We start from the raw sequence: 72,089 nt of genomic DNA on the forward strand, positions 1-72,089 counted from the left end.
AGTTCAAATTTGGTATCTAGCAATGTTGCTTAGATATACAATAATTTTGGAGTTTGATCAAAGTAATACAGTGCAAAAAGGGACCTATTTATGAAAATGGTATTTCAATCCACACAAGCCTATAATTTAATTATAGATCTGGAAAGTAGATGAAAAATTATGCACTTTCAAAAAAATACAACCTGAATATGAGTCTAGATGAGCTTGTACAGAGCATTTGAAATTGCAAAATGTAGGATTGGATAGGTACAGTCACGAAAAATATATTTTTCTGACAAATCCATGCACCAAAACTAGAAAATAATAGCACCACTAAAAAATTCAAGAAATTCTAGCCCAAATCAAAAAAAAATTGTACATGATTTGGAGAGATATGGCTTCCCAAAGTTGGACTATCGAATCAAAATTGCATATGGTGAGGGATCTGCCCTGATGATATTAGAAAAATACTATGTTAACATTGACGTCCAAATGGTTGTCTCAATAGTGCAATTTGGCCCTTCCATGACAGTCAAACAGGTGTCAAATTTAGGCTCGCTAAGATGATGATGTTAGCAATAATTCTACTCGGGCAGGTGACATAGCAGTCTATACTATATGACGACTAATGTGGCAAACAAACCTGTATGGTAGCTGACGTGGTACTCTATGCGAGATGACATGTGTGTGACACATGGCATCTGACTTGGTACTAAGTCAACTGTTGACGTGTGCTGATGTGGCCTAACATGGCCGAACACATAGCATTGCAGAATGACACGGCAGTGGTTTTATGTTATAAAGTCACCTTTTCCACATAGAGGATGTGTGGTGGCTGGAGTCAGTTGGTTGGGTGTTGACTGGTGGACACTTAGCAAAGGTGGTGAATGTGGTGCCAATGGTCGGTGGCAGTGGAGAGCGCTGATAGAGAAGGGATGGTCAATGTAGTAGAGGGAGTGGTGGGTGTAGAATTTTTAATCCCACATTCACCCTATTTTTATTCGCAAAAGCCTATAAAAGTGGGAGCCAATAGAAGTGAAATTGGCTTAGAAGCCACTAGTTTCTAGTTGTGTTTTGCTATTAGCGATTGCAATACCCTATTAACATTGATGCTCTATAATTTTTGTGAGCAGTCAATAGTTTATCCTGTATGCTTGGAAGATGTGGGGGTAACCTCTACGGACTGTTATTAACCGTAGGTGGTTAGGGTTTGACAGCTCGGTTTGCCTACAAAAAAAAATGATCTCCTATTGACCAAATGGCTAATTTTTTTCACGAATTTTCCAAAAAAAAATGCAAATCTAAAAAAAAATTGCAAATCCCCAAGGAGATGCAAATGAGAATGTATAGATTTGAAAAATTAATTGCACAAATCTAAAAAGATCATACCAATTTCACAAATCCGACCTTCAAGTTTTGGTTTGTAAAAAAATTGGCTCAAATTTGACTATGGCCTAGGGTTGGCAAATCTATAGTCAAAATTTGCCAAATTGAGGCTCCAAATGCAATGATGAGGTTAGATCTTCCTCAAGATGCTCCCAATATCTGTGGATACTCTAGATTTAGATCATGGCCCTGCGAGAGGTGAAGCAAAAATAGTCTCCAATGGCTATGTGAAGAGATCTCTTATGACTCTAATACCATGTAAGAATTTTCCTTGGGACAAAATGATGCCAAGATCAAGAAGCTCAAGCACTAGCATAATATGGACCAATAATGGATGATCATAATAACAATAATGTGAATATTGGATAATAGATTAATACATCATAGGGGGTGCTTGTATACAAAGGCAACCAATATGTGTAGAAGTCATACAAGAGATAAGAATTACAGCTCAGCACATGTCCACCAAAGATTGATTATCCTCCATTGAGCATAGGAGTTTGTGCAATGATGAGAGGATAAGTTTACATAGGTGTATCTCATAAAGAGATGTTGTAGACACCATGTGCTCTAATAAGTTGCTAACTCCTATGTTGTCAACAAGACAACTCATGTGATTATGCATATTCCTAAGTAAACTTAAGTAAAGTGTAAAAATAATTAATTATTTACACTAACAATAATTAAATTTTTTTATTAATGTGGATGGCAAGGTTAGCTTATCAATAAAATTTGTATTTTACTTAAGTTAATGATTAATTAAAAATAAATGAATCATATATTTAGTTTATATTTTTTCATTGTCTAATTAGATTATGTATGTGTTTTATTTAAATATTTTTCATAGTATATATAATTTTTTATTAATGTTTATGTTTGTAATTTTTGAAAAGTGGAAGGCAATGCCACCATATTTCAAACATTACAATCTAACTATTTCATTTGAAATAGTTTTGATTTTTATTTATGTTATTTTGAACATTATTTATTTTTTAAAAATTATGTTCATTATTAATACTTATTTTATTCTGATTATTTCTATACGTTGATGTTTTTTATAAGTTTTGCAGGTTTACTATTTGAGTTATGGATGCCTTGAATAGAGAATCAAACATTATTTGATATTAGCCTAACTACTTCAATGACCTCAATGATTTCTTTGAGACTCAGTTTGACAAATGCCTACAAATAATTAAAGAGACATGTACAACTATAATTAAAGTTGCAGAGAATGCAATATTTAAATTAACCCACATAAATATTTAACCTGATAGTTACCCTAACACTAAGGTAAAGTTTAATAATAGCACTAACATAAATTATAATATGATTAGTAACCAAATAATAACCTAACAACAATAATAACATAAACGCTAACTCTAACTCTAAATCTAACCCGAACTCTAACTCTAACTCTAACTCTAACTCTTACTCTAACTCTAACTCTAACTCTAACTCTAACTCTAACTCTAACTCTAACTCTAACTCTAACTCTAACTCTAATAATAGCCCTAATCCTATTTCTAATTCTAACCCTAACCCTAACCTTAACCCTAACCCTAACTCTAACTCTAACTCTAATTCTACCCCTAACCCTAACCTTAACCCTTTATAATCCTAACTCTAATCCTAATTCGAACCCTAACCCTAATTCTAGCCCTAACCCTAAGCCTTACTATAACTCTAATCCTAACTCTAATTCTAACTCTAACACTAATTCTAACCATAAACCTAACCCTAATTTTAACCCATATTCTAACTCTAACCCCAACTCCAACTCCAACTCTATCTCTAACCCTAACCCTAATTCTAACCCTAACCCTAACTCTAACTCTAATTGTAACCCTAACCCTAACACTAACTCTAACCTTAACCCTAACTCTATCCCTAACCCTACCCCTAATCCTATCCCTAACACTATATATAACACTCATCCTGACCCTAACACTATATGTAATTCTAACTCTAACCCTAACCCTAATTCTAATCCTAACCCTAACTTTAACCCTAACTCTAACCCTAAATCTAACCCTAACTCCAACCCTAACCCTAAATTTAATCCCAACCCCAACTCTCTCTCCAAATTTAACTCTAGCTATAATTCTAACCCTAACCCTAACCATAGCCTCAATTCTAGGCCCAATTCTAACACTAACTCTAACCCTAACACTAACCCTAACACTAACACTAACACTAACACTAACACTAATTGTAACCCTAAACCTAATGCTAACCCTAACTGTAACGGTATCCCTTGTGCTAACCCTATCCCTAACCCTAATTCTAACCTTAAATCTAACTCTAACCCTTATTCTAACTCTAATTCTAACTCTAACTCTAACTCTAGCTCAAACCCTAACTCTAAATCTAACCCTAATTCTAACCTTAACTGTATTTGTACCTATAATTCTAGCTATAGCCCTAATTCTTACACTTATCCTAACCCTAACTCTAACTCAATTTCTAACCCTAATTATATTTGTAACCCTAATTCTGACCCTAACCCTAATCCTTACTCTAACTCTAACACTAATTCTACCCATAACCTATATAACCCTAACTCTAATCCTAATTCTAACCCTAACCCCAATTCTAGCTCTAACCCTAACCTAATTCTAACCCTAACTATAACTCTAATCCTAACTCTAACCCTAACTATGACTATAACTCTAATTCTCACCCTAACCCTAATCCTAACCCTAACACTAATTCTAACCCTAACTCTAACTCTAATGCTAATTCTAATCTTAACCCTAATTCTAACCCTAACTCTAGCTCTAACTTTACCTTTGTCTCTAATTCTAATCCTACCCCTAATTCTAACCCTAACTATAACTCTAACTCTAACTCTAATTATAACCCTAACCCTAACATTAACCCTAACCCTAACTCTAACTCTAAACCTACCCGTAATCCTAACCCTAACACTATATATAACTCTAACTCTAACCCTAACCCTAATTCTAATTAATGTTAATAGGCATTCTACAATGGCAGAATGGGTGGAGTAGGATGGTGTGAGTGTGTTAATGTCAACTTTTATTCTTCTAAGTTAAATTTGACAACCATCTACATGTCAAAATTTTAAATCTTATTATAAATAGAATATTCGTTTTACAATAATTTAATAAATACCACATTAAATATTTGTTTAAAATATAATATTTGGAGATATAAATCATCCATTTAAAAAAATTAAAATTAAAATTAAAAGCTTAAATTAGTAAAAACCTAAATATATGGAGATAAAGGAAATATTATTAATATTAGATGTAGTAAATTAAATTATAATTATTTTGTAGTGGATATCTTTCTGCATTTCTTTACATAGATTTATTTAATATATCTATACTAGTCCTAATCTCAACCATAATTCTAACCCTAACCCTAAATCTAACCCTAACCCTAACTCTATCTCTAAGTTTAACTCTAACTCTAAGTTGAACCCTAACTCTAACTCTAATCCTAATCCTAACCCTAACCCTAACCCTAATTCTTACCCTATCCCCAATTCTAACCCTAACTCTAACTCTGATTCTATCTCTAACTCTAACTCTTTTACTTAACAGTAACACTAACACTACCTCTAATTTTAACTCTAACTCTAATTGTAACCCTAACCCTAATGCTAATCCTAAGGTTAACCCTAACCCTAATCATAACCCTAACACTAACCCTAACCCTAACCTTAATTCTAACCCTAAATATAAACTTAACTCTAACTCTAACTCTAATCTTTATTCTAACTCTAATTCTAGCTCTAACTCTAGCTCTACCTCTAGCTCTAACTCTAATTCTAACCCTAACTCAAACGCTAATGCTTATTCTAACCCTAACCCCAACCCTAACTGTATTTGTAACCCTAATTCTAAACCTCACCCTAATTCTTACCCTTACCCTAACCCTAACTCTAACTCTAATCCTAACTATATTTGTAACCTTAATTCTAACCCTAACCCTAATCCAAACTCTAACTCTAACTCTAATTCTAACCCTAACGCTAACCCTAACCCTAGCTATAACTCTAACCTCGACCCTAACTCTAGCTCTAATTGTAACCCTAACCCTAACAATAACCCTAAATCTAACCCTAACTCTAATTCACACCCTATCCCTCACCCTAATTTTAATCCTAATGCTAACCCTAATTCTAACTCTAACCCTAACCTTAACCATGAGCATAACTCTAACCCTAACCCTAACCTTAACCATAAACATAACTCTACCCCTAACTCTAAACCTACATCTAACTCTACCATATAGACTCTAACCCTAACCCTAACCTTAATCTTGACTCAAACACTAACCCTAATCCTAGCTCTAACTTAACCCTAACTCAAACCCTAACCCTAACTATAACCATAACTCTAACCCTAACCTTGACCTTAACCATAATCTACCCCTAACTCTAACTCTATCATAATTAGACTCTAACCCTAACTTTAATCTCGACTCAAACCCTAACCCGAACCCTTATCATAAATCTAACCCTAACCTTAACCATGACCATAACTCTGATCCTGACCTTAACCATAAGCATAACTCTAATCCAAACCTTAACCATAACTCTAGCAATAACCATAACCATAACTCTAACCCCGAAAACTCAAACTCAAACCCTAACTCCAACCCTCACCCTATTGCTAACCCTAACCCTAATTCTATCCCTAAGGTTAACATTAACTATAATGTTAACTTTGTCCCTAAACATATATCTATGTTTGACTATAACATTTTACATTACAATATCCCAAAAATAAAAAATAAAATTTAATCTAGATTAAAATCCATATATTAAATTTAAAAAATGTTTTGAAGCATAATTTTGTAGTAACTTTATACAACTCTAATTAAAAATTAATTAACAATTTTATAATAATCTTATCAAAATATAAATAAAAAGTAAATGTTTGTCCTATTGTGTCGCGACTACCACTAGCTTATATATATATATATATGAGTAATCGTTCTCGAGACGCCTATTTTCATAAATCCCAACTTCAATTAAAATAACCTTAGGATGAAATAAAAATAGATGCCTTGATTACTCTCATCATAATATATATATTATAATAATAATAAAAAAGAAGAATTGTATTTATTTACGGGGTTCCTTCTTCATTTAGGATGGATTCCCAAAAACAGTAATTGAAACTGAACGTTGAGGTTACCCAACGTAGCCTCTTCTCCCAAGACTACTACAGGTAAGCCCCATTGTTATGCCAAATATATGAAATTAAAATAGTGGGGCGTTATTCATTATGGAATTTTATTATATGCATTTCATGCAGCAAGATCCGATTTGGAAGCATCACTGATCTTGTACGCAAACGCGAGCGTTCTTCCAAAGATTCCCCTCTCTGCAGACGAATCTTCTTTGCAAACACACAACCGATCCAGCGCGCATCCATCTCGCCATATTTGAACTCCTGTGCCGATCCCCAGCACTCCATCTGACCACTCACTCGAGAAATACCCTTTAGGGTCCAACATTTTCTTAAAACTTGCCAAGATTCACAGTTCGTTCAACAGCTCCATCAAAAGTATACACACGATTCTTCCCCCAGTGCGGTACGCCTCCGTATTTCAGCAAAAGCATCTGTTCGATCTCATCCATGACATGCCCATTCCACCGCGGTATTCCCATCTCTCTGTTAGGAAATACATGAATTCAACATCAACGCTGTCTTCCTTATGGGAGAAGTAATCGGCCGACTTCTTAAAATACCGGAGTTATACTCCCTGATAGGAGTCAACGGTCCACAATGCACTTGGATCCACGGCACGAAGCTTCTTCAGGTCTATAATGGCTTCCCTTACTCTCGAAAGAGGGATTGCAATGGAAGTATGATGAAAGAAGTCACCCTTAACTTCCGTGTCCCAACTGCAAATAATGTCGTTGCTTTTCAATTCCTTAGCCTTCCACGGACATACATTGTTCTCCTTGTTGTGCTCATCGATCTGGCATCCCGATGAACTCTGCAAAAGGTGATTATAGCCCACCACAGGAAACCCTCTGAAAGTCTTTCCAAAGTTGAGATATCCATTCCCTTTTTCAATGCCTCGCTCGACCCGCGCCCTGACCAACTTGCAGAGGTTACTCGCATTCATCTTTGCATTGTTTGATTCCTCTGCACACATTTCCATCAGTGTCGGACGAAAATCTAGAAGCTACCAGACTAATTAAATAACTAATGAGGATTGATTACAACTTACCCATTGCCCTGTTTTCCACAACGCTCTTCACAGTCGCTGGCTGAAGGCCAACCGGGGTCACCGTCCTGTTTCCCGGGACGTCAAGGGGGACTCTGTCCTGCCTAGTGTAGATCGCTTTATTGAATGATGGGTACCAATTCACTAACCCAAATTCATGCGCTTTGGCAAACTCTACAAACGAATCTTCCAGATCTGAGTCTTTTTTCAACTTCAGCATCACCGACCACTTGAACATCTTCTCCACAGCGAATGTCAACTGAGAAATGGCTCCCAACATCCCGAGTGAAACCCTAGCGGCTTTGATGGCCTCGTCATTCTCTGTCAAATGAATGATCTTTGTGTAGCCCTCTTCTGCAGGCGAAGGAACAACAATGCTCATACCCATCACGTACTCGTGGATTCCGCCGCCTTTTCCCCACAAACCACTACCATGAGCCGTCGTGGAAATGACACCGGCCATGGATAAGCCGTCCCAGTCGGTCGTATGAGGCAACGCGAGCCCATTAGCCGCAAGCGCATCGAGCAGTTTTCTTAACCCAACTCCTGCGTCGACAGTAACCCTCATGGACTTCACGTCGATCTTGATTCGGGAATTATAGTCCCTCGTGCTGATAACAATCCCATTGTTGCCACCGGGGCATGCGAAAGGGTTCAACGAATGGGCACCCCAGTTATTACTTTGATTTTTTCCTCTTTCTTGACGTCATATGCAACTGCCTCAACAAGCTGAGATTCTGTCTTGGGAAAAAATGCCTTAGCGGCCTTGCAGGATATTTGCTCCTCCCACTCACCGCGGAAGTTTGTTAGATGGCAGCTCTCTTTGTTAGCAACACATTGGACTTTGGGTGGACCACAAGCAGCTGAACAATGTTGAGCTTGCAAAGCATGAAACATCAGAGCGCACTGCAAAATTACAATCCATGAACTTTCCTTCCATCTTCATGATTTTGCCATTGCCATGTAAATTACTTAACCTGCACGGACATTGTTATGCGATAGGAACCCAGAATGCAGATTATCACGTGAAACGCGTTCGCAACACATGTAGATTTAAATATGCCCAAAACTTAGCACAGATGGAGGCACCTGATATTAGAAAAAAACTACACATTGAAAACTTGTCTCTCTGAAGTGGAGACATTATACTTGCACCGTCCGGACTGCTAAGCAAACTAAACCCTACAAGATTAAGTGCCGATGACTTCTTATTAAGCCGATACGCTTACTCCCGGGAAAGGCTTTTTAATCGGGTTGTTCGTACTTCCTGACAGTCTTACGCCGGGCACTGCAAAAACAAACTGGAATATCCAGAGAAGTTCCCACCGGGTTATTCAAATTTCCGAGTGGTCTTAGCCACGGAAAGCGTGTCAGAAAATTGTGTCGCGTGATAGAGTCTGACTTTCCTTAAGCTACAGTCCAGTCATATCGCTTTTTCGTGCTTTGATGAGAATGCTTTTGCATTTTCCAAATAATTAGAGTGGATTTAAAGGCTATTTTGTCACCATCGACGCACGTATGGAACAAGTGTCACGTAGAAATAAAATTAGATTCTAATATGATAGATTAATATAAAAACTTGGAAATAATTAATAATTATTTTAATTTTTATGGAAAATATTGACATTGTTCCCTACACTGCACCTCTCTAATTTTAACATAGATTTTTAGTTTAATATTTTCTCAATAACAATTTAATATTTTTAATATATTTTTATTTTACCAAGGATTATTTTATTTATCACCCTTTAATTAGTTCTTTATTTGATATTATTATAAGGGTGGCTAGCTTAATTTATTTGGGGAAAGTGTACTTTTTTTATTAGATATAAGAGTATGAGAAAATACAAAGCAACCAAAGCACCACCATGAAAATAACAAGGAGGCCAAGCCTCACAAAGGAAGAACAAAATCCGTTGTACAACATAACAAAAAGAGGAGAAGGACTATCTAACTAAGAACATCATAGAAATTGACCACCCAAGCAGTCCAACCTAAGGGACCCTCCATCCAAACGACGCTTTTACATTCTTGAATCTGCATCAGCCTGAATAAATCCTCCATTCTAGCATTCACTTTCTTATTGATTTCTCTGTTCAGCCTAATGCAAGCATGCTCAAAAGCTTGCAGATCATCCAGGATTCTACACCATTGGTATCCATGCTTCCACTCATAGTAGAAAAAAGTAGCATGCCCATCATGAAGGAACCTTCTCATCTTGTCTCGCTCGATCAGCATAATAGCCTGCACCTGCAAAGAAAGTTAAAATAAGTGAATTTTCAAAAAAAACTTAGTAAGATCCCTCGGCTTACCTTGGTACCTTTCCTTGTTCCTGCACTTCCAGATCTACCAAAGAATGTTAGACAACATTATATTCCAAAATAAATTGGTATCTTTAGGAAGACCATTAATATGACTGGTGATAATATCAAGAATATTAACATCAATAGGATAAACAATGCCAAACATTCTCCATATTTCTTTAGCAAAAGTACAATCTAAAAGAATATGTCTACCAATTTTAGGAACTTTGCATAAATTACAAATATCAGAATTAGATAAAACTCTCTTAATAGGTAGCTTGTCCAACATGACTAACCATCTGAAGCATCTAATTTTAGGCTCAACATAATTCATCCACAAGATATCAAAGTATTTTTTCCAAACATCAGCATCATAAGAAGAGTACCAAATAACATTGACATGATCAATAATATCTATATTACAATCAAGGATTCTGTATATATTCTTAGCCTTAAGCAGATTTGCGACAACCCTGCCAGGCTAGCTACATTTAAGGTGCCTTTGAGAATCAACATGGCCTATAGTGGGAAGACCATTAACAGCTTGCACAATCATGTTGTAAGTTCTTTTATGGGAATCAGGGATATCATATTTATTTTTAAGCTCATCCCAAGGAGTAATTTGACTCTGCTCAATTAATAATCATTTATATGCTATTGACATTATTTACTAATTGTATATAGTGAATAAATAAATAAAAAATAATTTTCAAAAGAAATTAGAAATGATTAAAGTATTCTTAATCTTTGTGAACAAAAGTTATTAAAATTTGTTCTCATATATGAATTTTAAATGGATTTTATAATTTTATTTGATATAATTATCTTAAGCTCTTCTAAAACATTCTATATACAATATCATATTATAATACTATTACTAAACCTTCACTAAAAAAAAAAGTAATATGGAGGAGCTTTGAAAAAAGGGCTCCTATAACACAAAACCAATTCAACCAATAATATTTGAGTTAGATAAATTTTAGAATATAAAAAATTAATAAATAACTATCCAAACTTTAGAAATATTTAATTTATACAAGAATATACTTGATCGGTGAAAAAAATATAATAATTGCCTTATTGTGAACACATGAATGCAATAGTATCTTGCCTACAACAATTACAATAAGAGTTTAAGGAAAATTCAAGACTAAAGAACAAATAAAATGGGTGCTTCTCATCACCGAAAGTTTGGGAATAATAATATTATTATTACATGCATGCTGTAAGCTCTTTTTCCTTATCTCTCATCATTAAAATACTTCACAAGAAATATAGAAATATAGTTAATTAATTTTATATGTTTATCATTGATATGAGTCATATAAAGAAATGCAATGCTTCGTGGGACCCTTTTCTCCATATCTACAACTGCACACTCTATATACCAAGTTAGGTGACCAAAAATGACTCTTTGTTATCTATGTAAATACATGTTTGAGTATGTAGTTAATTTAAAAAGGAAAGAACTATGCTGTACAGAAATAAAGGACATTGGACTATAGAGTGACTACATAAAAGAAGGCAAGAATTGGGTGAAGGAGGATTTCATCAGCAATGACCCTTATGCCTTCATTAAGCTCAGTCTTCAAGTGAGTTTCTTCCCCTGCATTCCATATTTTTCTATTACACAAACATATTATTGTTAGTCCTTGCCCTTTAAAGGAAGAAACTAATATTTTCATCTCGCCGAAATATCATTAATCTTGCTCCAGGAATACTGTGCTGAAACATTAAACAATTTATTGTATAGTTTGTTGTCTTTTGATTTTACAAATTTCATTTTCAATAATTGTTTCCTTTTTTTTCCATTGGTCGGTATGTTTAATAAATTAGAAAAACAAACTGACAAAGAATGGGCAACATAAATAGAAAAACTTAAACACTTTGTAATGTGTTTTTTTATGTAGACTACATGAAATGTGTGATGTCAAAAGAGGTGGAAGGACAATGTTGCATCATTATTATAAGGAACGAGGTAATGTTTTCACTTCTCCAAATTCAAATATTTGGTTAGATAATGCAACCTATCTTTTATATATTGTATGGTTTGTATATCTATTCATTAAAATAATTTTTTATTATTTTTACTTTTAATGATTGGTTGAAATGTTTTTTTTCCTAGGGTTTTTGAAGGGCACTTTGGCTTTGGCATAGATTGAAAATACTACCAAAATTTTATGTTGAAATTAAGATTTTAATAATATCTAAAATTATATTTATTTGTCAAAGGGCCCTTGGTCTACTGGTGAAGTTGAAAGGCTCACAAAGAGCCACCAAGGATCAAGTCTTGTTGAGTGCAAGGCCCCTAACATCTAAAAGGGATGAGGCCTCGATCGGTTGAATCTACATTAAAAAAAATTCTATTTATTTGTACAATTATTTTATAGTTTAGTTGTAATATATTAATAATATTATATAATCTAAAACATAATTAAATATATTCTATATATTATATTATATAAATATAAAATTGATAAGATTTTATCTATTATAATATTATGGGTGCAGTGGAATTGGGCATTTTAGTGAAACAAAACAAAAAAATTATGATAATGATGAGTAAATTTATTATAATATAATTCATATTATTTATTATTTTGTGTTAGTCTCGAGTAGATTTGAACCCAAGACTTCCATGATGAGAGACTCCAATTTATCAATGCTTGTAGGCTATTGCCTACTCATACCACTTACTATTAACCAAGAATAAATAGATTATTTATAATACAAAGTGAAAGGCATGCCCACTATTAATCATTAAAATGATAGATATATTAAGTTTTTCAATCTAAAAAATAATAATTTGATAAGTATTAAATATTCAATATATAGTTTTTTAATAACAATAGTAAGCTTTTAATCTATAAAAGCTTGCTTAAATTCTTCATATACAAACAACTTAACTAATAAAAAAGTAACTATATTCTCTTACTAAACATGTCACTCTATATTTTTCCCCATGTTTCTACAACTATAGAAAAAATCTACTAGTAAATTTTAACAAAAGGCAAGGACTCTAACTCATTAGAACTCTTGTTTTTTTTTTTTTTTTTTCTTGATAGGTAAATGGGTGAAGCCTAGGTTATTTATTATTATTAAGATTAATTATTATTTTGTGTTAATAGCGAGTAGATTTGAACCTTAGAACTCCCCGATAAGAGGCTCGCAATTTACCGCATTGTAGGCTCTTGCCTCATTAGAACTCTTGTTGTTAATATTATCTATACAACCTTTTCATATCATAATTTTATATTAAAATTTTCCTTTGCAAATTCAGCATCTTATATTTACTTCTTGAAGTGGTTGAACATTTCATTCATTGTATCAATAGGAGTACATTCTAATTTGTACTCTTATATTTTTATATTTTAATGTGTTCAACATTACAATTATTAATTTCAAAGGAGTTCATACAAAATTGACAATTCAAAGTTCATTTATAAATTTTAAATAATACTTAGCTTTTTAATTTATAATTGATCTATTTGTTTACTAGTATTGAAACATACGTAGTTCACATGTTTTAAATGCACAATTATTTACCACTCATAAATACTTTTCTTACATGTCATCAAGGTGTATAAAGTGCGTAGTGATTTAGCACTCATAAGCATATTTTCTTCTCTATTTTTGGACATAGGATAACTATAGAGAGAAAATTCATTTATTAAAATGGGCATAAAATTCATGAGTAAGGCCTCACAATTTATTTGGTGACAACAAAAGATAATCAATGCAAATTATATTGGATAGTGATATCGATCAATATTTTCAATGGAATTAGAGTTTGAGAAAAATTGCTCATTTTTGTTGTTGTCTTCGTGGTGCAGTAAGTGATGGAAAGCGTGATCAAATTTCTATTTTTTAGAATATGATATATTTAAATGAACCAAGATTCAAACTCTTCAATAATATCAAATTAGTAGAATTCCATGACTAACTACTTTAAAACTCAATTTTCCACCAAAACACATTTGAAAATGAGATTCTTTAAATACATGACAAAAAATTAGATTTTTCTAGAGAGCTATTTTTCTCAGTTTATCCTAAAATTTCATTTTCCATTACCCTACCCTTGCATCCTCCTCCTATTTATACAACCATATCCTAGCACCTAATAATTATCCAAAATCTCTACAATATAATATAAGATAAAAAAGGGTAGTTTTTTAGTGAAACCATGTAAAAAAAATCTACAAGTGATGTTGCAATCTCCTCAAAAAATTCACCTTCACTCATTTCAACCTTTCAAATTTTGTAACAACTATTTCTAAAATGAAGAAATTGAACTTGACAAGACACCTTTTCTCTCATAATGACATATGACATTTAAGTTGATTGTGCTGTAGACATTTACTGTCAAGATGAATGTTTGGTCCTCCTTCACTAAACAATATTTGACATATCTTATGTCACAAATTGCCCACAATAAGTCACTTTAAATAAAAATTTAATGATATCTCATGCATATTATACATGCTTTTTGTGGGAACATGGTATATGAAGTAAAAATATTTTTTATATATTATACACTCTTAGTACACTATTCTCTTATCATGCCAATAACATATAATGTATTTTTTTATATAGAAGACATGTTACTACTTGCTTCACATAACTTACCAAAGACATATTAGCCTTAAATTTGGCTCTACATCACTTTTGGCTGCAACTATATGTCTTCTACATTTCAAGAAATACCTTCCCCTTTCTATATTTTTATACACATTTCTTACTCCTCTCTATGCTAAACAAAAAGAGGTGAGATGGAAAGATAGAGATAAATAATTATATATTGATAGAGTTAGAGGTAGGTAAACAAATAATGCATAGAGAGAGAGAGAGAGAGAGAGAGAGAGAGAGAGAGAGAGAGAGAGAAGAAGAAGAAGAAGAAGAAGAAGAAGATGCAATTAAAGTAAAAAAAGAGCTAGAGAAGGAGATAAAAAAAAAAGACATGTTTTAAAATTTTTGAGTATTTGACATTTAGAGTAATTAGAAAAATCTAATGACAATCTAAATTCTAAAAGAAGCAAAAATAGAATTCTTTTGAAAAAACCTAGTTGAGCGATCAAAAATGTTTTGCAACATGGCCCCTAATCGAGTGTGAACTTTCCTACAAGGAAAATACTGATGAGGCTGCACATATATAGTATTAGTGATACAACAATAAACTTTGTGGAAAATGAATATGTGAAGAAAAAAACCATTCCTCTGACTACTCAACAACTAAAAGAAAAAAATAGAACACAATTAGGCAATCTTGGAGATTGCTTCAGCGCCAAGCCATGTCAAGTTTGATGACATAAAAGAATGTGATAGTGCTAAATAGATTTGGGACAAATTGAAGACCATATATGGTGGTAAACATGTAAAGAGTGATAGTGACACTTCTGATGATGAGCTTGGTGAACTTGAAGAACTTATTGCATAAATATTTTGAAGAGGTAGAGGTAAATATAGAGGTAAATTATCTATTATTTGTTTTTCATGTAACAAAGTTGGTCATGTAGCTACAAGATGTCTTGATAGAGAAGACAAGGATGCGAGAAACAAAAACAACTATAAATGAAGGAGAGATGACTGAGACCACAAGAATAAAAGGATGAAAAAGGTAAAAAATCTGGTTACACTATTGAAGAAGAAATTGATACTAAATCTAAAAGTAATAAAGATGAAGCTATCTATGTTTGTATGAAAGATGATTCTAATAAAGATGAGAAAACTACCTCAATTTCATATGTGAACAAAAGTGATAGATAGATAATTGATAGTGGATACTTTAATCATATGACTAGTGATAGAAATGAATTTGAGGACATTGGACCATACAAAGGTGGCCGTGTTAAATTTGGCAATTTTACTCCTTGTTTTGTGAGAGGTAAAGGTACAATTTAGTTGATTTAAAAAATCAAGTGTGACAATGTTTACTAGGTGGAAGGACTTAACTATAATCTTTTGAGTGTTTTACAATTAAATAAATTAGGGTACAAAGTTGAATTCTATCACAAAAAGACCAAGACATATGATGTTGATGGTAAGTTGATTGGAAGTGTTGATCAGACAAGAGGTAACTTGTTCTATCTAGATTTATCTAATGAGACATGTTTGTTTACACAACAAGAAGATGTTATTTATGACACAAAGGATTATGTCATGTAAATTTTGACAATTTGGTGAACATTAGTAAAATGAAGAAAGAAAAAGGATTGCCAAAACTAAAGAAGCCTGACAATGCTATGTGTAAACAATGTCAATTGAGATAAAAATGAAGAAGTCTAGTTTCAAGAGAAAAACATACACATTTAGTGATATTTTAAAATTGGTTCCTAGCGATCTTTGTGGATCCATTGATTTACAAACCTATTATGGAGATAAGTATTTAATTCTCTTTGTTGATGACTATTCTTTGAAGATGACTATGATGTTTCTCAAAGCTAAATCTGATGCTTTTTAGTTATTTGAGTGGTATTTGGCCAAAGTTGGAAAAGAAATAGGGAAGAGGCTGAAGTGTTTGATATTTGATAGAGGTGGTGAATTCATTTCCAATGAGCTCAATATATTCTACAATGATAGAGGAATTAAAAGATAGATGTTAGCACCAAGAACCCCTCCTCAGAATGGGATAGCTGGAAGGGGAAATATATCAATAATGGATTGTACAAGAAAATTGATGATGGAGAAGAATGAATGACAAAAGTATTGGAGAGAAGCTATCAATAATTTTGTCTATACCTTAAAAATAATACAAGTCAAGAAAGGTAAAAAATGCCACCCCTTTTGAACTATGGCATGGATATGCTCCTAACACGAAATATTTCTAAATCTTTGGAAGAAAATGCTATATATTCAAAGATAATAGAAATGAAAAACTAGATACAAAGAGTGATCAAGGTATATTCCTAAGATATTCCACTAAAAGTAAAGCTTAGAAGTGTTTAAACTCTGACACTAATATAGTTGTAGAAAGTGCAAATGTGAAAGTTTATGAATTTTTAGAAGGAAATGATATTGAACGTAAGGAAGAACCTGAAGAAAATAGTACATTTATCTATGTAGATGATGGTACTTCCATCACTCCTACTAAGCAAGAAAACCAAGATGTTATTTTCTAGTAGACAAGGAATGATGAGGTGTAACCATATATTGTTGAGAAACTGGTAGTGAATATTGAGTAGTAGGAAGAAGATGTGGAGTCATAGACAAGAAATGTTGACCATCAAATAGACAATGTCGAACATGTAGAATTGAAACTTGAACTTGAACTAGAAAGATATAATGGGCTTGAGACTATTTTTCAAGATAAACCCATTGAAGAACAAAGAAGGAGACCACCTATGCTAGCCAAGTATGTAAGAAGATACCATAAAATTGAACAAATCATTGGAGATGCATAATTTGGTGTTATGAAAGAAAAAACTTTGAAATGATGCATGCTTACTTTGTGAATTTGATCCCAAATCAATAAAGCATGCTTTGGACAATAAAGATTGGATCTAGGCAATAAATGAAGAAATTGAGAAGAATAACACTTGGACCTTATTGGCCATTTTTACCCTCCATTTAGCCCATCACTGATATCATATTAGAGGAACCTTAAATGGGATGTTTTCTATGTAGTGACCTTCATCACTCTATATTTGGTGACTAACATTTCATGTTAGCTCAGTCCCTTGATTTACCAAGTTGACTTGGATTGTTCTCTAAACAAGCTACAATTTCTTCTTTTTTCGAGTTAGCTTGGTTTGTTCTTGGTTAGGTGAGTGTAGCTATGAAATTCGATGACTCTCATTTTTTTGCAAGCTATTTGCCCATCTTCCTAAAAGTATGATATATTTCCATGCATCACCATTATGACATTTCCCCATGCTGTAATTTTCTTGCAAGGCCCCAAAACTTGGAATTCCACCACATGGCAGAGGGTCCCATATCTGATGTTTAAGTTAGCCCAACATGTATATGCATAGATAGATGAAGGAGATTGAATGAAAAATTAAAAGGTTGTCATCCATTCAGCCAAACAACAAGCACATCAATGACTCGTGTATTTTGGGTGAGATGGTCTTCTCATCTCACAAAAATGTGAGATGCGGCCAAGTGTTTCCATTTTGGCATTTCTTCTCTCCACAGTGCTTCTACGAGGCTCTAAGGCCTAGAAATGTACCAAATGGTGGGGTTCCCCACCTTTCATCCTATCTGCTTCCCTCTTTGCTAAGATCCTTTGATCTAACAACTCTCACATTTTTGCATCACTACCTTGGCCCTTTGCAAAGATGGGACAACCCTTGAATTTGATTGCATCTTGTAGATCTCCTTATTGCATCTCAACCATGTGTAGGAAATAAATCTCATCTGCATCGATGATTGTGACCTAATCCTACATTGGGGACGATTCACAATGCATTTGGGCCATCCATTTCAAGGGGAAGATTTGCATCAATGGTTGCATCCATTTTAAAGGGAATATCTACATCAATAGCCTGAATGTTTTCATAAGTTGGTCTTCTCATTTTGCGAAGATGTGAGATGTTACCATGCATCTCCATTGTAGAATTTATTCACACTATAAAGTTTCTTCGACACTCCAAAATATGGAATTGTGCCACATGGCAAAGAGGAAATACATTGACAACCAACACTCATTTTGGGAAAATCATATTCCCCCCTATGGTCAACCCTACATGTTGTGGGTAGATAACACATCATGTTATCCCTCCCAATGTTTTTTTTCCAATAGTGTGAATTAGCTTCTTATGGCCATGTTATGCTATCAGGGCTAGTTCTTCAATGCTGAGTAACTTCTTGGGCTTTTTTTACACAAAAAAATGCCCTCCATGCCTCTTTAATGCATATCATGATTAGATCTTTGAGGATTTGATCTCTTACGATTGGATGCATTATTTCTGTCCTTACCATCATATCCAGCATCAAAGTGTATTACATGATCAAATTTCTCCTGATAACTAGTTATTTCTCTTCTTTGCAACTCAACTCCACTTGGTTGCAGTTTGAACTCAATGTAAACATCAGATTTATTCCTGAACTCTATAAAGGAAAGTGGGTAGGTTGAAAGCCAAAGAAATGAGAAGAGAAGAGGCCACTTTATACAAAACCCTACTAGTGGGAGAAATAACCCTACAATCTAATCCAAATGAGTGTTCATTACAAAATTTGCTAGATTAAGGTAGAGATGCCTTGAGAAGGATTTAGAAAATTAAACTTTGGTGAGCCAAGAAAAGGGAAAGAATCAACTAGATTAAACAAGAGGATAAGTGCTCTATGTACTTTTTTCAAATACTTAAGAATAAGGAAGATAAGGAAAAGATTGAGGTACTTAAAGATGTAGATAGATTGAATAATGATAATAAGGAAATATTGGATGTCTTTGCAACCTACTATAGAAAAAATTTCACATAAGAAGAACATAGCCCTGATATGGAAAGTAAAAGAAATAAAATAAGAAAATTGATTCTAGGAAGGGTTATAGAAATGGATAGAGTGATGCTTGAAAATCCCATTTCTAAAGAAGAGATTGTTCAGGCTATATCCTAGATGAGTAATGAAAAAGCTCCTAGGCCAGATGAAATTTGTATGGAATTGTACAAACTTCACTTGGATAGTATTTGGCATCATCTTCTGATGTTGTATCATGAAGCTATAGAATGTGATTCTTTGGGGGTTGATATCAACTTTGGCCTGATCAAGCTCATACCCAAGGAGGGGTATAAGACCTTGATAAAAAATTGACAACCTATTACACTCCTTAATGTCTCTTATAAGACCCTAGCAAATATTTCAAGCCTTAGACTCAAAGAGGTTCTAGCCTTTGTCATCAACCATACTCAAACTATTCTTGTTAAGGTGATGCATATCTTGGAGAATTTCATTAGCTATTGGGAAACTATGGAGTGGGCTAAGAACTTTGGTCAACAAGCAACCATGTTTCTCATTGACAATGAGAGAGCATATGATAGAGTATAATGGAAATATATGAGACTGATACTTGAATGTTTGGGGGTTTTTGGAAGGGTTTAACAAGATGGTGCTCACTTTAATAGAAAATGCTTGTGCTATAGTAGAGGTCAATGGGTCAAGGTTTGATCCCTTCCCACTTTAAATATCTATCAATAAAGGATTCCCCCTAACCCCCTCATTGTTTGTCATCATTGTTGATAGCTTAAATTATATTCTTAGGGATAAATCCTTGTCCCCAAGAAAGTTAGAGGCGTGACCTTACCTAACTTGGAAGAAATCAGTAATGTGCATTTTGTTGATGATACCTCTCTCCTCATTGAACTGTCAGAGATCAATGCCACTAACCTCATCACTAAGATGAATATTTTTTGTAAGGCATTAGGTAGAAAGATCTCCATTATTAAATCTATTATGCTTGGGTGGAAAGAGCACCCTCTCCCATGGTATTATAATTTTGGTTTCTCCTAGGATGCTCCTTCTCATATAGTTGGATACTTGGAGATATTTGTTTCTATTTCTCCTAAGTTAAATTCCATGTGGAAATGGATCAAAAGTAAAATTGAAAGAAAATTAAGAAAATAGAATAATAACTACTTGTCCATAGAGTGCAAGTATATCAGAAAGTTTTCTCTGCATACACTATATGTTATTCTTCTTTGTGGCTCTTCAATCATAACCAAATAAACTATGTTCAGAAGGTGATTAGGGACTTCCTATGGTCATATGGGAAAGGAAACATAAAGAGGCATGCAATTAAATGGAGTTGGTGTTCTATGAAGAATGAATTAAGTGGGTTGGGGATGAATGATTTAAGAATACAAGACATATCTCTTGCTGCCAAATGGTTTGCCAAATCCACCAAAGGTAATGAAGCTTGGAAATTTTTAATCAAACATAACATTTCTTGTGGTGTCCCCTGTTTAAGAGAGTCTTAGAAGGGCCTAAATATGCATAACCTCCTCTCAGATAAATGGATGATCAAGGTGGAAGGTTATGTGGTCTTTATAGCTGTTTGGAAAGCTTGGGAGATAGTTAGACATGAGGTGTCAGGTGTTGGGGTCAATGACAACCATGCTACAATCTAGAAAGGAAAAGAAAACCTTTAGCATTTCTAATAGGATTCTTTGCAAAGGCATGGGACAAGCTAGGCATGCATAGATTTAGTAATCTTTTACAAGTAGAAAAAATTTATAGTTGGGCAATCCTTGACTCAATATTGAATCTACCTCTATTCCAGAAAAGAATGTATTTTATTCTTAAAAGTGCTTGGAAAAATGCATAGCTTCCTCAAAGATGTGGAAGTGAGATTGATACACTTAGTCTTCTAACCTGGCCTAATGGATCTCATTTATTTTCTACCTTATATACTCTTTTGTCTAATAACTATGAATTCTTTGAGTATCTTAATGAAAAATGGCCTTGTAATCTAGAACCTAAATGTTGGTCCAAATATCTCTCCTCAATTTGGCACCATAATATTGAACGTAAGATCCAATAATTTTTTTGGCAAGCCCTACTCCATTATTTACCATTGAACAACTCACTATTGGTGTACTTTTCCCTTTAACCTTTTGCTCGAAGTCTAAAACTATATCTCACTTGTTCACTGAAGGTGACTTTTCCAAAGTGGTCTAGGATTGTTTGGCATTTATTTTAACCCTATGATTACCTTCTTCCATGTTGTTACTGGTTATATCCTTGGGGTCCCTAAACACCTAAACAAATTCTAGGCTATGTTTTTGATGCAGGAGCATTAAGCTTGGATTTGGTAAAGTTATGTTTTTATGGTTAGGAATATGTTGGAGACACATTGGAGAACCTTTCCTTATAATTGCATAGAGATTGGATGGATTTAGTTGAAGTTTGAATAGTTTTTACCTTGTTGCTAGAACTGTGTTTTTCTAGTTTTTGGGTGCCTATTATAGAGTACATAACTAATTTTGTGCAATGAATGAGAGGATGAAATTTTTAGATATTGAAGAGGGCCTAGATTAATATCTATTATCCAAGGAAAAATTCATAATTCATTAGAGGTTGGGAGACATGGAAATTCTGTTGGAGTATCGATTTCTGGTAATTTTGCATGATAGTTTTGTGTGCTTATCTTTTAGGATGGATGCACATTTTTTCTTAAAGAATAAGCCTTTGAAAATTTTAGGGGTTGTAGAGGACCTAAATTTCTACCTTTTTTTCAATGTATGAGTTCTAATTCAATTGGAGCTATGAGATATCATTATCTTTCTCGGATATCAATTTGTAGGAATTTAATTGTTGTTGGAGGATGACCTGTAACTCTTAAAGTAGTTAATTTTTGTTTTTAGCATTCTGGGCTAACTTTTGGCTTAGATTAGTATAATTAGGGGTCTTGTGGAGTCCATTATCCATTTAGGGAGAGTGGAGAGTAGACGAAGAACAAGTTTTCCTAAGCTTGTGGATAGAGCACTAAATGTGAGGCAGTTTACAAGAGGATTGTGATGGAGTTGTGAATGTGTGGATAGAGTGTTGAATGTAAGGTAGTGTACACTTGGATCTTGGTTAAAGTTGGGGCAGAGCTAGGACCGTGGCTAGAAACTAGGGAGATTTCTTGGTGGGCTTGTGAGCACAAGTTTTGATTTCCTTGGTGATTTCTTCTAGATTGTTGTTATGTTACAGATCTGGGCTAGCTGAAATTGTGTTTGGGTTGGATCTTGAGGGTTCTTGTAAAAATGATGATTTTGTAATTGCTATTTGTATTTGGCCCTAACCTGGAAGGCCTTACAACTTGGCACATTGCATGTAATAGTTATTTTATGAATAAATTATTGTGAGTTGGTATCAGATCTTACATTCTTGCTTCTTGCTATTGTGTTTCTATTTTGTGGTTAAATTTTTGGGGGCTAGGACATCTCCTTTGGGGATTCTCTAGCCTTGCACTACATTAGATGGTATTAGAGCGAAGCTTGTTCGGGAGTGTGTAGATAGATCATCGAAGGTGTGGCAGTTTGCACCAGGACTTGGGTTGGAGAAGTAGATCTAAGTTGATCTTGATCTGATGGTGGATTATTCTTTTTGGAGTTCTAGATCTCTTGGTTGAAAGATGGCAGATCATGGTTCTAACTTGTAATTGCAGAGGGCTTGCAGATCGACCAATGGATGTGAGATGGAAGTTCTTGTTGAAGCATGATCGAGAAGGGTTTGTTGATTGCAGTTATGTGGTCCTAGACTTGTGATGTGGTTACTGATTGTTCATGTAAGGTGGTAGGTTGCAATCTGACTTACACACAATTTAGTTCTATCACAAGGAGCACGAGAAGGATTTGTTGCAGAGGGTTTATGAAGATCTTAGGACATGGCTTCAAGAGGATTGGACCCTGAGATGATTGTGAATCTTTGTGATGTGGTGGAGAGGAATTTTTCTAAGATGTGTGCTTAGTTTGAAGCTAGCTTGGTTGATTGAGCTAAGGAGGAGGTTGCTCGGTTTGAAACTAGTTTAGTTGATCAAGATAAGGAAAGGATGAGGAAGACATTCTGTAGATGTTTGTGGAGCTGGAGTCTATCAATCCAGAGGGGATTTTTTTGGCTGGTTAGAAGACTTGTTCAAGAGAGAAGATGGAATGGCAAGGTAGAGTTGGAAGAGTTTGGTTTCATTGATTAGATTGTGGAGTCTGATATAGAACTTGTAGAGCAATTGGAGGTTGTTGCTGAAGATATTACTATCCTTGTTTATGCTGGGACAAAGGTTGGTTTTAATGATCAGTTGGTTGATTTTGACATGGAAATTGCAAAGCACTTGGTCATGGATGATCAGGTTGTTGTTGGTGATGATTTGTGTGTTGCAGAGCATCTTGTTGTGAGCAATGAGATTTTTGTGGTTGTGAGTGTGGCATGTGTTGATGGAGATCTACATATTTATGACTTGGTTTTGGAGTTAAATGATGTTTCTAACATGGAGTACATGTTTGAGGATATTGTTGTTGCTGATTGTGATCAGTTGCAGAGATTCCTGGTGAAGCATTACATTCAGTTTGTTCCTAGGAGTGAACATGTTGATTGGGTGGTTAAGATTCTAGTGTTTGACAAAATGATGTAGATGCTAATGATGTGCAAATTGGTTTTCTTGTTCCTATTGGAGTGGAAGCCTTTGGTGAAGATGAAGATGGTTGTTGCTCTTTCTTTGGGCATCAAAGTGTGGGACACACTTTTCTATTAACCTAGGGAGTCTGATGCAGGAGCATTGAGCTTGGATTTGGTAGAGTTATGTTCTTTATGGTTAGGAATGTGTTGGAGACATATTAGATAACATTTCCTCATGATTTCATAGAGATTGGATGGATTGAGTTGAAGTTTGAACAATTTTTACCTTGCTCCTAGAATTGTGTTTTTTGGGTTTTTGGGTGCCTATTGTAGAGCATGTAACTAATTTTGTACAATGAATGAGAGGATAAATTTTTTTAAGGATTTAAGAGGGCCTAGAGTAACATCTATGTTCAAAGGCGCAAGTCCTAATTCATTATAGGTTGGGAGATATGGAAATTCACCTAGAGTATCAATTTTCGGTAGATCTGCATGACAGTTTTGTGTGCTTAGCTATCAAGATGGGTACACACTTTTTATTATAGAATCAGACTTTGTACATTTTATGGATTGTAGAGTACCTAAAGTACTACCTTTGGTTTGAAGCATGATCTCTAATTCAATCGGAGCTATTCAATATATCATGATTTTTCTCAAATATCGATTTGTAGGATTTAATTGTTGTTGGAGGCCGACTTGTGGTTCTTCAAGTATTTAATTTTAGTTTTTAGCATTCAGGGCTCACATGTGGCTTAGACTAGTATAAGTAGGGGTCTTGTGTATTCTTTTATCCATTCAAGGGAGAGTGGAGAGTAACTAAAGAGTGAGTTTTCCTGAGTTTGTGGACATAGCCCCGAAGGTGAGGCAGTGTACACTTGGATCTTGGTTAAAGTTGAAGTAGAGCTAGGGTTGTGGCTAGAAAATAGGGAGACTTCTTGGTGGGCTTGCTAGCACAAGTTTAGATTTCCTTGGTAGTTTCTTCTAGATTGCTATTATGTTACAAATCTGGGCTAGCTAGGATAGTGTTTGATCTTGAGGGATCTTGTAGAACTAATGATTATGTAATTGTTGTTTGTATTTGGCCCTAACACGGAAGGCCTTATAGCTAGGTAAATTGCATGTAAAAATTATTTGATGAATAGATTATTGTGAGTTGGTATCATAACTTGCATTGTTGCTTCTTGGCATTGTGTTTTTGTTGTGTGGTTGAATTGCTGGGGGCTAGGACATCTCCTTTGGGGATTCTCCTTCCGTGCATTGCATTAGTTTTCCTCTTACTTTCTTTGGTCTATTTGGTTAATTAGGAATGATGATGTATTTAAAGCTAGGAATAGGATTGTTACTCTGTCTCTAAGGAGACTTACTATGCATAAAATTTCTATGTAGGTCACAATTAGGTATAAAGTAAAGGAGAGGTAGGCAATAATGATTACCATTTCCTATTCTAGGGTACTTAAGGATGAAAATATCTAGTTTGAGGTTAAAGTAGGTGACAAAGAACCTTTCACATTTGAGTGTACCCTTACAAACATGCTGAACAAAATTAATTTAAGAAGAGGACTTGATGACTTGAACAAATAGATGGAAACAATGAATCAACAATGTAACACCACTAATGCTAATAGGCCTAGCATCAATAGGTCTATAATGAGAAGATTTTCTAATCAGATGGTAGAAAATATGGACATGAAAAATGTACTTGTGATCATAGACAATGTTACTAGATTTAATGAAGGAAGAACTCCTTGCATAATGATCAACATTGCCCCTCTTGTCCCGACACTTCCATGTTAGACTTTGATGAAGGATCAGAGCACTAACATCAGAGATGGAGCCAAGAGGTCTAGGTGGGATGATGGACCTCTTTCATGGAAAAATTGGATGGAGGATTGAGTTGTCTATGTTTTACTATAGGATAGTCTCTTTTTGAACTTTAGACATTAGATTTTGATTGGTATGATGTTTCAACGGTGATCTGTATGGACCTTAGGTCGTGAACTTATTGTTTTCATTTGTAGACTCTTTAATATTGTGGTTATGTGACTTCTTAAAGACCTTTTTTTATATATAATATCCATAAAAAAAAAAACTCTTATAGAATGAGAAGATAGAATATACTAATATTTTTAATTGAAATTTATCTTTTTCTTAAAACAATTTACAAGAACCTAAAGATATAAACACTGTCTAAAATCCAAAAATAATATGAAAACATTGCATTTACCTCATTCATTTGATTTTCATATTATCGTAGTCATATAAATTTTTTATAAATTAATTCCATTAAAAAATCAAATTGGAATGGACCATTAATAATATATAGTTTATATTTTCCTTGGCAAGAAAAATCAACTACTCAATTTTAAATACAACTTGCATATATTCTACTATAATAGAATACATTTTAATAATTAGATAATCAGTAATGATATTAATTCTTCATCTAAATATAATTAACAAATGAACTTTGATCATTAAATTGAATTAAAGTGGGATGAGTTCACCGAATACATCATGAAATGTGTTGGATCCATCTAGAACAACAAATTGCTAGGGGAGAGAGTATTGCTAGTCATTTTCCCATGATTTTCAAATCTCTTCTTAATAACAAGAGATAAATATAAAATTTAAGGTAACTAATAACATGAAATTTATTACATTTTTTGTAACATCATTAATTATATATAATATTATCATCGTACAAATTGCAACATTCAAAGGTTCAATTGCTAATTTAAACAAATTTAGAAAGTAAAAAGAATCCTTTATTTAATGATGTTGAGCATTGGTGTTGGTTTATTTATTTTAAATGCAATTAATGAGGATTGAAATAGAATTCCTTTTGAAAAGGAATACATTAACCAAAGTATAAGTGGTTTTCTTCAAAGGAATTGATCTAAATACAACCTAATATCAATGAAGCAGATTTACTAGGATGCATATGTACATTACTCATCAATGAGAATAAGTCCTAGTGATTGTTCTTAGTCCCCTACTATATCTTCACATTAGGTTTAAAAGGTGGAGGCTTTGATTAGAACCAATTATAGGAAGATCAAATAGAACAAGATGTTTTAATAAATCCTAATTTTAGAAACTGAATCTATCAAGCTTAACTAAAATAGGATCATGTAATATTAATCTATAAAATTAGATGAAAAGGGAATGAGGAATATTTTATTTTTACATTCATTTGACTAGATCTATTTCTATTTTTTATGTTTTCTAAATAGTCCTTAAGAATGCCAAGCTTTTTTTTAGAGTAATAAAAGAATGTTGAGATTTCCGTAAAGCATTACAATTCTTGTGAACTGTGAGAATCAATTAAGAAAGATTAATTTTTCTTCTCTCTTAGATTTTTTCTATCAAGTCTAGTGTTTGAGGCATACGTATTAGAAAGGCTCGACATATTGTTGTAAGACAATGCAGATAAAGTAACAGATAACTTATTTCTACATTGATCAATCTAAACATCTTTAAGAGCAAGAGGATTTATAATCATCATAATTCTCCATTAAAAACCCATTAGTAGAAATTGATACTATAACTAACTATAGATTACAATTTTTAAAAAAATAAATTGTATTTTAGAAAAATATGCTTCAACATCTTAGATTCTTGTAACAAAACAATATCTTTTTTTATTATCAATAAAGAATACATCAGAGTATTTACTATTTGTCATGGTTTTCAAGCCTCTTATGTTAAAGGAAGAGATCTATATTTTGTTGGTCTTTTTGCTATTGATACATTATTAAGGGTTCCTTTTTTTTGTTTGTTTTTTGCAATACTACGTCCTTAGGCATATAGCTTTGTTAACTATCTCTTTATTTAGCTCTTCCCTATTTTACATTTGTACCTACATCAATCTCTCTTTTCACCTATCTTCCTTTTATTGTTGTTTTCTAATGATGTCGATTCAAGCTATTAGCAAGTAGTGGTGATTTAGGGGAGTATTTAATAGGAGAAAGACTTCCACTGTATTTATTTTGAGTCCAGTAGAGTCCATCTTCCAAGTTAAGGTTAAGGTACTTGATTAAAGACCTCATTCCCTCTTTTCATGTTTTTTTTAAAATCTTAGAGAGTAACCTCAAATACTCTCTCTCTCTCTCTCTCTCTCTCTCGCTCTCTCTCTCTCTCTCTCTCTCTCTCTCTCTCTCTCTCTCTCTCTCTCTCTCTCTCTCTCTCTCTCTCTCTCTCTCTCTCTCCTCTCTCTCTCCCTTATTCTCGTTCTTCCTTGTTCAAATATTAGATATCATCTCATTCAATTTATCCTTAAGAAATAAATATATCTCTCATTTATTTGGTTGCTTCAAGCAAATCATTTTGACAATTACTAATTTTTCTTTTTGGAATATTTCCTCCCTCTTTCTATTTCCTTAATTATACTCAATCAAAATTGTTGACATTGGATGGACCTGCATGTCTTTTCTACCCCTATCTAGTTTCCTTTTAATTTGTCCCTTCTCACTATATCATAATTTTGTATTACCTAGATCTCTTCCTTATAGATAGAGTTTTCCTCATAAAAATCATCCCCCCTTTCCTTATCACCTTCTACTTATCCAACACCTTCCCTTGATATTTATCAAGTTAAAAGAAATTTTCTCATTACTTTAATAGCCTCATAGTTTGGATTGATGCCATGCATTTTGTAGTTGTCCTTTTTTATTATTTAATTTGGCGAGAGACAAACCTTCTACCAAAGCTATATAGCTCAATGGGAAAAGATTGGAAAGGCCCCCCTTAACCCCATAACTCCCCCCTTTGGGTCTTCCTTTTATAATAATTTATTATTGATCTAAACAAGGAAAAAATCTCACATTTTGTTCTGAACTCGAAATGCTCACATTCACTATGAACGTGAATCTTCATCTTCTTGGAATGGTTGAATATGTGATTTATGTGTGGTAGACCCTCCCTCCTTCCCTAGATCCCACATTTTGCATTCTCTCAAGTGGATTTTGTTTAAAGAATCCATTTTGCCTGATTGATTTCCTTATTCTAGTTGTATAGATATTGTTCCCTCTATCTTGTGTATTTTGAAAATCATCTTAAAAGGATCTAGACACTATATTGTCAAGTAGGAGGCATGTCAATTGTTAGATATGAGACATAGGAATATAAATTTGATAGATATCAAACAATATCTGATTCTTATTATGACATGGGTTCAACATAAGTTTAATAGATTGTATTCTCAGAAAAGAAAAAAATAGTATAACTATACAGGAGCAGTCCATACGTTGCTATCAAATAATAAAAATAAAATTTAACAATAAATAAATAAATAAAAATTTGATTAAGAAATATTTTTTTACAAAAATTATGATATTACTATTAGAATTTAACTCTCTAATTTTTAAGTCAAATTCATTAAACCTTCCTTTTATTAATAGTGATTGGCATCTCATCAGAATTAATAGAAACTTAGTAGTCATTAGCACTATTTAACTTTTCAAAATTTCGTCTATTACGCACAACGATAAATTATTGGTGGGAGAGATTATAGCCGTCCAATTTGCTAGATATGCTTGATGGATTGCGGTCGAGGAAAAATAGTCTCCTCCCACGTGCGAGCTCAGAGTTGCGCTAGTTGTAAAACTGTACCTCGAGCTACTACGAAAGACATAGATCGCATCGTGAAATGTCGTCCACAAAATCATAAACAATATCTCCAGTACTTTCTTATCTAATTAGGTGTTCTTATTGCATCTAGAAAATCTCTCTGCAGAAAGGAGAGGGCTTGGAGGTAACAAATGGCCGAGGTTGTAAGAGTAACGCTGAATAACGGGATGAGGATGCCCGTAATAGGGTTTGGTTTGGCTGCAGAGGATATCATCATATCCAAGGGCTCTGCATCACTCGATTATATTAGGACCCCAATACTGACAGCCATTCAGGTTTTGTAATGCAATCATTTTATCAGCATTCTCTCCCTTTTCAATTAGTCATTCTAAAGCACAGGTATCAAAACATACGAACGTTCTATGTGTGCTTCTTAGGTTGGCTATCGGGCATTTGATACTGCAAGCGTTTATTTCACAGAAGGCATATTAGGACAATCTCTGAAGGAAGCCATTGAAAGGGGTCTTGTATCCCGGGAGGAACTTTTTGTCACATCCAAGCTTTCCCCCATGGACTCTTATCCTCAAGACGTCGTTCCTGCCCTCCGGAAAAGCTTAGAGTAAGTCAAGGGATTGAGTTTTATAAGCAGATATAAAATTATTGTTGAGTTTTTCTTATTGGGACTTTTGTATACAGGACATTGCAGCTAGAATATTTGGATTTGTATCTGATCCACTTACCTCTGGCCCTTAAGAAAGGTGTCGTACATCCTAATATAACGTCAGATGACGTCGTAGCAATGGACGTACAAGGTGTTTGGAGGGCAATGGAGGAATGTGTTCGACTTCGCCTCACTAGAACAATTGGAGTCAGTAATTTTTCTTCTAAGAAGATCAGCGACCTGCTTGCCTTTTGCAACATACCTCCTGCTGTGAACCAGGTGCTGCCCTCACTCTCTTGCTTCCATAGATATCTTTTATAACTTCCATTTAATAGTTGTCCGTTGCCATTCGCTTGCTCCAGCTAATAAAATCTAAACCCAAAACAAAATGTTTTATAATTAATAAATGCTACCAAAATTTAATCGATGCCGAATGGCTTTATTTCAGAAATAGCGACTCGATCTGCGTATTAAATTTATATCATGAAGGCTCTCAATTGTAGGAAGGCTCTCTGCATGAATTTCAGTATGAATGCTTTGGTACGACCATCAATACTTAATGCAAATGTAATACTATAAATAGATATTAGTATTGGAGTCTCATTCTATTAACTAGACAGCAGTTATGCATCGACGTTTCTGCAAATGGCAAAATTCTAAAGCGAGGTCTCTTTTAAATCCTTAAAGCGCTATATAGGACTTTGTCTGAGGATAGAACGTTGGATGGCCCATTACAAAATCAATGGACATGCTGTAATGACTGCATCTTTCAGCTGAAGCATTTAAGCAAAAGAGAAGCTTAATTTGTTGGTGTTCGCTAATATCCACTACAACGTTTTCGTTTTCAGTCTGATGAGTGATTTCTCCAATCTCAGTTTTCATTTTCAGTTTGATCCATGATTTATTATTATCGCTGATATCAATAAAATTGGGTTTTGTATTTTTTTAAGCAGCTCCTCTGTTCTTGTTCTGTTTTTTTCTCACAATTTTACTTTTTCCACTTCCAACTAGATTAGTGCAGCTACAGCTGCTAATTTCACATTATTGCCTTTTGTGCCCTAAGTTGAATGCCCCAAACGATTTCCACTTCAGTCGCTTCACAATAAGATTACGAGATTTGATTTTTCGTTTGGCTGATCGCAAAGCATTTAACTGGCATTCCTTGTCCACAATAATTTGTATATGCAAACTACTAGTTGTTTCCTCGAACGGATGGTTTCTTGTCCTCGAAATTTGTGAATCATGGAACATTTTCTTCTTGTTTGGGTTATTTTCTTCATAGACCGTGTCTCTTACCTTGTCGTCAATCATTTTTCTTTCTGGATCGAGCTGTGGATGATTCTATGTATGGCATTTTCCTTAGATCGATCAAATTTTGGTTGATAGTAAAAATTATGGTCATCCTTAAAAAATAATTCAATCTTGACTATTTAACACTTCTTCTAGTTTAAGAATCAAGTCTTATTATGCGATGTTTAAGAGGTTCCAAAAATTACATGTTTCATATAACAAAAACTATGATGTGAAATAACAAATAGATTTTATGAAAATCAATTTATTAAATATATAATGTAAATAATAGTATTAAAAAATATGTAATGGAATTGAGCCAAGTTAAGGTAATTCAGAATGAAAATGCTTTTTCAACAAAGTCATAAGATGGAGACCATTGTTCAGCCTCTATCAAATCAATTAATGTGTGAGCATATATTGTCAACCAATAAATTTAACCATAGAAATATATCATGCGTAGACTATTCATAATAATGGGTATGCAACAATTAATAGATCTCATATATATTAGTCAACCTTTACATAACACAAGAAATATTTCTTACAAAACCTATTAAAACTAAAATAAATAAGTATTCACCAAACAAGTAGTTAATAATAGTATGATTTACCATTAAGCTAAATATCTAATAGCTTAAATATAATGCACACGCATGTACATAACACTATTATCTAGAGATTTATTAACATTTAGAACATGAAAATATTGTGTATATAGCTCTTTATGTACAATAAGCATAGGAATTAGTTTATATTGTCCCAATTACAATGTGCTCATTTATAATTGTCAAAAGATTAGAAGAATCAAGATGACACTTAAATCAACAAGTATTACATGATCCACGACCACATGTCAAAATCACTTTAATGAAATACATTTAATTAATAGATTGATACATTGTATTTTTCTATGATATTTCTATATTCTAGCATTCATATTCTTTAAATAATGAATTTATATATTTATTTCTCAAAGTGGTACTATTTAGTATTAGAAAATAGATAAACCAAGGAAAAGACTATTTGAAACACATTTGTTTCTCTTTGTGTTTTATTTATAATGCAACATAGAATTCTTATAGGAAATAATTTTGTAACATGATATAAATATAAGTAGTTCTTTATTTTTTAAATTAAAAGCAACAAAAAATGGGGGATGAACCAAACTAACAAAATATTATAGAACAACTATAAGTGAGAAGTAACACAATTTAACCTACCCCTTTCTCAATTTCAAAAACCCTCACATTAGAGTGTCTCAAAATCTAACCATCATTAAAAAAAATGGGTAATCTGAACCATAATAAAAAAGATTCTAGGGAAGCACTAAGAACAAATGCCATAGGGGTTGAGTGCCAAGATAGCCATAAAAAAAGAAAAGAAAAACCAAGAGGAGATCTAGCTCTCCTTGTTCTTATCTTTACCTTCTAGCTTATCCAATAGTAGCTACAACTAATCATTTGCTAGGAACATGTAAAAGGAGCCCATTGCATCCATGACTACTGTAGAAGTGAGGCTTTCTTTCTTTGCATGCATGAGGTGAAGATTTGGCACAACCAAGTGCATCACCTTGACCACAAACCTGATAAAATCATCAAATCACTACTCTAGAGTCTCATGCCTCTCCTCTAGCTTCTTGAAGCTATTGTTCACATCTCCTAGCCCATCCATAATACTTTGATTTTCACCTATCAAGGTCCCTGGGGTATCCTTATTGACTGTCTTCTTTCCTTTTCCCTTTTAGAAAGGGAGGAGGTGGGACTCTCCCCCTTTTCACCTCCCTATTTATCATAGGTGTCATTATTTTGGGTGTTAAAGACATGGGAATGAATAGGGCTTAAATGAGTTCTTTCTTCATCTTTTCCCTCACTACCCGTGTCCTCATCCATAATGTATTTCTTCTAGAAAGCTTTACTTTCTCCCCTTTTTTTTGGCAAGAGGGGGGGGGGACTGTAATTTTTTGCTATCAATGGAATCATAGATAGGAAGGCTCTCAAGTTTAGGTTTCAGTTCCATATTCACACAATTTTTCTTATTTTATAGAGATCTCCTCCTACCACCTTCTATTTCCACATCCAAGTTCATGATCTAGATATTCTTATCCATCTTAATTTATTTAAAGATGTAGTGTAGAGAGGACTTGGGACTTTAGGTATCAAGAGTAGGCATCACCTTAGTTAAGATTTTGGGGGTTGAGGTAGAAATAGCCAAGTTAGGGAGGACAAACTCAACACTAATATGATGGGTAGGGAAAATACATTTGTAGGAATTGAATAGTTTGAACATAAAAGCCTAGTGGAGGATGTTATAAGGTCTACCTATTTTTATCTTCTCCCTTACCTTGATAATATTATCTTCCATAGAGTGAAGTATGAGGTAGGGAATTGAGACACTGTTGCATTTGGACCCGAATTCTGATGGTAGGCTACCACAATTGCAACTACCACCCATTGCCTAAGTAACAGTACCATGAATTAGCTCCCATCAAACTTTTCTATCACAAATAAAGACGACAAGAGCATCTATCACAAGTACGAAGAATAAAATGGTTGAAACTTGGAGGAAGGAAATGGAAAGAGTTCATCTTCATGCCTCCCTAATTGTGATAATAAACTGTCACAATTGTAATAGCATAATATTTTAATCACCCATCACAATTGCAACAGTATTACAATAGGTGTCTTGTGGGAGCAATGGCTATATGTTGGAATAGGCCATCATAAGTGTGATAGGTATGCAACAACTATATTGTGGAAGTGATGATTATCCATCAGAACAAGTCGTCACAATTTGGATGGGTAGCTGAATTTTTTTTTATTTAAAGAATTGTTTCTTGTCCAATAAAGTCCTTTTATCACTGAGAAGGTTATTAGTTCTTTTTTGCAGTAGTGAAGATCAATTATAGATGACCGAATTGTAAATTCAGTGGGTAGATGTTCTATGTACAAAATATCATGGGACATTGGACTCTAATTTGTTTTATATAACCTTATTATAGATGATATTTTTGAAAGTATAATAATGAGTGTCTTATGCCTTTTTTCTAGTTGGTTTTGTGAACAAGATTCAAGTGCTCATCTACTTTTTAAGACCATAGGCAAAAGGAGCCAAATATGAGTTTAGCTTTAGATCATCTTGAGAGAGGAGTCATTTGAAGTAATCCTGGAGGCTACATGACCAAGTTAGACATACAAAGCACAATAATATAAGAAATATTGTACAAGGGATAGAGATTTGGCATATATCTTACAAATGTATGTAAATGGCTAATTGTAATCATTTTCCATACAAGTTTTAATTGATATTAGTATATCCTTTATAGTTGTGGCATCTACGTGGATACACATTTTTGTTATCAAATCAATCTATCTTGGTTATCATTCACTTATAATTTTGTATAGGTTTTTGTTCTAATAAATTTAAAGCTATTTTAATTACAGTAGCATATTAAACTATCACATCCTTCTACATTGCCTGAAACCAAAGATTCACACAATTAGTTTTCATGCAATCATAGGTTAATGTTGAAGTTCACTTGGTTTTGAGAATAGTTTAATATTTTGTACTAATCAGAGAAAATCACATGAAGGTGGAAGCTCATTTGTCCCCCACCCCCAACATCTAAATTCCCCATTGACATCTAAAATCTTTAAGAAAGGATCAATATTTGAAGTACAAAAAAAGGTTCTAGGCCTGCAAAGGTGACATCATTTTCCCATCTTTTGGTGCATGTTATTTTTTTTCACATCTAAAGTAAGATTCTACCACTCTTAATTGAGATTACATGTGCAACTGCATTTGTATATGCATGGAAAATAGGCAAAGATGAAAAAACACAACATCATTACATTTATTTAGTAGGTCTATTAATATTTAAAAATTATAGAGCATCATGGAAATTAGAACTCTAGTTGCTATGGCCAAGAGAATGTCCTTCGCATGCTAGCAAATAGAAAGTCTTGAATTGTGTGTTTGCTGAGGACATTACCCTTGCCTATAAGAGTCAAAGTTATAATGTTTGTGATGGTCTATAACTTAAAAATACCTAATTAAAGACCTCTAAGAAAAATATAAACCTATTGTATTTTTTAGCTCTACCTGATGTCGTATGCATATGAATTAAGCTTGCATATTGAATTTTGACATTCTTCTACCTTGCCTAAAACCAAGTGATTCACACAGTTAGTTGTCACCCAATCATAGATTAATTTTGATCTTCACTTGGTTTCAAGAATATTTTGATATTCTCTACTAATCAGGGCTAACCACATGAAGGTGGAAGTTCATTTGGCCCCACCTCCCCCACTAACATCTAAATTCACCATTAAGATTTAAAATATTTAAGAAAGGATCAATCTTTAAAGTACCTAGAATGTCCTCATCGCCTCCTAGTACTCTGAGGGGAAGTCCATCTTCATTGCTTCCAAGCATTTCATCACAATTCTTTAGTGATTCTCGTACATCTAATACAGGTACATCTAGGAATGTCCTCATCACCTTCTGCATAAAATGAATCCAATATGACAAAATGGACCCTAAGAAATAATAGTTCAAGTGAAATAAACACATGAAAAGTTTGAGAGAAAAAGAGGGATCCACTTACCAATAGGCTTTGTCATTGCATCTATGGCCATGCTATGTGTTGAGTAAGTTTTATTGTTTTTCTATTGTACGAAGATCAATTTTTTTATATAGATATATACATACATAGACACACACACACACACACATGTCTATATGTATGTATATATACACTTATATATGCATATACATGTTTATATACATTTACATATGTATACATACATACATACATATACAAAGATCATAAAGGCATGGCAATGAAATCCTAGATCTCCATGATGTCCACAATCCACAAGATCTCTTTATATATATACATACATACATAGACACACACACATGTGTATATATATGTATATATATACACATATATACATATACATTGCATGCAAACATAGATACATGCATGCATGCATGCATACATACATACATACATAAAGATATATATATATATATATACACACACATAAATATGTACATACATATATACACACATACATATTTATACATATATAGATATATCCATACATACATACATACATACATACATACATACTTCTGCATATGCATTTTAATCACCTTTGAAAACAATATTTGATCTTGCTAGCTGAGAATAGATGATTGCTCATTTTATTGTACTTAATTTGATATTAGTTCTATGGGAATTTGTAATCGACCCAACTATTCAGAAACTAGACCAATTTAACAAGGTTATGGCTTGTTTCTTTCTAAAAATATCTTCTATGATATGTTTTTGTAATATTCTTTAGAACTCTGCACTTTTTTCCTGGTTTGCATTATTGTTCTCTCAATAAGTGAATAGAGAAGCTTCTATTTATGTCTATGTATGTTTACACACACACATGTATCTGTCTATCTATCTATCTATTTATCTATCTATCTATCTATCTATCTATCTATGTATATATAGAGAAGATTCTCTTTATGTATATGTATGTGTATATATACATACATAGACATGCATATGTGTATGTTTATGTATGTATCTGTATATATACATACATAGACACACATATTTATGTGTCTATGTCTGTATGTATATAGAGAGATCTTTTTCAAGGTGTGCATTACATCTTAACACAATAGAAAAATTGATCTAGCTGCATACATATTTCAAAATCTAAATAATAAAACAATAAAGCTCACTCAACTTGTGCTAAGTGACTTACCTCAAAATATCCACACACACACACACATAAATATATAGTGTGTATGTACATGTAGGTGTAATATAATGCCCATTAACGATGATATTAACTCTACCTATTTTTATATATATATATATGTATATATATATATACACACACACACACACACACACACACACACACACACACACACACACACACACACACACACACACACACACACACACACACACACACACACATAATATATACATATACATAGATCACAAGGTTACAACAATGAAATACATTAATCACAATGGCATGGTAACAAAATCCTAGATCTCCATTGATCTCCACAATCCACAAGACTTGTCTATATATATACATACACACACACATCAACAAACCCATATGTGTGTCTGTATGTATATAGACACACACACACACACACACACATATGCATACATATGTATATACATACATACGTATATATACATACATACATATATACATACATATATACATACAGATACACATACACATACACATACATACATACATACATTTGCATATGCAATTCTATCACCTTGGAAAACTGTATTTGATCCTGCTAGCTAGGAAAAATTGATTATTCATTTTATTGTACCTAATTTGATGATTGTTCTACAGGAATTTGTAATCAACCCAACTAATCAATAACTAGACCAATTTTAACAAGTTTATGGTTTGTTTATTTCTAAAAATATCTACTATCGTATGCTTTTCTAAAATTTCTTGCAAACTCTACCCATTTTTCTTGGTCTGTATTTTTTTTGTGCAAGATCTTAAGGTAAGCCACTTGCAAAGGTTGAGTGAGTTTTCTAGTTTAATTATTTGGATTCTGGAATATGTATAGAACTGGATCATTTTCCTATTGTGCAAAGATCTCTCTCTCTCTATACATACATAGGCACAAACATGTAAGTGTGTATGTATGTATATATATGCATATACATATGTCTACATACATATGTATGCATGTATGTATGTAGTTATGTGTGTGTGTGTGTGTGTGTACACACACACACACACACACACACACACACACACACACACATGTACATATATGTATATACATACATACATACGTATAAAAGAATAATAGTAATAAATGCATTACATTTGCATTTTCTCTACCATTTCTTATAAGAGTGTTTCAAGGTTGAGAAAAACTTCAACATCCTTTGCATGGTTTAGAGGCTTCTGCAAGGGAATGAGCCTCATGATTATGACATTTAGACAAAAGAACTTGCTTCTTCAACTCCTTAGACTTAACTTTTCACTAAAGTTATTCTTCTAACAGTGAGAATAACTACAACAAATTCCTTGGAGCCAAGGGACCCTGAACCTATGCTATATTTTTTGGAGACATGGGAGAAGTTAGTACTAGCTTCAGTACTTTATAACATTCTAGATCATATAGTGATGCCCAAATTAACAATGTAATAGTAGATACTTGGGATCCTCACATGGGGAGTCTGCCAATAAATGCATGCTTACATCCTTGGTTTCCATTGTTGGGCTAGTGTATGGAGCCTTTATATCCAACCATTCATTATAAATTGGGGAATGTGCTTCATGCCTAGAATGTAAGTGATGCTTATCACCTTGGAAAAGTGTTCTTGATCCTTCTAGATGGGAACAATTGATTGTTCATTTTATTGTACCTAATCTAATGATAGTTCTACATGATTTTGTGATCAACCTAGTTAATCAATAACTAGACCAATTTAATAGGTTATGGCTTGTTTCTTTCTACAAATATCTACTATGATATGCTTTTCTAAAATTTCTTATAAGGTCTACCCATTTTTCCTAGTTTGCATTATTTTTGTGTAGGACTACCCATATCACATATAGGCACATTAAAATTGGATTGAGTATGGGAAGCAAGTTGTTGTTGCAAGGAAGAAACAATTTGAGCAATACTAATGATATTCAAATCAATAGAGAAAATAGGTAGCAATGACACATTCAACATCCTTGGAAGAGTGTAAAAATTAGCTAGAATAGAAGGTGCTATAGGTGGGACATTAGGAAATTAATGGGAGGATTAGGATAAGTGTAAGAAATACTCTTGTATGAAAGTTGTGAGATAGGAAATTAAGTAGATGGAATGCTCACAGGTAGAGAATACATAGTAAGACTACTAATAGGAGGATTAGATGATTGATATAAGTAGTCACAATAGGAGCAAGATAAGAAGGAATGCTAGAGATAGGTTTGGAAAGAGATGAGATAGGTTCAACACTAGTGATACATGAAGCCATTCCTATTTGAGATGTAGTTTGAGTTGAACATTTAACGTGAGTGCAAACAAGGTGATTAAGACCATGAAAAAGATCCATGTCCATCATTATAGATCACTTTATTAATAGCATCAAAAGAAAATATAGCATGGGTATTATGATTCTCTTAAACAAGTCAATCATGCATTTTATCAATCTCAGTAGCAATCTTATGAACTTGTTCAGTAGGAACCCTTAAAGCCTCATCTTCATCTTTAGATGAATGAGAGGATTCATGCTCCATAGAAGGATTAGGATAATAAGAAACCTTAGTATCACTAAATTGCCTAAAGATGGGAGAAGAGAAATCTTGATAAAAGTGAGCCATGTGTCTATGAGAAGAGAATACTATAAGTAGGGCTTGAGGTAATATAGCCCAAAGATGCAAGATTGTCAATAGCCCAAGGATGCATTTACATAAGACACCCAAGGTTTGAGAATCAAGATGTTCCATAAGCACATATTAACATTTGAAAAAAATTAGAACATAAATCCCATGCGCATTCCTAATCCACAAATCCTCTTCATCAACCATCCTAGAAGTTTGTCCAAACTTACTAATACAACCAACTGTATCATCAAAATTATCATTTCTTCTCTTGCTATTGCAACTACTAGGATCAAATAAATCATAATTGTTGCAAGCCTTAATTTGATTAGAAATTTTCTTTCTTCATCCTCTACTCTTAATTACAAAATTAGATAACTATCTTTCAATAGTAGGAACCTCAGATGTAGAGTTTTATATCTTCCAAGTGAAAGTCTTAAAAACACTTATGCTCTCATTACAACATTGGGGTCAGATTGTGATGATAGGATAATTTGTGGATTTTCATGTTAAATTTTGCAACTACCCTCATCATGGTCACAATATTGATCTTTGCATCACAATTGCAATTCCCATGTGAGTATAAAAAAAGAAAAAAAGAAAACACAACACAAATCATTTCCCATTTATTTTGATTGATTGTGGAGAGCTGCGTGCTAAAGAGGGTGAAGAGCTCTGAACATTGGTGGGGATTTCATTTTTTTCCCTTGTGGTCACTGCATTTCATTGTCATGCCCTTATGATCTCCATATTTAGTTGTCGTGCCCTTGGTGGAGACCAGTGAAGATCTAGGATTTTGTTGTCATGCCCTTGTGATCTTCGTGCCCTTGCTCTATGATTTTCTTGAATGGGAGAAGAGGTACCTATGTAATTGTTATTTTATTTTCCTTCTAAACATGTATCTCTTTATATTTCCCCAGAAGGTGATTAGAGAAGCTTATCTCTATGTATATGCATGTGTATATATACATACACACATATATGCATGTGTCTATGTATGTATGTATGTATAGAGAAGCAACTCTTTATGTATATGTATTTATATATATAGATATACACACACATGTGTGTGTCGATGAATGTATGTATATATATATATATAGATCTCTATGTTTATATATATGCATAAATATATACATACATAGACACACATATATGTGTGTCTATGTATGTATGTACACACACACACACACACAAGTATATATATGCACATACATACATACATACATATAAAAAGATCACAAGAGCATGACAAATAGATGTAGAAATCACAAGGGCATGGCAATGATCATGAGGGAACGGCACTAATATCCTAGATCTCCATTGATCTCCACAATCCACAAGATCTCTCTATATATACATATATACATACATAGAAATACACACATGTGTGTATAAGTGATGGGAACACAACCCAAGAACAAAATGGACACAACAGAAAAGGGAAATTGTATTAACTGAGAAAATAAGCTAGTACAAATAGTATAGAGAAAATAAACTTCAAAACATGCCCTAAGGGTTTACAATAGCATAAATCTGGAGATAATTTCTCCTTTTAGTCCCTCCTCTCAAACTCCACTCCGAACTGCCTTTTACAATGCCAAAAATCTCCTTAAATAGACCTCGGAGGGTTAAGGACTAGGAGTACATTCTAGAAAGTGCTAGTAGGCATCCACCGACCAAATAGAAGGTTCCAGAATCGGCGTTAGAAGTCGGTGTAAATCTAGAAGAATCCAAAAACGGTAACCGAACTTTCGGGAGGCATAACTTTTGAACCGTAGCTCCGATTGACGAACCGTTTACATTTTCGGAAAGCTCTCAAAGTGCTCTATAGCCCTATGGAGGATCTTTGCTTGTCCCCCATTTTTTTGGCCCTTTTTGAGGTCATTTAATGCCCCTAACCTGACTTTGAAGCATTCTTAGGAGGTCTCCAAAACCCAAAAAACTGCAATAACTTTCAAACCGTGGGGCCTTTTGACCTGATTCTTTTTTGGAATGCTCTAAATCACAATTACATTCATCTGGCCAATTCACACCTTCTAGGTCACCAAAATGATGGCCAAATTGCATGCTCCTATTTTTTTGGGATTTTCAAACACACTGATAGTGGAACTGTGAGAGTTGGAACCTTTATTTGACCCAAATGGGTATCCAAAAATGTAAAGACATGAAACAGAAACTAAGTCTAAGTACATTTTTTTGGGTGACACAGGATTGCCCTTATACCTCTGGATGCTCTTGCATCAATATGTATGTATATATACATATACACATGTATATATATGTATATACATACATACATACATGTACATACATACATATAGATACATATATACATATACACACATATACATACATACATATATACATATATATACATGCATACATATATACATACATACATACACACATACATATATACATACATACATACATACATACATACATACATACATACATATGCATATGTTATCTTATCACCTTGGAAAATTGTACATGATCTTGCTAGTTGGGAAAAGATGATTGTTCATTTTATTGTACCTAATTTGATGACAATTATACATGAATTTGTAATCAACCCAACTAATCAACAACTATACCAATTTAATTGGATTATGGCTTGTTTCTTTGTAAAAATATCTTCCATGATATGTTTTTGTAAAATTTCTTGTGAACTTTGCCCATTTTTCCTAGTCTACACTATTTTTGTGTAGAATATTGAGGTAAATCACTTAGAATGGCTTGAGTGAGTTTTATTATTTATTATATGGATTCTAGAATATGTATGCAGTTGGATTGGTTTTCTATTGTACCAAGATCTATTTGTATATGTACATTCATAGGTACACACATATGTGTGTGTATGTATGTATATATGCACATATAGGTATACATATACATATGTATATATGTGCATATTTACAAACATAGATAGATAGATGCATACATAAATACATACATACATACATACATACATACATACATATACATAAAAAATAGTAATATATGTATTGCATTTTCATTTTCTTTGCAATTTCTTATAAGAGTGTTTCAAGGTTGGGAACCACTTCAACATCCATTGCATGGTTTAGAGGTAATTTCATTGTGGCAGAGGCTTCTACAAGGGAATGAGCCTTGTGATTACGACATTTACATAGAATAAAAAATTTCTTCTTCAAATCCTTACACTCAATTCTTTAGTGAATTTATTCTTCTAGCAATGAGAATAGCTACTACAAATTCCTTAGAGTAAAGGGACCCTGAACCTATGCTACATTTTCTATAGACATGGGACAAGTTACTTCTGGCTTTAGTATTTCATCACATTTTGGATACTATAGTGATGTCCAAATTAATAGAACAAGAGATACTTGGGATCCTTGTATGGAGAGTGTGCTAATACATGCATGGTTGTACATCCTTGGCTTCCATTATTGGGCCATTGTATGTGATATAGTAGCATCAGGACATGCAAGGATCCTTAAAGAAGAAAAAATATGGATCAAAGGCAAGGAGGAGTTTAAACCAATCAATTGTCACATTATGAAGCCAAATGTGGCCTTTGAAGGCTTTAAAGATGATAAAAATGTAATGAATCCTAAAGGGCCTACTAAGGACCTTAAGATCTTTGATAGTAAAATATGGGCATAATGGCATATTAGAGTTAATTGGGTCCTTAGGAGACTTATAAAGGTTTAGGATTGGTTAAATTGTTCTCAAGGACCTAATAAGAAAGTTTAGTGTGTTAATTAGTTGTTCTATTCAATAAATGGTAAGTTGGGAAATTCAAATATTTGAATCCCAAAGGTTAATTCCATTTTGTAGGGAAATAATATTTAATGCATTTTAGGCATAACTAGGCATTGAAACTGATCCAAATTGGTTGGGATAGTTGTAAGGGATGCTATTAAGTTAAGTTTGAGGCATTGTACAAAGACAACATTATTGGGATTGATCAATTATAAAGATTGTGTAAAGAGAGCTAATATAAACATTATTTTTCAAGCATTTGCTGCATGGTGGCTTGACTATCACTGATTTCTTGTAGCCTTATAATCTCATCAGCCTTTTTGCATATTTTTTGATCAATTCCTTATGCACTGATATTTTTGAAGATCACTTCTTTCAAGTTTGTTTTCCCTACTTAAGGGTTTCATTGTTTTCATTAACACGTTTGAGTTTCTACTTCAAATGTTGATCTTTCCATGAATGTAGGAGTTCGATTCTCATGGAATGATCTTGTAACAGTATCTAAAAATCATATCTAACAATGTTTTTATAGGAAGTTCTAAGGATTGGTGATCACATTGGAGTTTGTGAAGTAAAAGGCACTAAATTCATGGTTATTGAACTGCATCAGGGATTCTATCCATTAGAGGTTGATGATTAATGATTGGAAGTTCTTTGGTATGTTGGAGATAAGGTGAAATAGCTTTTAATTTAGTTTGGAGGTGCTTGGAAGGCTGAGATTTAGAAAACCCTACTTTTGAGGGTTTGTAGGAGACTGATTTGGGGCTTTTGGGGTTACAAAAGTTTTGGGACTAATTCCTTTCTGATTTAGAACATTTACAACATAAGGAGAGACTATCTAGAGTTTGGGGTCTTGAGAATACATGAAACTTGTAGTTGCTTTGTTAAATTACCCTCTTTTCATGCCTTTTTGATCCATAATATGTTAAGAATAGGATATGGTCCAAAGGAACACATGGAACACTTTTGATAGTTATAGTATGGCTTAATGGGTATTTGAATTCATCATTTTTTGGGGAGTGTTTTGAAAAGTTTCAGAGCAAAGTTCACTTTTGTGTCACTATAGGGCTACTTGGAAATAAATTAGGCATCTCAAATGGTTTGATGGATTTGGGTGTTGGATGTTACTTGAGGACCAAAAATCAGTTGAAACCTTTTGAATCCACCTTGATTTGGCCTAAGACACCCATCCTAATCACTACGAAGGTGTTGGAGTTGTTTGTGTACTTTTTTCTTTGTAGAGGGTTTGAGGAATCTTGTACTTCCTTTATAGATTTAAGTGAGATTGACTTGGTTTTGACTCCCACCATCCTTATCTCTCCATCAGTATGGAGCCTTTATATCCAACCATTCATTATAAGTTGGGGAATGTACTTCATCCCTAGCATGCAAGTGATGCATCTACATATGCAATTTTATCACCTTGGAAAACTATATTTGATCCTGCTAGCTGGGAACAACTAATTGTTCATTTTATTGTACCTAATCTAATGAAAATTCTACAAGAATATGTAATCAACCCAACTAATCTACAACTAGACCCTTTTAACTAGGTTATTACTTGTTTCTTTCTAAAAATATATGCTATAATATGTTTTTGTAAAATTTGTTTTGATCTCTGCCTATTTTTGTTGGTCTGCATTATTTGTGTGCAGGATTTTGAGGTAAGTCACTTAGCATGGGTTGAGTGAGTTTTATTATTTTCTTATTTGGATTCTAGAATATGTATGCAGCTTGATCAAATTTTCTATTGTGCTAAGATGTAATAAGCACTTTTTAAAAAACTCTTTGTATATACATACATACATACATAGACACACACATATGTGTGTGTATGTATGTATATACATATACATATACATAAAGAGAAGCTTCTCTATGTATACATACATACATAGACATACACATATGTGTATGTATGTATGCATGTATGTATATATACAAATATATATACTTAAAGAGGAGTTTATCTATTCAGCTACTAAGGGAAATCATAGAGAAAGTTCACAAAGATCACAATGGCATGATATGACAAAAAAATATTAGATCTCTACCAATCTCCACCAATGTTCAAAGCTCTCCACCTCTTTTCGCATGCAACTCTCTAGAATTGATCAAAAAAAATGGGGAATGATTAATGCCATTTTTTTTTTGTTTTCATATAATCCATAATCCACAATCCACAAGATCTCTTTGTATATACACATTGGTACATACATAGATACACATATATGTATGTGTATGTATGTATAGATGTGCACATATATGTATACATATACATATGTATTAATACATATATACACACATACATACATGTATATATACATATATACATAAATACACACACACACACACATATACATATATACATACATACATGAAAACAATATTGCACTTTCTAAGAGTTTACAAATTTTCAACAAAATTAATATTTTAAAAGAAAATGCACCCAGAGAACTATTATCTTGGAAGGAAAAACATGGTGTTGAAATAGTACATAAAGTGCTTGACATGAGAGGTCTGTAAGTGAGGGTGTTGACCAATCTTGAAAACTTGAATGCTGAAATGAAAGCTATTGATGATCAAAAAAGCTATGCGAGAGTTACAATACAATGTGGAGTTGATTTTAGATATGGTAGAGGTAGATATTCAAAAGTTTGATAATCAAAATTTAAGGCATGAGAGAGAAGGAGCAACATTAGAAAGTCACTATATAGTAGAAACAACAACTAGAAAACATAGAGGATATTATGGGAGACACTAGATAGAATCCAAGAAAGTATTGCGGTAGGTATGATGACATTGGAATCACTTCGAAGTGTCTTTGATAATTTACAATCCAAATTTTGGGAGGACTACAAGTTGTGAAATTTGTCATGTATTGTATCTACATTTTCTTATAAGAGCATTCCAAGTATTGGCACAACCTCCTTGCAATGATCTGAAGTATCCATTGCATATAAGATTGTTTTAAAATTGGGAAGTTGAACATCCTTTGGATGGTTTAGAGGTAATGTCATTGTGGAAGAGGCTTCTACAAGGGAATGAGCCTCATGATTATGACATTTACATAGAAGCAAAACTTTCTTCTTCAACTCTTCACTGAAGTTATTCTTCCAATAGTGAGAATAACTTCTACAAATTCCTAGGAGCCAAGGGACACTGAATGTATGCTACATTTTATGGAGACATGGGAGAAGTTACTATCAGCTTCAATACTTCATAACATTCTGGATCATATAGTGATGCCCAAATTAATAGAAGCAATAGATACTTGGGATCCTTGCAGGGAGAGTGTGCCAATACATGCATGGTTACATCCTTGGCTTCCATTGTTGGGCCAATGTATGGAGACTTTACATCAAACCATTCATTGTAAATTGGGGAATGCACTTCATGTCTGGCATGCAAGTGATGCATCAACATATACAATTTTATCACCTTAGAAATCTATATTTGATCTTGCTAGCTAGGAACAACTGATTCTTTGTTTTATTACACCTAATCTAATGATAATTCTACAAGAATTTGTAATCAACCCAACTAATCAGAAACTAGACCCATTTAACTAGGTTATGACTACTTTCTTTCTAAGAATATTTGCTATGATATATTTTCCTAAAATTTCTTGCAAACTCTACCCATATTTCCTAATCTAATTATTTTTGTGCAGGATCTTGAGGTAAGTCACTTAGCAAAATTAGAGTGAGAAAATTATTGTTTTATTGTTTGGATTCTGGAATATGTATGTAGATGGATCAATTTTTCTATTGTGCTAAGATGTAATAAGAACCTTAAAAAATATCTCTAAGATATATATGTTTAGAAGGAGATATAAAGAGATACAAGTTTAGAAGGTTCAAAAGAAAAGAACATTTACATAGCCCTTGAATAAAATCACAAAGAAAGGGCACATAGATCATAAGGACATGACACAATAATTAAATCATAGATAAAGGGCACCAAGATCACAAGGGCATGACACAACAACAAAATCACAGAGCAATTAGACAATAATGAAATTTAGAGGTCATAAAGGCACACTAACGAAATGTACTAATCACAAGGGCACAACAACCTTTAGAGCTCTCCACCCTCTTTTGCATGTAGATCTCCATAATCAAAATAGCGGGGAATGATTTATGTCATTTATTTTCTATTTATACTCATGTGAGCATCATAATTATGATGCCAATGCCAGTATTATGATGGTGCTAGGGACAATTACAAAAAAAAAGAACATGAAAATCACCACAAATTACACTACTATCACAAATTGCCATTGCAATTTGACCCCAAATGTTGTAGTGAGATAAAATCATGATTCCAAAAATGGTTTAAAATGGGAAAATGATAGTAGTAAATTATATGGAATCTACCTTCTAAGGTGAGATAGAACACGATATCCTAGCATACCTATTTCAAGGAATTTGATAGAGCCATTATAAAAAAACCACAATGGTCGCAAGTTAGACTTTCACCTGTGCAAAAGAATTGGTTATGGCTAGCTTAATTTGTAACATGGGTTGTTTTTTTCCATTTTTGGCCATCCAAGGAGAAACCACCAACTTTAGAGATGAGTTTGTCATTGATCTCAAATGATATCCCATTCACAACCACTCACTTGTTGTTCTAGGTACTAACAAATTACATAGAGATAGGCTCATGATAACCCTCAATCCATTGCATAAATGACACCAAATCATCCTCCTTAAGTTAAGTCTAGGAGACTCATAATATTTCACAATGGACCTAGACTAAATGTGAATAGTGTTACCAACCATTTCTCTACTCTCCCCAAAATTTTCAATGAAATCCTTATAATATCCACAATTACCCCTACTAACTTGTAATGTAGAAAAAAAAAGTAGTAAGCCCAACACTTGAAAACTTGTTAAAGATGAAATTGAAATGGTGAATACCTAACTAAAAAAGGCTCCAAATAATATTTAGCCATGATGGGAACACTCCACCATGAATCATAAGGAGCCTTCATACTTTACTTTTGCTTCCAACCACAATTTCTTTCACCATCAAGTCAAGTACCTTCATTAATTACAACACCCATCCTTTTACTCCTAGAAAATTTGTACCAAATCTTTCAAAAGCCAACGTTCCAAATTAGGCAAAACTCCTCCCAAAATTTAACACCACTTAGTGGTCCAATCATAATCCTTTCATAAGTAATGATATTACAACCATCTTTTGGTAAGACATTCATAATAATGATTACCAAACAACATTTAATGTTACTCAAAAAATTAATCGACTCCATAAAATTATTTAATGTCTTTTACAATTAAAGCCCATATATGGGTTGGAAACCCATCAAAGTTCTCCCACCTATGCATGTCATTCGTTGCATGCTTAATTGAAGAAAACACATCTACAACCTCATTGTCTTCATGGTATATGAGTTGAATAGCCACTTCCCAAAATCTCATGGCAAGGGTATGGACATCCTTAATGACTTGGGGAAATATTCTAGCTAGCTTTACTTTTCAATTTAATTTCTTTGATAATAAGTTTTGAATCTCCCTCAACCAGAAGGTTTTGAATACCAGTTAAACTGGCATGCTTATTCTACAAAAATAGACCCATATCTTCAACAAAGTTTCTACTATGTTCACCACATTTGCTAGCATAGGCCATTGCCAGATTACCTCAATCATTCATATAATGTCATCTGTAGCCGCTTAGCTATCCTTTGCTAACCCATCAATGTGAATTTTAAACCCAAGGGTAGTTTCCATCTCACCTGTTGTTTAGAAAAAAAATTTAGAATTTTCATATTTGGATATCAAACTCAGTGTTCCCAAGTTATCTCTAATAATATGTTCTTATGGTGGTGGGGTATGGGGGATGCATTCATGTAATAGGTTAATAATAATTTGGATGGTAACTAGGGGGGAGATGATATATTTCTAAAAGTGCAATTATATTTCTCCTTCCATATCTATTAGCACATGTACATTGGTAAGTTTCAATTCTTGGTCACTCTACTTATAAATTTCCCCTTCTATTCAACCAGATTTTGTTGCATGCACTCCATAATCAAGTTTCAAAACTGGGGAGTGATCTCCTTAATGCTATGGGGTAATCCAAGATAAGTTTCTAGGAGGTTAGGTTGTTGTCATTGTAATTGCCTTGTAATCCTATCTTGTAGGCACATGTCAATGGTGAAAAAATAGATCTTACTCTTATGATAGTTTATATTCTAGCCTAAAACTTCAACATAGTCAGCTAGAAGCTTCTTCCAACATGTAGCTTATCTTATAGAAGAAATCCCAAAGACAAAGGTATCACCCACAAAATATTGATACCTTTTATTTGAACGTGTTCTATCATGGATAGGAAGTTTCTTTTGTGAACCTTCACCACAATGATGAACAAATAAGTTGAGAGAGGTCCCCTTGTCTCAATCCCCTAGTAGACTTAAATAATTTCCATGGGGTTCCATTAAAGACAACTAAATTAAATAGAATTGAGAACCTCCTTAATCATCAAAATAAATCTTCCCCCAAAAAATAGCCTAGTCAAGATATCAATAAGAAAATCACAATTAACTTTGTCATAGACTTTTGGCTCTTTTTGGCCCAGGACAAAGCCATTATGAGATGGGCCAATTCTTTCTCTCCTCCATAGAATGCATAACTACATGGGAAGTAATAGTTACATCCAATATTTTTTAGCCGAGGACAAAGCCATTCTGAGATGGGCTGATAAATTTATCGAGAAGGGATTCCAACTAGTTCACAAGGATCTTCGATAGGATTTTGTACGCTATATTGCAAAGACTAATGAGCCTAAAATCCTCCATCCTGGTGGGTTCATCAAGTTTCAAGACTAGGAAAATGTAAATTTGGTTAAGCTCCTTTAGGAATCTCCCTTTTTAATATGTAATCCCTCACGTCATAGGTGAGGTAAAATACTTGTTTGTTCAAATATTAAAGATTGTTTTAAAAAAAACATATATTAAAGTTTTTTTTTTTAAATTAACAATTCTAAAAAGGATCCTCTAAAAATAATTTGATGTTATCATGTGTTATATTACAAGAAATTAATAAAATGTAAAGATCTTAGAATATTTTATTAAAAAAATTTACTCAAGTTGTAGATAAAATGATTGAGATGACATATCAAACTAGAATGTACAACTAATAAATTTAATTTTTAAACCTAAACAATAGATGAAGTCCTTAACTAATAAAAATAAATAAAATTATATATAAATGTAGACAAATGCAATAATATAATTGAAAATATTTTCTTTACATATAGAATATGGACTTCTAAATAGACTAATTCATAATAAGAGACCAAGATAGCTCCAAAAAGCTAGTTCTTGGGAAAGATTGTACTGCCATAGAAATTCCAAACGTTACATGGAATATCTTATTGAATTATACAATGGATTTATATCTAGAATTTCTAAATGCTCTAATAAAATTATTGTGATACTTGATAGCTAAAAAAAGTTATCCTCATACTATCTATATATTCTAACACAATTATAGGTTAGAATACAAATAATAAATATATAAATTGATATTTAGTCTCTTAACTCTCAAAAATTTTCTTTTAATTTTTTTAAATCAAAAGCATAATATGTTAATAACTAAACTTGTACTCCATGTCAAACATTTATTTGCCCCTTGTATTCTCTAAATCCCTCTTTCTATTCCCTTGTGTGTTTCTCACTTCTCATCCATAACTATATTTATTTATTTATAATTCAAATCTCTCTTAAGTAGTTCTTTTATGGGTGACTATTATTTACCAAGAAAGATGGTATTACAATTATCATCATTTTGGGATCATTGTTGTACAACTAATTTGCCTTATTAAAAAACATATCCAATATTTCTTTCTCTTTTTTCATTTTCAATATTAAAATAAAAGTCATACTTATCTTTTATCATTAAATATAATCTAAAGGTTGATAGGTTACAATGATTCTTAAAATTTAGAATGTATACATTATAGTTTGTGTTTAGTATTTTATACTTATTATTTATAACTTTAAATATAATTTATTATTATACATTAATCAATATAAATTCTTTTATTTGATATTACCTTTTCTTATTAGAGACGTATCCAATATTTCTTTCTCTTTTCTTCATTTTCAATATTTAGATTATTTTTTATTTTTTATTTTATCATGAAATATAATCTAAAGGTTGATAGATTAAAGTTATTCTTAAAATCTAGAATGTATACGTTACAATTTGTGTTTACTATTTACTATTTATTATTTATAACTTCAAATATAATTTATTATTGTACATTAACCAATATAAAAAAAAAAAATTGAAATTGGGTAAGAAGAGAATAGCACATTCTTATGAATTTAAAAAAAATGGTTTTACTCTATTTCACAAGATATTAAACAAAATAATATGTTAATAGAATATAAAATAAGTTTAAAAACAAATTCTCTAATATTTTTTTTAATCCTTACTTCAAAACATGTTCTATGACTAGTTATAAAGTATATTGACATTTTTTGTGCAGGTAGAGATGCATCCTTCTTGGCAACAAGATAAATTGAGAGAGTATTGCAAGAGTGTAAATGTTCATGTTTCTGCATGGTCACCATTAGGAGGTGCAGGAAATTCATGGGGATCAAATAATATCCTAGATAATTCTCTTATTAAGGATATTGCATATAAGCATAGGAAAACTCATGCTCAGGTATTCCTTAGTTATTAATTATTTTGTACTTTCATTACATTATTCTTTATTAATGAGTTCTAACTTTATTTTCTACATTGATTTTTTAGGTGGCCTTGCATTGGGGAATAGAGAAGGGTGTAAGCGTCATACCTAAGAGTTTCAACCCTGTAAGGATATCTGAAAACTTCCAGGTATTTGACTGGAAATTAGATGGTGAAGACCATGATAAAATTAGTTCTATTAAACAAGAACAACCATGTATGTGGAAGGTCTTTGTAAATCCTATCAAAGGTCCATTTAAGAAAGTTGAGGAATTTTGGGACGGGGAAATCTAAATATATAGGAATATGTCATTGAAAATAACTATTTAGCTAACATGTGCTGACCATTTAAAAATAGATTTTAAAGTTAGTAGATAATACATATGTAATTTTTAATATAATTCATATTGCATTATACTTTTTTGAATTATTTAATAATATTGTTATTGCTTTTTTGAGCTATCTACACATATAAATACAAACACATATTTTTGTATGGTACAATTATTTTCCAGATATCTACTACCTCCTGTACATGGCAATACTTGGTTTTGGATTATATCCATATATGCTCATATTTATAGAGGTTTTCCTACAATGTATTATGGATGACAACATTGGTGTACTCGTTATGACAGTTACATTTATGTGATGAGTTTAGCATGTGGGATTATTCATGCATTATGGGTGATGACTATTTACATGTTTTCATGATGATTAGGTATATATTTCAGTGGTTTTAACTTACAATCACTATGATTATTAATTAATATTGGAACATGTTTGATGTAAATGTAAGACAAAAGATGAAATAGTAATCATTCCTTTCAAATGTTTGTATGATGTTTTGCATGCTTCCTTATTTTATACTATTTATCATGATATATGTGGGTATTATGTATTGATCACTAAGTCTTGTTGTCTATTAGTGTCAAATTCTTAGTTATTTGTATGGCACAGTTGGTCAGTCATCATCGAGATCGAGGCATCCTACTAAGACTAAGCTATGTATATAGGACTTATTCTTATTTTAGTTGAAGCTGAGCTGTGTGGTTAAAACCAAGCAAGTCCATAGTTTTTGAGTACTTCAATACATTTTGACTGAGATAAAGATAATCCATGCTGAATTGATCAGAATACTATATGTCAAGCTATTAAGAGTCAGTTCATGTCAAGTCATACAATATATTCTAAGAAGATATAATCCAAGCGACAATATGGATATCCATTTTGACTAAGTGTCAGAGTATTCATGTGCCAAGCAAGCCAGTTGTGGTATATTTATTTGGAAACGCACAAACACTAAGGTAAACCATTTTTAGCTAACTTAATTCATGATTTCATGATCATAGAGTCATTTAAGGAGATTATTACACATTTTTTGAAGGGTCATTAATCCTTATGCAAGGTGAGTAACCAATCAGAAGAATCAAAAGTATAAGTAGAAAAAAATGAGAGATTTGGAGCATTGATTTAGATTTAGAAACTTCTCTATTTGGCTCTAAAAGGAATATACAAACTCTGTTTAGAGTATATGTATTTATGTGTGTGTGAAAGAAGTGAAGTTTGGATGCTTGAAGTGAAGTTTGAAGAAGAATTAGACAAAGTGACCAAGCAGAGTAGTAAAGGGTTGATAGAATACAAAAATATTAGATTAGAGATTAGATTATAGATTGGAAAGAGGGGATCTATTATCACCATATTAAGTGCAAACCAAAGGATTGGGTACTAATACATTCTACCATGTGTTTCAGGATAAATCTCTTAATAGAGTGGTCTTAATAGATCTTTGTAAATCTCCTTACCAAATACTTAGTTGTAAGTTTAAATCCTTTAATCAAGGTAGACTAAATAAGTCTTGTAAGATCTTAATACAAAAGATCCCTCATAGGGTAGATCATCAAAACTGATAAAATTGTATCCCTAACATGAAAACTATATTGCTATAGTAGTGAAGATTTGTAGGCCTCGTCCTCACCCCATTTTTTCCTTGACCTTGGAGGGTTTCTAGGTAACCAAAATATTTGTGTCATGTGTTGATCATTTACTTTCATATTTCATTGATGCGATTAGTAGTTAGATCTGATCAATCATTGCAGTATATGCTTATGTGATTTATGATATTGTTGAGATATTAATTTAAGGTGAAGTTATTAGATTTAATGTTTGTTTCAAAGGCTAAAGGGTTTTATGGATCTTGCTTCACCCCCTCCATATCTAACTTTCTCAATAGAATTTAAGATATTGGTATCAGAGATAAGATATCCTAGAGGATAGTCCAATCATGTGAAAGTGAAGATCTTGGAGATGGAGGCTTATAAGCTAGGAAAGATCGTTGAAAATTAGAAGACTAACGTACAACATGTACTTCAAAAACTTGAAGCAAGAAGAGATGAATTAAAGAATTCCTTAAAGAGAAGAAAGGAGATGGAAATACAATAGTATGATACACAATATTAAGATGAATATTTTGAAGGCTTACATAATGATAGAAATCATAGTGAAAGTGATTTAGCAATAACAAATCTATTGGAGAGTAACAACACATTGAATGAAGAAAGAACATGAAATTCAATAACTAAGATTGTGTTAAGTGACCAAACATATAAATAAAGTCAAGGAAAATAAGATAATGGCCAATGAGGACAAATGGAAAATGGCCACAAGATATGATCAAAGGACATTTGATGTGTAGAAAATCAAACACATGAAATTTGATATGTTCAAAAAATTGGTAAGTCTAAAGCAAGAGATTAAAATGATAGATGTAGATATGGAAAATATAAGTTCATAGAGTGATAATCTAAGGCACAAGTTGAGATCTGAAAGGAATTCATTAGAAGGCTTCATAAACCCAAAGAGGTTGTGAGATCCTATGAAGAAATGATGAGATCACATAGAACACCCCATGATACATTTGTACCAGGCTATGTTGAGTACATATCATCTACTAAGGAAGGAGAATCATTAAAGAACAAAGAAAAAAGGAATGCAAAGCCAAAGAAAACCAAATATAAATGTTATTATTGTGGGAAACTACGTCATACAACAAATATTTGCAGAAGTAAAATTGGTAAGAAAAACCCTAAGCCAAAATTCAATGCATACTATTTTAATTGTAAGAAACAAGGACATCAATCACACAAGTTTAGATAAAAGGATAGAAATACACCATTTGTACCTATATTTGAAGTATGTTGTTACAATTGTTAGACATATAGACATAGAGCTCAAGAATGTAGATCTAAGGAAAAATCTAATTGGTCGCCTAAGAAGTTAAGAAATCCACCTAAGCAAGGTAGCTCTTAAAATTGGGATTACAACATATGGAATGATTTTTATTTATGTGGTGAATATGGTCATACTATAGAAAATTGTATTAGGACACTTTTCAAAGGTAAATCCAAGAATTGGATGAATAGAAGTATAGTTTGTTATAGTTATCGTAAGATTGGACATTTGAGTAGAAATTGTATGACCTATACACCAACACCAAGTAATAAAAAAGAAAAGGTAAAAGTACTATTGATGTAGAAAAAATAAGAAATTTGATGAGTCAAACATGAAGTTAAGAATGACGAAGGCAATAACACTAGAGAAATTAATATTGAGATTGCCCAATCTAATGGAAAAAGTGATCACACTACCTCAAACTAAGTATTTAGAAGGCATGCGAGGAACTTTACATTCAAAAGATATTATAGATCAGTTACTAACATTAGATGTAGGGAAGTCCATATTTTTATGAAATGGGATGCACTAGAATAGATTTGAAGTGCGAAATGAGTAAAGATCACATATACCAAGTTGGAGCATAGTTGATGCTGAGCATTAGTATCAATCTCAATTGTAATCAAGTTACAATGTGGACCAAGTTCCTATATCAATGGAGTTGATATGTTGACCAAGTCAGTGAATAGAAGTATAGAGTTCAAGTTTTCTTATGCAAGCTTAGACAATTGTCACACACTTTTCATTTACCTTCTAAAAGTACAAAGTATTAAATGTAAGAGAAGTTCAATTGTTTGAAGGTATTTAGTTGATTTTGATTTCATTTTTAATTCACCTAGTGATTTAGAACTCTTCGAGTGATATCAAAGCGATTGCAAAGCAATTTGTGTAAATTGCACAAAGATTCTAGTGCACGTTTTCAACCAAACTATGTAAGTATACAAAGTTTTCTTTGAGTAGAGTTGACTAAACTATAAAATTGTTTGTAACTTTCAAACCCTACCTTTTAGTGGCATCATCTACATTTGTAAGTGTGAATAGGGAGGAATTGAAGGAAAGCAATGCTTAGATTATGCATAATGATGCATGTCTTGCTCCAAAATTCAAGGCATATCCCAAAAATGTAATAACTAGAGACTCATCTAAAATATTGCCATTGATTCCACCCCATTTTATTATGGTGCATGATGTAAGGTCATGCTTTATGTTCAAAATTGGTGAAATTGGTGATTTTGAATTAAGGAACACATATGATAAGCTATGTGAGAATGGAACACTAAAGGAGGAAAATCTAGAGTCATTGTCAAGAAGGGGTTAACCCATGCCTTAGCTTTTCCCAAGTTATTCAAGGTTGAATGGATTAATTTTTTTTGGAGAAGTTTTCATGATATAAAGTTATGGCTGGAGAACAAGCTAGTTAAAATTACAAAATTCATCATACATCATGTAACTAGTTCTCTTGATTGATTGAAGACCATTCACTACTAGGAAAGAAAAATAATCAAAGACCTCACCAAGGAAAAGTGGAATAGATAAGGGATGTCTAATCACATATCTAATCATTAAGCTTTTAGTCATAGTGATTGTAAATAAGTTCTATAATTCCAGATGATTGAATATAGTGCCTTGTGTATTGAGACACATATTAGTCAAGAAGGACCATAACTACAACTTTTCATAGCCAAAGAAAGGACTAGAAAAGATAACCAGGCCATAAATTGGAAAGACTTCAAAGAAGAGAACATATAAACCTAAGGAGACTGAGTGAGGTCAATAAAAGAAGAGGTTGAGGAGAAAACTTATTGTCAAAACTAATCATGAGGACAATGATGAAGCCAAGAAGTTTTAATTTGATGACTTGAGATTTCTTTAGATAGTACCAAGGAAAGACCCTAAGGAAATTGAAAAGGTATGTGAGAACATATGAAGTTTGAGAGGCTTAACATGCTTTAAATATCCAAAGCATGAAAATCTAGAAAAAATTGGTAAAGAGAATGTAGAAAATGTTGTTTTCAACATAATGGTGAATTTTAAATACACACCAATAGAACTAGGTAAGGAATTTCCCAAAGAGTTATATAATAAAATTGATGCAAAATGGGAATGGGCATTAACCATTGAAAGAAAAATTAGGAAAACTACGTTGGTCCAAACTATGTCTAATTTAGGAAAAAATCACATTTCTATAGCCTTAAGAGACTACAAGAAGAAATTTGTGCCTAAGGAAAGGGAATATAGAATTTTTGAGAAACAAAATTGAAGATGTGGTATAGAAGAGAAAATTTGTTGGGAAGAAAGATTTTTGATTGATGCCAAAACTAGTGGAAGTGCAAGAAATTGAAGATGACAAAGTTGAGTTGGATAACATAGAAGACTTGTATAATGAGGCTAAATAACTAGTAGAAATAGTAGAGAAAATGGTTCAAGAAAAGGAACAAAAAATAGAGACAATCATCATTGAGGATGAAACCCTTGCTACTACATTTCCCAATGTGACTATAGCTATCAAAGAGCCAAAAATATTGATGTCTACCAAGTAAGAAAAAGAGGAACATGCTCCTAAATCTATCAAAGACACTCTGATGGACACCACCAATCTAGGTATTGTGTAAATTAAAGAATATCCATAGATTGGAAATATAGATTTGTATCAAAAAGTAACTGTGATAGTAACAAAAAAAACTATAACTATTATTGATTATAATGCACAACTACAAAAATGGATAGTTGTGATGAATGTTGTGGAACAAAGAATGTCAGCTATTGAAAAGAAAAGAGATGGAGAACCTACTAAAGAAGATCATACTACAGAGGCTCATACTGATGAGATGACTGCTTAAGTAGATAATTCTACTACTCGTGAAATAAGATGACAAGTCTCATGACCTCTTTCCAAGAGAAAAAAAGAGACAATTTCATAAAGAGATGCAAGGACCAAGGAACAAGGTTAGGAGCATAAGACAATAGAGAAAGATAAAGGACCGAGTGTGGATGTCTCATCACACTCTCTATTGTTAGCATTTTTGAGTAGCAACACCCTAGAGTCCAAGAAGAATAAGTGTTGGAAATATTTAAGATATGATGGGTTACTGAGAGGGGAGGGGTGAATCAGTAACTTCAAAACTTTAAAAAATTCAGCACTTTAACCATATATACTATTCACCATTCATTCATCTAATCTACTGCATATATGAGAAATTAGACATCCATAACACATGTACACAGTGATTTGGTAACCTAGAAACTTTCCAAATAGAAAGTAAAACTGGGGTGGGGATGATACCCACAAAAATTTGTTACTACAATATGAGGTTTGCCTATTAAGGCTTACATTGACCACTTCTATTGATCTACTCTATTAGGAGCACAAAGGGCTACTGGGTCCACCTTGTTAGAGGATTTTACAAAAATACACTAAAGTATGCACTCTGTTAGGAGATTTATACAAAGACTGTTAATTCTATTGTGTTAAAGGATTTACAAAACTGATTCACTTGTTAGAATGAAATAGTGGATCTACTTACAAACTTGATTGCTGATTAGACCCTTGAAATATAGATCATCTCTTATGACTAATGAATCTTTACTGCTCCTTGTAGACCTTGCTGAATATTTTGCTCTTCTGTTGATTCGCATTTACACTTCTCAAAACATTACATGTCTCTCTTGATATTCTTATGCATATATTGTAAATGATATAATACATTACATATATAAAATTCCAATAATTACAATTGCAAGGTTGGCCAAAACACAAGCGAACAAAATATTACTGAGTTGGCCAAACAATAGAAAACTCAGGTTCTTCAAGCTAACTTGGTAACCTTTTGATACTCAACATCCACTGCATTACTTGGCATCATCATGCACTCAGTAGAAGTGAAGGTTCGGTCCATACTAATCACACAACGTAGCTTGGAACTCAGTAATCATTGGAGACTTGGTAGATATAGTATCACTCGGTAAAACTGAATCCTTCATTTACCTTGCTTTCACTTGGTAAACACTACACATTCATTTCATTACTCGGTAAACACTGGTCTTCCATCACTCAATAAACACTATGAAGCTTGTGAACACTATATGATTGGTAGATACTACAAGGCTACACACCCACTCGGTAGCTTCATGAATGCTCGGTATGAACTGCTTGACTACACACTTACTCGATAGCTTTAGGAATGCTCAGTATGAACTATTTAAGTGATGAATCTACAAGGTAACCACTGAATGCTCGGTACACACTATAGACTGAGTGATGAATTCAATAATCATTCAAAATCGAGTAAGTTCTGTCACTAATGACAAATACAATATAATGCCAACAATCACCCCCTTTGGCATTAGTGACAAAACACTTATAAGCCAAAACATATGTACATTACCCTACTCAATGAATTTTGGTTTTTTAAAATTGATCTTTATAAAACTACTGCATATACATTTCTATATATATCTTCTTGATGATGCATATACAAAGATACTTATGTACACATGCTAACTTCATTGAGTGCTAACTCTCCCTATCACTTATAGTGATAACCCTCCTCACTTATTATGCTGAATCTCTCCCCCTTTTTGACAATAATGCCAAAGGATTACATATATACAATTTATATGACTACACCAAAGTGAGATATAAATTCTTGATGTACCTTAAGGATGGTGGCAAAAATAGTATCCCAAGTTTGTTGCAAATTTTGACATATGGAGAGAGCAATTTGAACTTCTGCTGATAATTGGATCAAGTGATCAGCCATTGAGAAGTTCTTATCTTAGACCAATATTTTGCAATGAGTAATATGTTTCTTCATTGTGTCCATGATAGGAAGGATCATGTGTTGGATGTCTATGAGTGTAGACTTGATCCTTGCTTCCTCTCTCAATAGTTCTATCTGCACATTTGCCAAATATCTAATTTTGGTGTGATGGGAGGTTGTGGAGGAGGAGTCCATCTTTAACTTGGATGCACTTGATTGCATATCAATGTCAATCTTATTTAACTTATCTTTTATCTCTTTGGTAAAACCAGAAACATCACAAAGTTTGGCAAAAAGTGATGCTGCATTATTAAAAGAATTTTGAAAATTTCTCAAAAATGTTGACAATTCAACTTGCTTGATTGATATATTTTGAGCAATATGCTCTAGCACCTTATTATCAAATTTCCTTTTAGCTTTCTCAATAAGTTTCTCTTGTTCAAAAAAATCTTCATTAAATTTATGTACTACCTCTTCTAACTAAATCAAAATGTGTTGAATAGAATCTACTTCAACACCTATAGCATCTATAATTATATCCTTGGCATTCTCAATTATTTTGTATTCCTTATCCCTTTCTGATCTTAACTATTTCTGTGTAGCTTTCATCTCTATGAGTTGAATGGCTAATCTCATCTCTTCAATGGTAACAGTGTCATAGACAATCTTCAAAATTACTATTTTTGTCTCTAAGTCAATGTCTTATCCAATTTCCTTTCCAGTGATCAAAAGTTTTAATGCATGCTTTTGTTTGACTTCTATGATTACTGGTTTGACCTTAGGAACAGACACAATAGTGGAGATCGAAGGGCCAGCAGTGAAAATTGGGATAAGACTCAAGGATTGAATGCCAATAGAAGTGCTAACTGGATCGAAAACTAAAACACTACACAAAAATGGTATCACACTCAGTAGAGTACCTATAGTAGCATCTGAACTGATTAGCGTCAAGTGGATACAGATGATGCTGATGGAAAAAAAAACTGTAGAACTTATTGGAATTGATGAAAACAAAATTGTGGAACTTACTGGTACACTCATTGTTGATGAAGGGGCTAAGGAGGCTGACTCGATGGTTGAAGAGGTGACAGACAACTTGATAGATAAAGTGCTTGGCAGTTCAGTTTAAGATACCTATAGTTGGGAGGTGTATGGTGAAGATTGAGCAATAGATGTGACTGTTGTGCTCACAATCTCACTTGCAGAAGCTATCTCCAATGTAGATGTAACAGTCTTTGGTGGAGAGTGAGGAAGGGATGCAATAACTTCTACTGCAATTTTTACTAGATCTTCTTCATCTTTTTCTTCCTCATGTGCTTCTTCCTCCTTATCTTCTTCCTCTTTCTCTTCCATTAGTGCATGCAACTCTCCTAGAGTAACTGTGATGGATGGAGTGCTATCAACATCATTGTTGTCAGTGTTGTCATCATCCTTGATTTCAACAGGATCATTAATGGGCTTTTGTAGATGATGGATGTTCTTCCACATGTTTGTTGCATCTCTTACAACATGTTCAATGTCTTTAATTAAACCAAACATGAGTGAAATCTAATCATCATTTTACCTTCATTGTTCTTCATTGCTGCCTTTATTTCTGCTCTAGTGAGACTCAGTAGAAGATTCTTCAGGGATTGCTAATATATTTCTTTGACCGTTTGGGTGGCTAACTACCATCTTGGTTGCAATCTCTCCAATAGTTCTTTGGAGATTTGAGGGGCAAGTTGGTCTGGGGAGTATTTCCAATTCTCCATCTTATTGAGTACTAGTTCCTCAATCTACATTTTTTGTGCATCAGTCCTTGTTTCAAATTTCAATGCTTTGAAATTTGTGATGCCAGCTCCCTCTTCCAATTTTTTTAGCCTTTCCTCAAATGTGAGTGGAGGCTTGAAAAGTACAGTTTCCTGCTTGCCTTGTCTGGTTCTTCTAGAGAATACTGCAATAGGCTTCTTCTTAGGTTTGGTGATAATTGCCTTCCCTTTCTTCTTTGGAGGTTCCTGTTCTTTTTCAAATTCAAGTTCTTCACCTTCTTCTTCTTCTTCTTCTTCTTCATCCTCACCTTTTCCTTTGGTAAGCATAAGAGGGCCGGTTACAGTTTTCAACTTTTCTATCTTTCTCTTGCCTTTTCTTATAGCCTGGGGTAGCTTGATTTCAAGCTCAATTCTAGTCTTGGCTTCATCATAAGTGCCAAAGACATAAAGCTTAGGATCTACAGGTTCATTTACCAGTACTTCAATAATGTCCCTGGCCTTATCAACATTTACCTCATAAGGAAGAGGTTTTACCCATGCAACTCGGGGTTTGACTGCTTGAATGTATACCTTATTATAGTTAACCATGAAGCATACATCATCTTTCTAATCTTCAACTAGTTTGGGTAGAATTTGAAACCGTTTTTTCATTCTTTCCTTGAAATCTTCAAAATAATTATCCATAACTTTTTCAAAGTTTACACCCATGTTAGCAATAAACTCATTAATCTGATATAAAATTGCAATATCTTTTCTCCATACAACTGAGCCCTTTGATGGAAAGAATTTTTGAATATAGAAAAATAAACAAATTAATACTAAACCAAATTCATAGGGATTATTCTTTGAAGTCCTTATGCTATCCATGTTTTTGTTCAATTGTTTGAACAACAATTCTGACAGGTCAAATTCAAGATTTTTCTTCACAATTTTGAATACCAAATCAACACCCTCATAGGGCACACTATTCAAATGACTGGAGCTATAAATTTTGTGGGCAATGACATGAATGCCAAACCTTAATTCAACATCAGATACAATGCTGACCTTCAAACCTCTACCATCCCATTAAGCTAGGGTTTTCTTTTGTAACTCCTCCCGACCTAGGGTTTTGGTAGTTTTCACTTTATTTAGCATGGGGAGACCGATAATCTTATGAATCATCTTCTTGGTGATTAACACTAGTTGCTCTAACCATAGTTGCCCATTGTGAATACAACTGAGTATGTACCTGATCCACTTAATTTGGAAACTTCTTGGCATATGCGAGATATGGGTTAACCCTTTGGTGTCTAGATGCTTATGCTCGGGTTTCAAAGAGCCATCAACACTCATTTCTTCTAGGTAATTGTTCATCTCTAGGTTTCCAATCTCTTGAATAGAACATTTGAAATGTGTACGAATGTCATTTATGAGAATTACCTTTGATGGAGTTTGTGATTGAGCTCCATTGGGGTCGAATGATTCTCCAATTGCTAGAACTAGCTTGAAATTTGGTGCCTTCCACTCCACACCTTTAACTAGTATTTTTTAACCTCTTTTTGCCTTGGTGCTACTACTACTCCTAGATGCCATTTCTACTTGTTAGGTGTAAGAAAATTTTGAACAAATTCTCCACTTGAAAATCACTTGAAATTGCTTGGAATTTTCTTTGGAACTGCTAGAGATTTCTTAGCTCTATAATTGCAGTGAAAAATGAAATCAAATTCTGCCCTTTTGATGAGAATTTTGCCATAAATTCTTGGTACGAAGGTAGTTGAGATGACATAGTGCTTGACAGGCTATCATTCACTTGCTTGGTAGAAGCTTACAATTTGATAATTGAACAAAACTTTTGTTTACTCTTGACCCAGCTTGGTAAGGTCTTCAACCGACTTTCCTTGGTAGATGCAACTCAATGAAAGATATGCTTTCTTTGATCCTTGTGTATCTAGAATATTGATTTGATCATTTTTCTTTCTTTTATTTTAGAACTGCTTGAGATATTATTAGAAGATGTAGTTCCATATCCTTGTTTATGGATCTAACTAGAGATGGTGGATTCACCCAGTTCTTGATTGGCATTGCCATCATTTGAACTATCTTGCTTGGTGGATTTAGGAATCCGCTATTGCCTCATCTGCTTTTGAATGTTTTTAGCTTTAGCTTTCTTTTCATCTTCAAGTTTTCCTATGTTTATGCAATTTTTAGCTATATGACCAAGTTTTGTGCATGTATAGCACCTTACAGTAGTGTCCTTCTTCCTTAGGTGGTGTCTTACACAGTTTATACCAATATGTCCATATTCTCCACAATAATGACATCTACACCAAGTATTGTAGTCCCATCCAAATATTACTTTAACAAGTTGTTCAACTAGATTGAATGATTTGGATTTGCATTGGAATGCCTTGTGACCATGCTTCTTGCATTTGTGACAATTTCATTCAAATTTTGGTTTCTACTTGCATTCATTAGCTTTATGACCATGCTGACTGCAACTGTAGCATTTACCATTGAGTTTACCTTTTCCATTTTTCCAACACTTGTTTGATGTGTGACCTAACTTACCACAATGATTGTAAGCAGGTCTTTGATTCCTTTGGGTACCTTGTTTGGAGGTTTCACCTTCTTCCTTATAACCAAGTCTAGCTTTACCTTTTTGTCTATGAAGATTTTGTTCACTTTGTTGATTTAATTGAGTCATGTCTACTTGAGATTTCATCATTCTCTCATTGATTTGTTTTTTAGCATTTAGGTCATTTTCCAAGCTTTCATTGATTTGTCTTTCAGATCTTAAGTCACTTTGTAAGCTTTCATTGATTTTTCTTTTAGTGATTAAATCATTCCTCAGGCTTCCATTTTTAGATCTCAGATTCATAATTTCTTCATTTACATTAGATAGTTGATCCACAAGATCTTCATGCTGATTGGATTGATTATTTCTTGTCTCTAATTCTTTAGTTTCCTTGCTTCTCTATTTCAAAACTTCATATAGCTTGATTGATTGGATTTCTTGTTCTCTTTTAAGCTTTCTTACTTCTTCTTGCAAAGAGCCATTCTTTGCTAGGAGTTCCTTGATTGCCTCATTAGCTTCATCTAACTACTTGATGGTAAAAGGTCTTCAATCTTTTCTTCAACATACTTATGGTCCTTTATTTTTCTTGTAAGTTCCTTCCTTCTCTTCAAGGATTGATAAAGATGCTCCTTTCCTTCTTTGAGTTGATCCATGGCCATTTCCAAATCTAGCTTTTCATTTTCAATAGTTTTGTCAAGCCTAAATATCTCCATTGCCCTTGATCTTTGCTCAAGCTATCAAACTTTTATCCTGAGAACCATAAGAGCTCTGATACCAATTGTTGGAAATATTTAAGATATGATAGGTTACTGAGAGGGGAGGGGTAAATCAGTAACTTCAAAACTTTAAAAAATTCAGCACTTTAACCATATATACTATTCACCATTCATTCATCTAATCTACTGCATATATGAGAAATCAAACATCCATAACACATGTACACGGTGATTTGGTAACCCAGAAACCTTCCAAATAGAAAGCAAAAATGGGGTGGGGATGATACCCATAAAACATTTTTACTGCAGTTTGAGGTTGGCCTGTTAAGGCTTACATTGACCACTTCTGGTGATCTACCCTGTTAGGAGCACAAAGGACTACTAGGTTCACCTTGTTAGAGGATTTTACAAACATACACTGAAGTATGCACTTTGTTAGGAGATTTATACAAAGATTGTTAAGTTTACCTTGTTAAAGGATTTACAAAATTGATTCACTTGTTGGAATGAAACAGTGGATCTACTTACAAACTTGATTGCTGATTAGATCCTTGAAATATAGATCAGCTCTTGTGATTGATGAATCTTTACTACTCCTTGTAGATCTTGTTGAATATTTTTCTCTTCTGTTGATTCCCATTTACACTTCTCAAAACATTACATGTCTCTCTTGATATTCTTATGCATATATTGTAAATGATATAATACATTACATATATAACATTCCAATAATTACAATTGCAAGGTCGGCCAAAACACAAGTGAAAAAAATATTACTAAGTCAGCCAAATAGTAGAAAACTCGGGTTCTTCAAGCTGACTTGGTAACCTTTTGATACTTGACATCCACTGCATTACTTAGCATCGTCATGGACTTGGTAGAAGTGAAGGCTCGGTCCATACTAATCACACAACGTAGCTTGGAACTTGGTAATCATTGGAGACTTAGTACATACAGTATCACTCGGTAAAGATTAAATCCTTCATTTACCTTGATTTCACTCGATAAACACTACACTTTCATTAGTCAGTAAACATTGGGCTTCCATCACTCAGTAAACACTATGAAGCTCGGTGAACACTATATGCTCAGTAGATACTATAGGGCTACACACCCACTCAATAGCTTCATGAATGCTCGGTATGAACTGCTTGACTGCACACTCACTCGGTAGCTTTAGGAATGCTCGGTATGAACTACTTAAGTGATGAATCTACAAGGTAACCATTGAATGCACGGTATACATTGTAGACTAAGTGATGAATTCGGTAATCATTTAGAATCGAGTAAGTGTTGTCACTAATGAAAAATACAATATAATACCAACAATAAGATGTTGAAGAAGGGTAGATCACCTTAGAAGGTAGGAACACTTGATGAAGTTATAGTGATCCTGAAGTATGACACTAATAACTCAACTTATGAGAAAATAAAAATATGAAAAGATCTATTGGCCAGGAGGACCATGCAATAAGAGTTGTGAAGAGAGCATCAACATAAACATACACTAGACTATATTAAAGATATCTTCTTTTATGCTTATGATATCAAAGATAATGATTAAAAAAATCATCAATTATGGCCCAATTGGTTCATATTGTACAAAATGTAAATAATGATGATATTTAGGCTAATGATAAGCTCATGCAATGGTTTGAGAAGAAAGTTTTTGAGAAAGTACTAAAATCGTCGTAAGGCAAGTTGAACATTCTAATCTTGTAAATACTTTAGAAGGAGTTGTAATGAATATCCAAACTTTGTATAAAATATTATGTGATATACCAAGATTCACACATAATGTTCATGATCAGATTTAGAGGTTCAATTTTGATTCATTATAATAGATATTGGATATTTTCCCAAGGGAGATTAGTTGAATTGCAAGTTGGAGATGGAAGATGAGAGAAAAACTTATCTCAATTCAGTCAATGTTGACATCTCACTTAGAGGTTATACAAAAAGAGTCACCATTAGAAAAGGAGATACTTAAAAGAGATTTACATCTCTCTACTATGAATAGGTTGATTGATCTAGCTTTTCATCTAGAAATTAAAATTCAAGGTTTGGAATCTATTAAATCAAGTTGAGATAATGCATTAGCAATGGTTATACAAATTCAAAAACTTTTTTGGATAAAAATTAGTTGAGCCCATTACCGCAATAGCCATGAGGTACAAAAAAAAGGGGGAAATGAATATAAAGGGGAAATAAAAATGAAAATGGATACGATCAAAGGTATAATTTTTTTAAAAAATTTTGTAATGTAAATTCATTTTTGAAGTCATCGTATGTCAGAAGTCATGTATATATATTGTATATATTGAAGTCTTTATTATGACCAAATCATATTCAAAGGGGGATTAGTGAAAGCCCAATAGAATAGACAAATGCCAAATTAGAGATCAGATCAAAGATTGGAAAGAGGATATATGTTATCATCACATTGATTGAAAACTAAAGGATTAGGTATTGATACATTATATAAAGTGTTTCAGGGTAAATCTCTTAACATAGTTTTCCTAACAAACCTTTGTAAATCCTTTAATCAAGGTAGACTAAATAAGTCTTGTAAGCTCTTAATATGACACATCCATCATGGGTTAGATCATAAGAAGTGGTCAAATTGTAGCGCTAGAGGAATTTTTTTTTGTTACAGTAGTGAATATTTGTGGGTCTCATCCCACCCTAGGTTTACCTTCACCTTAGAGGGTTTTTGGATAACCAAAATCTTTATGTTATGAGTTGATCATTTACTTTCATATTTCATCAATGTGATTTGTAGTTAGATTTAATACAAAATTATCATAAATATTTATGTGATCTATGATTTTATTGATCTATAAGGGTTTAAGGTGATGTTATCAAACTTGATAATTATTTTAAAGGGTAAATGGTTTTATAGATCTAGATTCACCCCCCTTCCAATAGACTTCCAACAATATGTTTCATCTTAATGATCTAGTTTATAAGCACCACAAATTGGCATTCCTAAATTTGTAGGACTAAAGGTGTCTTTGCATGAGGGAAGTAGTTGTTGACATAGATAACATTGGTCCTAGACTATGCTTTTGTTTTCATATGGCTTATGTTACACTTGATCTTTTGTTCTCTTTTGTGTTTGTGTATTTGACCACCTTACCTTTTGATGGATAATAATTAAGTTTATAATTATTATTAAATTTTCTTTATCATACTAGAAAAGTACTTTATTGTAGTAGAAAATGATGAAGAGAATGTTGATGATCATGTAGAGGATGATATCATAAGGAAGAAAATCTTCTAGAAGTAATGCTTGAGAGTTTAGTGGTTGTCTCAAGGACATAAGAATAATTCCTTCTTTCATAGGTTGGTTTCTTCTCATAAAAAATACTATCACAGCCCTTTTTGATAGAAATTACACCTCCATATCCAAAACTAAGGAATGAGAGGATGGGTTGCTCAATTCTTTGAAGAAATGTTGGCCAAATAGATTGTCAATACTGATATAGAGGTAGGAAAAAACTGAATTAACCCCATCCCAACTGTGCTAAATAATAGTGATAATAGAAAAATCCTTCAACTTTTCATAGAGGAGGAGATCAAGGTAGAGATGTTCTCTATGAAGGCCTACAAGGCTCTTGGACTAGACATTATTCCTCCCCTACATCCTTCCAAATTCTCTAGGAAATTATTCAAGGTGACCTCGCCAAAGGCACAAAAGATTTTGTTAGAGTAGGTAAATTATTGAAAAACATAAATGAGACATATATTATCTTGGTTCCTAAAATATAGTAGCCTAAGTCTCTTTCACATTTAAGACCCATGAGATAGTGTACCATTGTTTCCAAAGTCCCCTTTAAGGTTTTCTCTAACCACACCAAGCCTCTATTAGATAAGTTCATAAGCCACTCCCATAAAGGATTTATCCTGGGTTGACAAATACTTGATGCTATAATCTTAACCAACAAGATAATACATTCTATGGACAATAGAAAAAGGCTTGGGATGGCTCTCAAATTGGATATTTCTCAAGCTTATGATTGGGTTAATTGGGACTTCCTTCTTGTTGCTATTTTTAAGATTGGATTCAATGGGAGAATTATTGAGCTACTTTAGTTTTTGTTTAGTTTGATCCAATTTTTTCTTATCATCAATGGGTTACCTTGGGGAGTTTTCTCCTCTAGAAGACATATTTTTCAAGGGGTTCATCTCTGATGCCACCTTTTTGTAATGGTATTAGAGTAACTAGGAAGAAACCTTAATTGTAAAATAGAGGAAGGGACTATTTAGGGAATTAAACTGACCACTTCTCTCCCCTTAGAGGTCTTATAGAAATTCATGTATGAAACCTTTCTATTTGATGATCTAGGTGGATCTACCACTAAAAATTAAAGTGTTCCAAAGTCTCTCAGAAGTAGTGCCGGATTAAAGAACTCATCAAATTGAACCTAATAGAAATTAAATGGGCTCAAAAGATTCTTTTTTGTTCATGTTATGGCAAGTCAAAGTTTTTGTCAAACCTCATATAGAGGCCATGAAAAACATGAAAATTTGAACATCTCAAAAGTGATAAAAAATGGGTTTCAAATTGAAGAGCTTGTTGAGATCTTTCTCACAACATTTGTTTCATCAAAAATGGAGATAGGATGTAGAAGTTATGATAATTCAAAGTTAAGGAAAAAAACATTATTTTGATGATGTTAGCATGATCTTATCACGTTTACATGGCAAAAAATGACATGACTTATCCATCAATTAGCATTTGACATGTGGCATGTTGAAGATTTGGCACATTGGTCAGTTTTGTCCAATCAAACTTGGACACGTGGCATTGGAAGAATGAATAAGAGAATACCACATGGCACCACCATGTGATGGCACATAGCAACTTGGGTATAGGTAAGATGAACTGGTTGTAACAAAATGGATATTGTGGGATTTGAACCCATGAAGTCTTGACCACTAGCAACGACCTTTGCCACTAAGCCAATCATCCACCTTTACTATTGTTTGGAGTGACTTTGTTATTAACCAACTATCCAAAGAAGGAATGAAACTGATGGGATTTGACCCTCCCACCAGCACATCACCAAAAGCTTTGGCCACTGTTACACCATTTATAGCACTTGGACTATTTTTGGATAACATTTATCTTAACTAGTATGTATCTACCCAACATTGTTAAAATAAGGAGTATCATCAAACTAATGACTAAATAATGAGTGGTCCCAAGAAAATTAATTTGTAGGGTGGTTTTAAATGAAATTATATATTTCCATAAAAGGGTTATTTTGTGATTATAATGGTTAAATCCAATTATAGCATAATTTGTTGTATAAAAGTGGGGTTAGGAGGCTTATGTAAGCCATTCTAAATGCATTCTCATTTGATTCAGTCGATGCCAAGAGGAATGTGAGAGTTTCTCTAATCAAGAAGAATTCTTGAAGGAGGAAATGATGTAATGGTGTTATGTCTTTGTAGTAAAGCCCTTTTAAGAAAAGTCTTTCTTTCTCTTTAGAAACTAGTCTTGTGCCTTTGAGGTTGTATCCAAGGTGGTTTGAGTTAGGATTTGTATAATGACTTTGTGGATGGACCACACTATGTTGTAAATCAACTTTGGGAGCATCAATAATACATCGAACGCTCAGTTAAGCTAGACCTAGAGACATAGTCCACTTAGATCGAATGAACTCCATAACCAAATTGGTTTTCTTCTCTCTCTTTTCTCTATCTCTGGTGATATCTCTCTTTCTACTAATCATGTTATTTTAATATTTAATGTCCTTTTAGTTATACATTAGACCTTAAGTATTTGTACACTTTTATGCAACTTCACTTAGCATATGTCTAGATCCTAAAATCAGATTATTCAGTCTCTCTTCTATTATTGAAGTTAGGAAATGAAAGCCTCTCCTTGATCAATATGCTCATGTTTCTAGCCAAAACATTAATTTTGACAAAAGAAAACTTTACTTTTTTAAATACTAGAGCTTCCTTGAAGAACAAGGTCACTCACATTTTGGGATGCTTTGTGGCTTCCCTCCTACATACCTACCTTGGGCTCTCCCTCACATTTAAAAATGTAAACCAATTATTTTTGTAAGCTATATTGGAAATACTTAGGAGGAATTTGACAAGATGGAAAGAGAGGGCCCTCGGCAATATAGGAAAACTCCAACTCCTTTCTACTTCTTTGCAAGAAATCCCTATTTACTTCCTCTCCATATTTAAATACTACTCTTGTATGGCCCTCATTTTAGAGAAAATCTTGAGAAAATATTTTTGGACTTGTATGGAAGAAAAAAAAAGGATCAACCTAGTCAATTGGGACACTATCTATAAACCCAAATCCCTGGGTGGTTTGGTTATTAGAAAAGTGGGTGATCCAAACAATACTCCTAACTAAAATTTTCTAGTGGGTGGCCAAGGACATGGTAGGGTGGAAATTTTTTATAAAAGCCAAGTACTTCAACAACTCTCACTTAACCTCTTGCAAATTTGACATGAACCTCTCTTATGGTTTTAGGATTCAAAACAATGTTATCAAAAACTAGACTTTCATCTAGAAGGGTGTGCGGTGGTTGGTTAGTAAAGGAGAAAAAATTAGGTTCTAGGAGGATAATTGCATAGGAGATAAGCCTCTAATATCAAAAATAAAATTCCCCCTCAAGAATGAAATAAAAGACACTTTAGGTCATTTACTCAACAACTGCAAGTCCTTACTTGAAAATGAAAAATCCTTAGCCTTAATTAGAGAGGACCTCCCAAGGACCAAATTCTAAACAAGGAGTTATAGGAGCTAATTAGCCTCAT

At 33.2% G+C, this 72,089-nt stretch overlaps 1 protein-coding gene and 1 pseudogene across 1 annotated transcript; one reads left to right on the plus strand and one right to left on the minus strand.

The window, feature by feature from the left end:
* Positions 1–6,648: 6,648 nt before the first annotated feature.
* Positions 6,649–8,535, minus strand: LOC149546871 (L-gulonolactone oxidase 3 pseudogene; annotated as a pseudogene).
* A 21,108-nt stretch (positions 8,536–29,643) lies between these two features.
* Positions 29,644–52,712, plus strand: LOC149546872 (non-functional NADPH-dependent codeinone reductase 2-like). Its single transcript, XM_089791400.1, has 5 exons — positions 29,644–29,812; positions 29,915–30,096; positions 30,174–30,417; positions 52,083–52,262; positions 52,352–52,712. Exons 1-5 carry the CDS (start codon positions 29,669–29,671, stop codon positions 52,577–52,579), a joined length of 978 nt encoding a protein of 325 aa, XP_089647526.1. The 5' UTR covers positions 29,644–29,668; the 3' UTR covers positions 52,580–52,712.
* The last annotated feature ends 19,377 nt before the right edge of the window (positions 52,713–72,089 follow it).

Source organism: Cupressus sempervirens, chromosome 7 (assembly GCF_028749045.1).
Source record: "Cupressus sempervirens isolate cs-2001-9-10 chromosome 7, ASM2874904v1, whole genome shotgun sequence".
Lineage (NCBI taxonomy): Eukaryota > Viridiplantae > Streptophyta > Pinopsida > Cupressales > Cupressaceae > Cupressus > Cupressus sempervirens.

What these genes read in the sequence shown, in the direction of transcription:
- LOC149546872 (XM_089791400.1), top strand. Translation starts at nt 29,669, where the DNA reads ATGGCCGAGGTTGTAAGAGTAACGCTGAATAACGGGATGAGGATGCCC. An exon ending in GCCCTCCGGAAAAGCTTAGA is followed by an intron (nt 30,097 to 30,173) that starts GTAAGTCAAGGG and finishes TTTTGTATACAG; the next exon opens with GACATTGCAGCTAGAATATT. An exon ending in TACCTCCTGCTGTGAACCAG is followed by an intron (nt 30,418 to 52,082) that starts GTGCTGCCCTCA and finishes TTTTTTGTGCAG; the next exon opens with GTAGAGATGCATCCTTCTTG.